Genomic DNA, 72,089 nt, shown 5'->3' with positions numbered 1-72,089 from the left:
ACCTAAGTTGACGCACTATATCTGCTAGCGCTTCATTTTCCCACTTGTGTACCCATTCACTGTTCTCTTCCCTCCAATCGTATAAACTCCAACCCCTGCCCATATTTATTAGCCTGCAAATTATGTAACAAAGTGTGAGTTTAGTAAATTAAAAATGACACTAACTATTTAGGGATGTCACATCTTACTTATGTGTTTCCTCGTTGATACGTCTGGGAAAAGGTGGTGGAATTTCTTGATAGAGACCGAACTGTCTCATTACACGCTCTGGGTTGTAAGGTTCAACACACCACAGGAATAATAAGTTGCAGCGAGTCAGCCAGAATGCACTATCGGTCAACATGTCTGGTGTGAAGTGTCGAGCATCAAAGACCATTTTTAGCTGGTCCTGAGTCCACGGGTTCCATGTGACTTCTGCCTCATCAAGTATCTCAAACTGCTGGTGGTACATAGGGTAACAATTTTTCGCAACACCTGGAGACCAACGTTTCCGTGCCTTTGTCCACCTGGTGGCCATAGTTGCGCTAGCACCCTCGCCAAAGTCGTATGGGTATATGGGTTGTACTATACGAGGTCGTCCTACAGGGAGGTATTCCCAGGACCACAACTATAGAAACTCATAGGCGACACAAAGTAATGGAGCTTTTTGTGCGAAAGAGGTTTTTTACGTGGCATCACACAAGCCTCTGTATGTATGAGATAGCATGGCAGAACCGAAGCTGTATTTTGGCTGCTCGGGTAAAGGTGAGCAAGGAAATGATTGTGTATTGGCCATGTTTTCTTTATGGTTCGAAGTCTGAAAGGCCGATAATCATGCTTAGTATTTGGTTTCAAAAATAGGTGGCAACGGTGGCCGGCGTCATGGGGCCCCTGCAAAAGCACTGGCACTTCACCCATAACCTGCACACAAACATACAAATATAAATTACGAGGAAGACAGAAATACAAATGCAAATCAAAATTAACTTGAAAAATACAAAGAGATACGATTTATATTAATTATCTGAAGTTAACATCAGGAGTACAATAATACAAAGAGAATCAATTTAAATTTAATATAAGTACACATAACGAGTAGAAATATAAATAGACATGGCGAGTACATATATATCAACATCATGCGTTGTTGTTGGCTCGATACGGGCAGTCTTTGCGTGAATGTCCAGGACACCTGCAAACGCGGCATCGCCTTGGTTCTCCCATCTGGCTATGGTCCATGTCATTGCGATGACGCCTAGACTGACGTCGTCCCTTTGCGGTTCTCATCAAGTCAGCGTTCGGAACCCATTTTGGCCCATCTGGCCACAACATTTTGTAGTTCATATCAATGCCCCAAGCCCAGAACTCACCGTTCCAAGTGTTGTACAGATTGTACATGTTGAAGTACGGCGATATGTATGGCTCGACGCTGATTTTTTGAACAGCAGCCGCCCGGAGCACATGACTGCAAGGGTAGCCCTCAAGCTTGGGCTTGTTACAAGTGCACTCACAGGAGGTTGAGCCAAGGGTGACAGCTTGCTTTTTTGATCCTCTGTGGTGACCCTTAACGTACTTGGCTCGCACATTGACCTCCCACTTATTCCTAAGTGCGTCCACTTTCCTGCAGCCATGACTTTGGGACTTCTTTGCTTTCTCATCCAGATGTCTTTGCATCTTCTCGGACCATGGCTTGTTCAATTCAACTTGTGCTTTGGCGACGGTGACCCTGTCTGCAAAGTATGACAGGGTCCGGTTCCAAGTTTCTTCAATTAGGGCTGTGATAGGCAGTGCTCGCACCCCTTTAAGAACACCATTGTACACCTCTGACATGTTGCTGGTCATTATTCCATACCGAGCCCCGGTGTCGTGAGCCTGCGCCCACTTCTCCAAATGAGGGCAATTCTCGGTGATCCACTGGCTCAAATTTATGGCCGTCCTACGACCCCTCCGGTCTTCTCTCTGCGGCAAGGCCGCGCGGTCGATCTCACCATTGATACCTGCCCATATCGCATTCATTTTGGCTTCAGTTTTTTGCATGCACATCCTCTTGAATAACTTGAACCAATCCTTGTTTTTGAATTTGGAGTAAAAGTTTGCTGCCAAATGCCTCATGCACCACCTTCCCTCTAGATCGGGCCAGCCCCACTCTTCTTCCGACGCCTTAATTATTTCAAGAGCGCTTAATAATCCAGTGTTGCGATCAGAAATGATGCAAACACCTTTACGCTCTTTCATGACACAAATCTTCACGCAGCTCAGGAACCACAACCAGCTATCTTTGTTCTCGCTCTCGACCAATGCATATGCAATAGGAAGAAGCTGATTATTTGCATCCGCTGCAATCGCCACCAATAGTGTGCCCTTGTACTTTCCAGTGAGAAAGGTACCATCAACAGATAATACCGGGCGACAGTGCCTGAAGGCTTGTATAGTCTGGGCGAATGCCCAGAATAAGCGGTCCAGGATTAGCTCACCCGGGTTCATTGGGTTTGGACGTTCTCTCCGCCAAACTTGAGTCCCCCTATTAGCACTTGCTATTTGATGAAGCATTCTAGGGGCATAAGAATATGCCTCCTCATAGGTACCATACAAGTTCTTGAATATATTTTTCTTCGCACGCCTAGCCTTGCTGTAGCTAACAGGGAATCCAATTAGATCCTCTGCATCTTTTTGCAGAGCCCTAACACTAATGTTGAGACTTCCCTGCACAATTGTTTCCATCGTCTGTGCCACAAATTTTGCTGTCACATTGCAGTGATCTGAAAGAGTCCCAGTTTGCTCACAGGTATGCTCCACTATTTTTGTGATATGCCATGACTGACATACCCCAGGCTTCAGTCTAGCGAGAACTCTTCCGCGGCAACCTTTCGCGGTGTGGATGCATATGACCTTCAACTCTTTTTTATCAGACTGCTTCACTCTATGCTGGCGGTGGATGCCGATTGCATAGCTACCCATTGCCTGGTAAGCAGACTTCTTATCTGGGAAAACTTGCCCAACCTCCAGGCTTCCCGCTCCTAGGCCAGAAGCAGAGTGAAATTCATTGGTGATGCTCATATCCTGTAAAAACCCAGGTTGCAGTGCCGCCGCGACCGCCCTCTGAGGAGGAACATCTTCTTCTCCGCTTGACTCCGAAGACGCAGAAGAATGATCATCATCATCTAGCGCCTCCGGCAATCCCTCCACGTGTTCGCTCATGTCAACGGCCGCCGACCAATATCCTGTGTCATACACAGGCTGGCCGCCCGTCGGTTCCGATGGGCCGATGCTAGGGGCTGATGTGATGGCCAACTCGACCTCACCACCCCTGCTACTGCATCCGGCAACATCAGTGACTGAAATGAACTCCACATACACCATCGGCTGACCATACATTGAGTTATTGGGATTGCTTGCAAACCTCATGTACGACCCCCACGACCGATCACCTGTGACAGGCCGCAAACCCCAACGGGCAACTGTCCCATCATTTCCTCCGTCAACGACGAAGGCCTCCATTGTCATTTTTTTTCCTGCATCACTGGGCCAAACACCGCTCGGATGCACCTTCTAACAGCTGCGTAACCCACGTTGACCATGTCTCTCACCACTACTGTAGTCGACTCGCAGAAGGACACATCCACCCCGCATGGACCGTCGCATAAGACGTTCCCATAGTACACTACTAAATTTTCCATAGTACCTAACCAACATACATGTTTACATTTCAAATAATTAGTAACTGAACATTTAGTAACGACGACAACATTTACATATCTTACGACTAAAATAATAACCGTATTTTCGTTATAAATATTCGGTTTGTTTTTAGAATCATTTGCTTAGACTTTAAGGGGTTGTTTGGTTAACGGGTATTTAAAGATCTAATAAATTTTTCATAGTACCTAACCAAAATACATGTTTACATTTCAAACAATTAGTAACTGAACATTTAGTAGTAGTACGATGACAATATTTACATATCAGACGACTAAAATAATAATCGTATTTTCGTTACAAATATTCATTTTGTTTTTAGAATCATTTGCTTAGACTTTTCGGGGTTGTTTGGTTAACAGGTATTTAGAGATTTTTTTTCTCCAACTCGTCTACGAGCGTCACAAACTAAAACTCTCTTTTTTCTCTAACGACTATTAGTAAAAACTATTTTTCTTACAACAGGTTATGACAAAACCCATGGTAATTACTCGCTATCCAAACAACCAGTAAACATAATAGTACGATAATAACATTTTAATATCATATGAGTAAAACATTTAGTTTCTTTCGGCTTTATATAATTTTTTTCACATCATACGATAACAATCATTATCTACAAATAATAATACTTACAGCAACATGCACATTATTCACAATAGTACATCAATACAAAAAATATTAACAAAATTACAGTGTCATTTTTTACCTTAGCTCCAATATGGATGTGCTTGCGAATGCAATTAAGCGTCAAAATAGTTTCAATAATTATCCGTCGCCAGTACTATATGAACGGAGTCAACCTGTTATCACATTAACATCAATATTACACACGGATTTTTGTTCCTGCTAACAAAATGGAAACACAATTTCTTCAATCACGTCTTCTCCTCCTTGTTTGCTACTAAGATGAATTATTTTACCTAATTACATATATCATTAAATACATTAGCACCTAATCTGAACATATAAAATTTAGATTATTGCGACATAACAAAGTAGACCTACGGTCTCCTAACTATAGACTTATTAATAAACATACCACATAAAATAACATACCACATGAAATAACATACCGCATGCAATAAAAAATATTGTAAATGTTGTATTTGTCGTCTGAAATTATTTTTAACCTCTACGCACTAACATCGCATAGCTAATGACGAGCTAAAAGACTAACTAATTACCATCCTGCATGCACAAATAAATAAATGTATTGCAAAGCTCATACCTTGATCTTCAACTTCGTACTACACTTTCGCAACGCAAATCCTACTCCTCAAGCTCTAAATGACTCCAAATGACTCCTTCAAGTGCTAAAATTATGCCTAAAACAACAGAGAATACACACATAGGAACTAATCAAACAGAACAAAAACATCATGCATGTGAACGAAACCAACAAAAATGGATAGATTTTACCTTAATCTAACTTTTCTTCAACTTCATCATCTTCGAAATCAAACTCCAAATCGACCAAAATCACGAGTAAAAGTGGCTACCTAGTTTTCCTTTCTGTCTATGTATGCGCTCAGAGAGAGCTAAGAGGTAGAGGAGGCAACCAGAGATATGCGAGAGAGAGTGTATGCGTATGGAGTCGCGGATGTGCGTTTAAAAAGAAGAGGACCACTGTATTGTCGGCAGAGCAAGCCAGAACTCACCTATCACGGTATCGGATTCCAGCATCGCGGTGTCTCATCATACGCAGCAACAACAACGCCTGAGTGCTGTCGCTTCGGCCGGAGAAATAGACGGAAGCGAGAATCACGCACAGCTTTAATCAGTGTCGTTTACGTAGCAATCAGTACTACAAAGTTTAGGCGGGAATCCAATCATCGAAACTTGTGGCAGGCAAAACAAGGAGTTGGGAAAAGCAGCGCCCGTGAAAATCTGCGCCACTGGAATCAGCGCCGCACCGGAATCAGCGTCGTCTGCGCCGTTGTCGCGCGTGCAGCTGCAGGGTCGCCGCCTCCTGCAGTGGCGGCGTGGCCCACAGGCGGGGCCCGCGAGCATCACAAGTTGTCGGCCCGCGCCCGACAGCGGCAACAGAAGCCGCCTCGCTAGGTGGCGGCATGGCCCACCAGGCCTGGCCATTCCGTCCCGGCTCGGCGCACTGTGGTAACACGGTTATTTCCCGCGCGGCCGCCTCCGGCGATGGCGGCCAGGCCCGCCGCCTCGTCGCGTGGCGGCAGGTGCCACGTGTCGCCTGCCGCGCCTGCCGCCACCGCTGAGGGGGTCCTTCTTGTCAATGTTTTTGACATGTGGTTTTTTTGGAAATTCTGTTGGCCAGAGGGTCCTTTTGGACAAAAAATCGGCGACCGACAGGCCTGGCACGCGGGCCGCCTGGACGGCAGACTGAATCGTGCTGCTCGTATCCATGTTGCCAGTACAAGATGTTTGAACTGGAATCAGTGATGGTGTGTGTTGATGCTTGGGAGATACTAGTAAGTACCACAGCTGCTGTCTTTGGATGCTTGATTTCTTTATTCAGTTTTGCTAGAACTCATCTAGATGAGATATAATTTGGTCTCATTCATCTTTTATAACCATTGGATGTGATGCTATAAGATGCGTGTGTGTTGATGTGGGTTGTATCTATTCTTGTTTTTGAATGAGACCAAATTATATATCATCTAGATGAGTTCTAGGTACTCCCTTCTTTATTTGGTCGAGAAGCTGTCGATGAAAGAAGCAAAACCGGTAATAGTCATGCATGCACACGTGGGAGCCTTAGAAAGTCAAAATGTAAGAGCATCTCCAGCCGCGCCTCCAAGAAAGCCCCCCAAGCGATTTTTCGGCCGCCGGCGCCAAAAAATCGGCACAGTCGCACCCGCAAGGGCTCAGTTTTCGCCGGCTCAGGCTGAAATTGGCGCCGGCGGACCCAACCCGAACCCGGGGGCGTCGGGCGACTCTTTTTTGGCGCGAAGAGCCGCGGGCCAGTCGCGTCAGCGACTCGACTCTCTTCTCGCCGCTTCGTCGTCCTCATCACCTCGTTTCCCGCGGCGAATCAATGCCAAAGCTGCGCGCTCCGCGCACTGCCGCGCCGGTCAGCCTCCATTGATGCCTCACGGGCGGCACAGTGAAGGCCGGGCAATGCGCGTCCCCTCGGCCGCCACGCCATCAAGCCACACGTAACGCACCAGCCAAGCCTACCACGCGGCGCCTCCGCCTATATAATCCGACCACCAGCGCGCCGGAGGCACGCACAAACACTCCACCGCCGACGCGCCCATTTCTCCCCCCTTCCTCCTCTTGCCGTCTCCAGTCAAGAAGAATGGCCGAGCGCTTTTCAAGCGACGGCGCGGCGACGAATGGCTTCGGGCGCCGCCATCTTCACGAGGATGAGACTCGCCTCCTTTTCGAGGCCGAGTACCCGGTCCCGCCGGACATGCGGGTGCCCGGGGCTTGGAGGATCAGCGCCGGCGGCGTGCCGGTGCCACCACCACCCACCGGGGCGGCGCGGCGTGCGGAGATCGCACGTATCCGCGCGTCCCTGCCGCAGGCGGCGAAGGAGGAGCCACGATACGTCCCCGACAGCCCGCTCTGAGAGCCCTACTTCCGACGCCGTCACGCCGAGCAGCTCGAGGCCACCAACGGCGTCGTTCCCTCCGGCAGGCTCAACTCCGATGGCCGGTGCCGGTGGTGGGGCGTGCCCGGCCGCACGTTGGAGGCCGTCCTCGAGTACATCGAGGGCGGTAACACGCCGCGCCTCGAGTACCCCGCTCCCCCGTCCTTCTCATGCCGCCGTGGAAGCTCCTGGACTCCGAGGCGCATGGAGCGGTCCGGGGCGTCCTCCTCCTCGTCCGGCTGCTCGTCGGGCTCTCCCTGCCTCCGCCCCGTCAAGCCGGAGCCCCAGGACACGCCTGTCAGCACGCGCACCCGCAGCTCCGGCATCCGCATCGGCGACTCCACCCCCCCCCCCCACAGGCCGCTTCGTCCTCATCGAGCCCAAGCCGGAGCCCGGCCTCCCCGCGGAGTACGAGGAGATAGCCCCGCGCGGCTTCTCTGACGAGGACGCCTTGCGGTGGGCGCGGGACGACTACCTCCGGACGGAGATGACCCGGCAGACCCGGGCCCTGGAGGAGATCGCTGCCCGCAAGCGTGGGCGCGAGGACGAGCACGGCGTCGTCGTCCTCGACAGCGACGACGACGACGACGTTCCCGGACCGTCCAACCCGCCGCGCCAACCGGGGGAGGGATGCAGCAGGGACGACGACGGCGGCGGCGGAGACGACGACGACGACGGCGGCGGAGGAGACGACGACGACGGCGGCGGCGGCGACACGCGGTTCTACCGCCTCCTCGGCATGTAGAACTGCAAAGGCGGGCGGCAAGCAACGAGGTAGACGGCGAGGAGCGGCGATGGAGACGGCGGGGGCAGCCCGTGCTAGTTTTTTTCTTTTTTTTTTGTAAAATACGTTTAAATTTGAACGAACTCGTCGATGTTTGCGATAAATTTGAGCCGTGTTTGCGCCGTATTTGTCTTTTTCAAAGAAACGTGGGCGCCGTGACTGGGGAGCATCTCGCCCCCAGTGCGCGGTTTAGCGCCGGTGCATCCCGGGGGCGATTTTTAGCCCCTCCTGAGAGTCAGCGGCTGGAGATGCTCTAAGGTAAGTCGGCATGAGCTTGATGGAACTGAAAATGAATTATTCTGCTGTTCCGTACACGTCGTACTGTCATATCCATAGGACCATAGCTAAGTTTTGTTTGTATATATTCTAATATTCATGTCGTACTCCCTCCTTCCAAAATGTAAGACGCGCTTGACTTTAAACGGTATTTGGTGCACAACGTTACATATAAAAATGCATGGATTAAATATGTATAACCGATATCATCACATTTGTCTTCCAAAACAGTTGTATTTCATGTATTAATTTAGCAGACATGCAATACCTGAAAATCATAGTTAAAGTTGTATGATGAAGATCAGAAAAGTCAAAACTACCTAGTACTCCCTTCGTTTCAAAAAGATGACTCAACTTTGTATTAATTTTAGTATAAAGTTATTATAAAGTTGAGTCATCTATTTTAAAATGAAAGGAGTAGCAACCAGCTCACCGTGCTAAATAATTAGTTAAATCCACACCGCTGACCTCAGATAAGTCGTCCCCACAGGAGACTGTAGGGCAAAACCCTAATGTACCCTATGGTGTCGCAGCCCGTTGGTGCCTTGATGGGGTGTGTGGGTTGTGGCTGTGGGTGGGGCTGTGGGTAATGGGGATAGAAGTGAGCAATGCTACATCTACAAAGATGTTTTTATGTAGCATACATATGGGTTGATTTGACAGTCTTTAATAGGACATTAGTGGAGCTAGGGCTCACCCTGAAATTCAGGAGGTGGGGCGTTTGGATAGAGGGAAATGAAGTTTTACGTAGGTCACGTAACAACCTAACGTAAGTCTAGCATTTTCGAGGTAGAAACTATCGCCTTTGCTAGGCTTGTTGAATTCGGACTTTGTGCTTGAATCTAGGGTTGCCTTGCTAGGGCCAAGGTCGAACAAAACGCGCGGAAAGCTCGGAATCCTGCACGATGGTTCTCGAGATGGTCATAGAGGCGGCATTTCAAAGGCATGCTAGCATGACTCGCTCGACATTGTGCTCTAGGCTAGCATGGTCAGAATCGCAATGGCTGTCACAACAATGAGTCTAAGATGGCGTGGCCGTGGTGCGGTGTTTCCTGCCTTGTGAGTAGAGGGCAGTAGCTAGTTCGTGTTCCGACTTCCGACCGATGGCGCCGACTGTTTTTCAGGTGCTGTGAGATGCTCAAACTTGTGTAGTCCCACATACTGACTCGGCACCGTCAATATGCATAGAGTTGTTTGTCTATGGACCAAGGTTTTGTTTATTTTGTACAGCTCATGCCAGAATGTATTTAATCATGAAAATTTACAGACACGTAAATGTTTTAAAAAAAACTTTAGAAGTTGATTTTTAAGTTATTTTTTTTGAATTCTTGCTCCATGGAGCCTAAGCTCTATTAGCAATTTGCGACTATAACCCCCTTAGAGCATCTACAACCGGACTTGGCAAATCTGACCTCTCAAACGTCCGCGGACACGCCCGTGCGCATCCGCGGACAGTGATCGGTCACATCTCAAATAATTGATTCCACAACCGAACATCTCAAATTAGAAATCACGAATCCATACTATTACATGCAACGTAAACCTAATCTTAAGCGGAGCTTGTCCGGCTCTGTCATGCCCATATTCGACGGCCGTCTGAACCCCTCAGAGTGTTGGTCCGGTCACCGACAAAGTAGAGTAGGACTTGGGGCACAACCCGGCTCAAAGGACTCAAGGCGCCGCTATCTCCCATGACCTACTCTTCCTCGTCGGAGCCCGAAACCCTAACGGTACCGGTGGACGTGAGATCGATGATGGATCCGTCCTGGGAGGCGCCAGTGATATCCACCACGACACCGTTGCGACGCCCGAACTAGCGCACCATACGGGGACATATGAGGAGGGTTTGTGGTGCCCGGTTGTAGATGCTCTTATCAAACTTACTTTAAACATCACTCACTCACCATTGGCCATTGCACTGTCCACGGATAAGACCTCTTTCAATGCAAAGGTGCTTAGATGAGGTGCTAAGTGCATTAAATATCTTAGCAACTCAACACCCCAATGCATAGGTGCTTAGCTTGTTGTTGCTAAGCACACATTATTTAATGAGTTAGCACCTAAAGTCTTTCATGTATTGGTCAAATTGTTTCATTTAAGTGGTTTGCCTAGGTTTTTGCGCTTAGCATTGGTTCTTCCTGGGGTCATCAAAGTACTCTCTCTCCATCTTAAATGTAGTGCCATGTCATTTTTTCGCTTATGTGGCAATGCTTAGCACCTGTCCACGGTGGAGCATTGGGAGGAGCCTAAGAACTCAACTCTTTGGTATCCTCAAGGAAGATAAACGCAAAGATTCATGCATCACTAGAACCGATGGGGGATGCTTTCACGCGTGCTGGTGCTCCCTTTTGTAATCGACGGTTGACTGAACTGGCGAATGGAGCTTCAAGCACTGGAATCAAACTAACCTGCCAAGCAAGTGACGTCTCTGCCGGCCAACTTGCACCAAAGACATGTTTACTTATGCTCCTACTAGCCAGGAAGCAATCAAGCAACCGGGCCGTGCGTACGTGCAACGATTTATCTTTTGGAGATGAAAATTTGCACGGACGTTAAAATATGGTCCATTTTGAAGTTTGAACGGCCAGTTGCACTACTAAACAGTCATCACTTGGCCCTGTAGAAATAGAATACTCACGTTCTGGACCATCACGACCAGCGAACTGTCGCTTAGCTCGCTCAACTAGTTAAACTGATGTTACACACCCATCCACATCTCCCAAAACCTCCATTGGATAAGCAATTAAGCATTCAGGCTCGGTTTTCCATGTTAACCCTTCTTTTGGCTCAAGTGGTGCCATATGCATTGCATATGGGCTTAGGGAGCCGTTTGGGAAAATTTGGCCATTCGAATGTCTGCGGAAGTGTCCGGTCAGTTTTTGGTCGTGTCAATTTTGAGCCCTATTTGTTTGTGCGTGCAGTCATGCTTCATTCCTATTATATGTCGAGTCACATGCATTTGATTGGTGGAGATGAAAAAAGAGAAAGAAAAGAAAGAATGAAGAATGAAAGAGAAAAGATGATCAAGGTGGGCCAAACTGTCGTGGAATTGTCACGGCAGATGTCCTTGTGAAAGGACTTAGACGTGGAGCCATCGCAACTAGGAAGCTTAAAGGGGTTAAAGCGGGACAAAGGACACGCGGGTTATACTGGTTCGGCCCCTTGCGGTGAAGGTAAAAGTCTAATTCAGTTGAGGTGGAATTGCTAGGGTTTCGATGACCAAGGAGCGAATCCGCTACGCCTGGCTCTCGATTTGATGTTACTTGCCCTAAGCCGCCGGCGGGTCGTCCCCTTATATACACGGGTTGACGCATCGCTGCCTACAGAGTCCCGGCCGGCTCATAAACAGTGTCCGGCTCGGTGACTAGTTAATCTTGCCTTACAATATAAGTCATGCTATTATGATGGTTTATCACTACGGGCCTTAAGTCGCCTTTGGGCTTGGGGCTCTTAACTGAACCGTCATCTTCAAGCTTGATATTGGGCTTCATATGATGAATCGATATAGCGTAACCCGGCTCCTCCTAGATGGCACACTGTCCGAATGCACCTGGATATCCTCATATCCTTCCCATACATGGTCTCGATATGAGGGTGTTCGAACTACCTGGGCATATGGGGACAAGGTGAAGGGTACAGGTGAATCATCTTTCCCTTCTCTCTTTTCTCCGGACAATGGCCGCACTGTCCGCCCGAACATTTGCAAAGGATTTAAATGAACCGTCTGTAGATGCTCTAAGCGACCATTATATATGGGAGTAGATAAGAGTAATACAATTACGTACATATATGTAACTCCCTAGCCATTTTCTACTTGCTTGGCCAATGGCACCGTCGGCTCCTCTTGTTTGACATCTTGTAAGCTGAGACTTTCTTTTGAAGAGGAACAAATCTATTTCGGCTCAGGTGCTGATTTATGGTGACCCGCCATGACGTCATCTATCATTAGTGCATGTTTTGCCAAACGTATCTCAACGGATCTTTTATCTTAATGACCATCCTGAAAATCGAGGCGTCTTTGCAGTTGGATAATCATGTTTTTGGCTTCCTCGTTTTTTGCGCCCACTTACCAGCCTTTCCTTATAAATAGGCACGACCAGGTCTTTCCTCATTCTCCCCTTTCTTCATCTTTTTCCTCTCGCAACCCTACTGTCACTCGAGCTCCGCCGCTGCCGCAGAGCACCTCGTCTTCCTCGACCTCGGCCGTTGCATCAACCTGAATCAGACCAGAGAACGGCAGCGACCCTCCGCAGTAGATCTGCAGCCGTAAGTCTTCGCCTTCCCGCACCTCAGATCCGCATTAGGGTTTTCAAGTTCCTCTGTGTTCTTCATAGTTCATCATAGTTTTTTCGTAGTTCCTCCACCGCAGCCTCTTCTGAGCCAAAAAGTACTAAACACATGCGGTAGTTGTTTCGCATCCATTTCAAATGCTAGTAGATCCCTTTTTCTAGTTCAGAGGCCTCATCAGAACTCACGAGCTCATCTGCACTAGATTTTTAGGTCTAGAATATTTTCTTTCTGAATAGCCGTTTGATCCAAAATAATAGCTGCAATCTGTAAAACTTGTTTCTACAACACTTAGGCAAAATCTATATTTGTTAGACCCACCTGGTCATGGCGACTCACACCACTGGCTTTAATTTGAGATGCTCAATAAATAACTTCAACCACACCTGGTGGCTTAAATAACTGTAACTGCTCATGGCGGCTTAAACAATCTGACATAACTAGCCATACGCCATTAGGCCCCTCTTATAAGCCACCATCTTGAGTATGATTTGAAGTATTTCTCTCCGGCTTAAATTTGAACCGGAAATTTTTATTTTGTCGTAGGCTTCCATCTTTAAAATGCCGCCGAAAGCGCCCAAATCACCCGTTACATGCAATTGGGTCAAATCCATCGTCATAGAAAACACCCTTGCTGATTTTGTGAAGACCGGCTATCTGCCAAAGAAGGAACTCATGTCCTATCGTGCTCCTGATCCAACAAAGGAAAAACCTCAACCCAAAGAGGAGGAAGTCATCGTCTTTACTGATCACATGAACCGGGGCTTTTCTCCACCTGGCTCAAAGTTTTTCAGAGATGTCCTGCACTTTTTCGATCTCCGACCTCAAGATATTGGTCCCAACTCTGTATCTAACATTTGCAATTTCCAAGTGTTCTGTGAGGTGTACTGATGTCTACTACACAACCTTCTTCTTGTAGACGTTGTTGGGCCTCCAAGTGCAGAGGTTTGTAGGACAGTAACAAATTTTCCTCAAGTGGATGGCCTACGGTTTATCAATCTGTAGGAGGCGTGGAATGAAGATGGTCTCTCTCAAGCAACCCTGAAACCAAATAATAAAGAGTCTCTTGTGTCCCCAACACACCCAATACAATGGTAAATTGTATAGGTGCACTAGTTCGGTGAAGAGATGGTGATACAAGTGTAATATGGATGGTAGATAAAGGTTTCTGTAATCTGAAAATATAAAAACAACAAGGTAACTAATGATAAAAGTGAGCACAAACGGTATTGCAATGCTAGGAAACAAGGCCTGGGGTTCATACTTTCACTAGTGCAAATTCTCTCAACAATAATAACATAATTGGATTACATAACTATCCTTCAACATGCAACAAAGAGTCACTTCAAAGTCACTAATAGTGGAGAACAAACGAAGAGATTATGGTAGGGTACGAAACCACCTCAAAGTTATTCTTTCCAATCAATCCGTTGGGCTATTCCTATAAGTGTCACAAATAGCCCTAGAGTTCGTACTAGAATAACACCTAAAGACACAAATCAACCAAAACCCTAATGTCACCTAGATACTCCAATATCACCTCAAGTATTCGTGGGTATGATTATACGATATGCATCACACAATCTCATATTCATCTATTCAACCAACACATAGAACCTCAAAGAGTGCCCCAAAGTTTATACCGGAGAATCACGACGAAAATGTGTGCCAATCCCTATGCATAAGTTCATGGGCGGAACCCGCAAGTTGGTCACCCAAATATACATCAAGTGAATCACGTGATATCCCATTGTCACCACAGATACGCACGGCAAGACATACATCAAGTGTTCTCAAATCTTTAAAGACTCAATCCGATAAGATAACTTCAAAGGGGAAACTCAATCCATTACAAGAGAGTCGAGGGGGAGGAGAAACATAAGATCCAACTATAATAGCAAAGCTCGCGATACATCAAGATCATGCCAAATCAAGAACACGAGAGAGAGAGAGAGAGAGAGAGAGAGAGAGAGATCAAACACATAGCTACTGGTACATACCCTCAGCCCCGAGGGAGAACTACTCCCTCCTCGTCATGGAGAGCGCTGGGATGATGAAGATGGCCACCGGAGAGGGATTCCCCCTTCGGCAGGGTGCCGGAACGGGTCTAGATTGGTTTTCGGTGGCAACGGAGGCTTCTGGCGGCGGAACTCCCGATCTATTGTGCTCCCCGAAGTTTTAAGGGTATATGGGTATATATGTGAGGAAGAAGTACGTCGGTGGACCTCCGGGCTGTCCACGAGGCAGGGGGCGTGCCCAGGGGGGTAGGCGCGCCCCCCACCCTCGTGGGCAGCCCGGGACTCTCCTAGCCCAACTCCGATACTCCGTGGGCTTCTTCTGGTCCAAAAATAAATTCCGTGAAGTTTCAGGTCAATTGGACTCCGTTTGATTTTCCTTTTCTGCGATACTCTAAAACAAGGAAAAAACAGAAACTCGCACTAGGCTCTGGGTTAATAGGTTAGTCCCAAAAATAATATAAAAATGCATAATAAAGCCCATAAACATCCAAAGTTGATAATATAATAGCATGGAACGATCAAAAATTATAGATACGTTGGAGACGTATCAGCATCCCCAAGCTTAATTCCTGCTCGTCCTCGAGTAGATAAATGATAAAAACAAATTTTTTGATGTGGAATGCTAGCTAACATATTTCTCTAAGTAATTCTCTTCATTTTGGCATGAATGTTCAGATCCATAAGATTCAAGACAAAAGTTTAATATTGACATAAAAATAATAATACTTCAAGCATACTAACTAAGCAATCATGTCTTCTCAAAATAACATGGCCAAAGAAAGTTCATCCCTACAAAATCATATAGTTTGGTCATGCTCCATTTTTGTCACACAAGAATGCTCTCATCATGCACAACCCCGATGACAAGCCAAGTAATTGTTTCATACTTTAGTAATCTCAAACCTTTTTCAACTTTCACGCAATACATGAGCGTGAGCCATGAATATAGCACTATGGGTGAAATAGAATGTAATGAGGGGGTTATGTGGAGAAGACAAAAAGGAGAAAGTCTCACCTCAACGCGGCTAATCAATGGGCTAGGGAGATGCCCATCAATTGATGTCAATGCAAGGAGTAGGGATTGCCATGCAACGGATGCACTAGAGCTATAAATGTATGAAAGCTCAACAAAAGAAACAGAGTGGGTGTGCATCCAACTTGCTTGCTCACGAAGACCTAGGACACTTGAGGAGGCCCATTGTTGGAATATACAAGCCAAGTTCTATAATGAAAATTTCCCACTAGTAAATGAAAGTGACAAAACAAGAGACTCTCTATCATGAAGATCATGGTGCTACTTTGAAGCACAAGTGTGGAAAAAAGGATAGTAGCATTGCCCCTTTTATTTTTTTATTTTTTATTTGGCCTTTCTTTTTTTGGCCTATCTCTTTTTTTCTATTTTTTATTTGGCCTTTCTTTTTTTGGCCTTTCTTTTTATTTTTATATTTTTTTTGGGACAATGTTCTATTAATGATGATCATCACACTTCTATTTACTTAAAACTCAATAATTAGAACTCGATACTTAGAACAAGATATGACTCTATATGAATGCCTCCGGCGGTGTACCGGGATTGCGATGAATCAAGTGTGACATGTATGAAAAATTATGAACGGTGGCTTTGCCACAAATACGATGTCAACTACATGATCATGCAAAGCAATATGACAATGATGATGTGTGTCATAATAAACGGAATGGTGGAAAGTTGCATGGCAATATATCTCGGAATGGCTATGAAAATGCCATAATAGGTAGGTATGGTGGCTGTTTTGAGTAAGATATAAGGAGGTTTATGTGTGATAGAGCATATCATATCACGGGGTTTGGATGCACCGGCGAAGTTTGCACCAACTCTTAATGTGAGAAAGGGCAATGCACGGTACCAAAGAGGCTAGCAATGAGGGAAGGGTAAGAGTGCGTATAATCCATGGACTCAACATTAGTCATAAAGAACTCACATACTTATTGCAAAAATCTACAAGTCATCAAAAACCAAGTATTACGCGCATGCTCCTAGGGGGATAGATTGGTAGGAAAAGACGCTCGTCCCCGACCGTCACTCATAAGGAAGACAATCAAATAACACCTCATGTTTCAAATTTATTACACAACGTTTACCATACGTGCATGCTACGGGACTTGCAAACTTCAACACAAGTATTTCTCAAATTCACAACTATCCAACTAGCACAACTTTGGTATCACTATCTCCATATCTCAAAACAATCATTAAGTATCAAACTTCTCTTAGTATTCAATGCACTTCATATGGAAGTTTTTATTATATCCCTGTTAGATGCCCATCATATTAGAACTAAATTCATAACCAAAGCAAATTACCATGATGTTCTAAAGACTCTCAAAATAATATAAGTGAAGCACGAGATTTCATCTATTTCTTTAAAATAAAACCACCACCGTGCTCTAAAAGGATATAAGTGAAGCACTAGAGCAACGACAAACTACTCCGAAAGATATAAGTGAAGATCAATGAGTAGTCGAATAATTATGCAGCTATGTGAAGACTCTCTAACATTTAATAATTTCATATCTTGGTATTTTATTCAAACAGCAAGCAAAGCTAAATCAACTAAAATGACGCTCCAAGCAAAACACATATCATGTGGCGAAGTTGACCGGATGCATCAGAAGGTCATAGTCGGCAACAGAGAAGAGCATGATGGCGGATCTCAGCATTCTCAAGGCGTCATGAGGCTGGATCACAAAATCTTTACCACCAAATTTAAATGTAGAGCACCAAAAAAAGTTATTGTCTTCCCCGTGAGGAAACATTGGTTCTGCAAGAAGGAAAGAGCACAAAGAGCAGTTCAAAATCATGCATATGAATAGGAACATTGCAGAGCCAGCATTAAACCTATATTTCTAGGAACGTGATTAAAAATTGGAAGAACAGTGCCCATATTTTTTGCTGTAAGTAACGAATGGATTTTGCCAATTTAACTTGAGGGATGAAACTTTCCAAGTTTTTTTTGAAAGATTCAGTAAATTGCTGGCTTGATTCAGATTTAGCAGAAAGCAGCGGAAGAACAACATGGTGAAGATCCGAAGATCAAAAAGAGAAAGAAAAAAATGCGGCCCTAATAGCTGCAAAGAGCTACACCCACCACAAACAACATGACTACACAACCGAAGCACCTGCCCTAAGCTAAGCACCACCACCGCGTCTCAAACAACGCCGATCACCTCCGAAGACAGTAGCATCTCCCACTACAACTTCTCTTGCCAACGCACCATCCACCCAGGAAGCAGGGGGTAGATGGCGGGACTTGGTCGATCCCAGGAAGAGCTTCGTCTTGGACTCATCAATGATGCTGTACATTGCGCCTGGAGCTTCACCTTGAACAGCGGCGAGCACCGGAGGAGCGCCGCAAAGAGCTTCCAGGAAGTGTCTCCAAACGTGATGCTCCCAACAGAGGAACGACGTCAAACACGCCACCATCACGTCGATCCAACACCGGACCTAGGATTTCGCCCAGAGACAAACCACCATCCGAGCACGAGGAAGATGCCGACACACCTCAGGTGACGCCTCCAAGGAGGAAAATGACACCCACAGGCGCCATCGCCACCGGCCTCTGGTCGTGCAGGACTTTCGTCCGTATTGCAGCACACCTTCGCTCGTGCCCACAGATGCTCGTCCATGCAGTCTCGCACCGCCACCGCCGCAGAACCTAGTCGTAGAAGCCATGGAGTCGTGGTCCACCCCGCCCACGGCGAGCCTACAATGACCAGATCAGTCCCTGCATCCCGCATCTATCACGGCCGGAGCCGCCTGCTCCAGCATCATAGGACCAGTGCACAGGGCCGGCGCGCGTCAAACACACCACGGATCTGGCCAGGTTCGACCAGATCCGGCCGCCACACGCCGGAGGGGCGCCGCCCCGCCAGCCCGCCCTGAATCCAAGGCACCTCCACGCGCCCTTGCCTGGCCGCCACCGCGCCAGGCCACGCCCACCCCGGGTTGGGCCCGCGCGCGCCCTCGCCTGGCCGCCACCGGGCCAAGCCGCGCACCACGCCCGCTCGCCCCTGGACGCGCGCCAGATCCGCTCGCCTGGCCGCCTCCGCGGCAGGCCGCGCCATGCCCTCGCCCTCGCCGGCGCCAGATCCGCCCTCACCTGGCCGCCCCCACGCCAGATCCAATCGCCTGCACGCCGTACCTGGCCATGCGCGCCACCACGGGAGCTACCCAAAATTGTTAGAAACTAAATCAATAAAAATGGTCGAGCTAAAAGACATCACCTTTGACAACTCCTAGTATTCAAGGCAGCCTACGGTTGTGCTTGAATTTTAGCAGGTGATGGGCGGCGGCCGCGTTTGCAGTGTTGGAAATATAAGCAATTTACCAAATAATTTTGCTAACGGAAATACTAGATAAAGTATGACTAAAATAGTAGTGATAAAACAAGCCATGTGAATTGACAAGGAGAAGATAAACATCATCTTCATCGCATTGGAACTCCACTTTCGTAATAGACATTGGCTCGCCTCATTCCCGCAACCCGCGGCGCGTCGCGTCGTGGCTTGGCGTGGCGGGCGGCAGAGGAGGAGCGTGCATGGATATCCCTCTTGTTTTCATGCTCATACAAGTAGGGAAAAAACTTCTCTTATAAGGAGGTCCAACTCCCACTTAACTAGCAACGTGGGACTAAACTTTAGTAGTATCCCTTGCCTTGCATAAATGAGCTAAGTGGGCCTCTAGAATTTATTAGGAATTTCTGAAACTGCTATTGGGCTAGACCCAAAATAGACAAAATTCCAGCATGCAGCCCATTGTTGCTCACCTCCATGCAAGAACGAAGTACCAAAACTTCTGTACATACTCATTACTCGGTACATATCCCGTGTCATTATAAAACTTGGTAGAGTTTAGTAATACTTGGATGGAAAAACCAAATGCTCTGCAAGCATACAGCTGAAGCAGAATACCTTATCAGACATGACTCTATTTCTATGTTGCTGGTAAGTTGTAACCGTAATACAGTAGCCAAAAATCAACTCAATCAAGATAATATGTATGCTCCCCTCAGGAATACAACCTTGACTCCTAAAAAAATAAGAAACAACGGTGCCGCCCGGGACGAATAAGAGGGATTCAAGCCTGTTCCGCCAGGGAGCAGTACCCATCAAGCCGTACAGAAAGATGTCCACCATATCTGGACATCCATGCCGGGTTGAGCCGAGGACAGAGGCACGGCTGCGCCGGCGACGCTGTCCGGAAACGTACCGACTATGTGTTCTATTATTAATACTAAAAGAACGTTCGTGCGTTGCAACGGGGCCACATTAACTTTAAGAGTTCAATATTAATATTTTCATACATATCAAGTGACATTGGCGATCTTTTTTACCATCAAATCCTCACACACTCTCTCCCTCCCTCTTCCTCACTTTCTCTCCCCATATCTCTTTCTAACACACACACACACACATCCATATTATTGGGTACGGGACTATAATCCATCTATTTCACACACACACGCTACGGGCTACAATGCATATAAATGAACCAGTTAAAGGATTAACGTCGTCTTCAAGATCGAAACTCATTGCTCCCTCGTATGTTATGCTGACGTCAAACGGACGATAGCAGGCTCCCCAAAATTCAATAGTCTCAATAGTCCAAGCTCCTCCAAATCCAGCCCATAAGTTGGGGAGAAATATGGTTACCCAATCTATTCTTATCTCTAACACATGGTTCCAACACAAAAAACTCCACTTCACAAGGGGCCTTTATGTTTTCCTGGCAAAACCTCCCCTTCTCACTCGACATTTCTCACTGGAGCCCTCTTCTTTAAAACAGGATGATGCCTGACTCATCTTCACCATGACACCCTCTCTTCAAACACTGTACTTCTCCACGGACCGCCAATGAGTCCCCCGCCAAGCGCCCCGTGCTCCGCCCTGATCACGTCCCAGTGTTAGTGCCAATTCACCACCACCATCAAGGGGAGGAGGCATGCACCACCCATGATGCCCCCCTCCCCGAAAGAAGGCAGATCCAATTTCTCCACCTTTTAAAAAAAATAATTTATTATTCTATTAGTAGTCTTCCTTCACATGACCCTGCTCTAGCATTCTCATTGGTAAAATAGTTCATATAAACATGTTGCTACAGAATAACAAACCAATGTAATCATCAATCAAATATATGTTTCATTTAACTCTCTTTATCTATGTCACACATGTTATTGAATACAAGCTATAATCTTTCTCCATGTTCTTTTGCTCATCAGATTCTCTGAAGCCACCATGTCATTACATTGTCATGTGAGTAACTTCTACTACTCCGACACAATTCCACCATGGTTCCTATCACCTCGACGCCATCTTGACCGGTTTCCCCCGCCCCCTCGTCACATTCGGCTACGCCATTGTTCTATCATTTGCTTACTCCATATCATTTCGCCATCATGTGCACACCCTTTTCCTAATCCTCTAAATTTATACCATGGCCCCCATCTCCTCTCCTCCAAATCCTCTTCCATTCCTCTTCTCGCAGCAAGCTTGTTGTATCTTCGCTAGCTTCACTCCTATGTATGTGCTCACATCACCATCATATGTACATCTTCTCCTACTCCACCTATTAGCTATGCCTACGGCTACCCCACCATTGATGTGTCCTCTACCTAATTGAGCATCATCCCAAGTAGCATCACTCATCGTTACATCCTAATCGAGCATAATTTTTTGTAAGCATCATTTTCTTTTACGCGGAACAATCTATTATCCATTGGACAATTTTAAAATGAATGTACACATTCTGCTTTACCGAAACTCAAAACTATCATGAGTGAATATTCTTCCAGAATGGACTTGATTTCTTAAATAATACACTTACAATGGTGTGTACCAGATAAAAATGATTAAAAGGAAGCATTTCCCAGTGGTAACCGTAAAATAAACACTGCAAATCGAGCGATAGAAATTTCAGATTTATTGAAGCCTGGCACTTGAAAGCTGGAGTAGTACGCACAGAAAGAAAAATTATTTTATGTTTTCCTAAAATAAGTCTCCCATGAACACATTGCACGAATGAGCAGGAAGACAGAGTGCAAACTTATATGTACACTAACTGGTCCGTTCATCCATTTTGAATAGACCAGCTACAAAAGCTCACTTGGTTCATTCTCGCCAGAATTCACTGACATGATAATCAAACATGTCCTGCAGTGTCCCCACACCCGGCGCGTCCAACCTGACAATTAAGTGCACACAAAAATGGTTTCGCTATCCCATAAATAAGACCAACAAAATTTAGCATCTTTACAGGAAAATACACCTATATATATTTCTGGGGTTTCTTACAAAGAAAATCATGGGAAGTAACTAAAAGAAGGTTAACATAGAGCTAACAGAGATGAACAAACCAGACAATAAATGCATAGCGTCTGGGGAACGAAACCACTACCAGATACATGGTATCGCATGAGTGCCTGCCCTTCCTCTAGCCTGCAACATCTGGGAGCTGCATATATGCTTTCAGATTTGTGCTAATTCTGCAAATTCAGAATATGCCCAAAGACATTGTACATAGGTTTAGTTCTTTGCGATCCAATATATTCAGGAAAGAACAGTTTTAGTTCCATAGAGAAGGAATAAAAAAATTCGACCAAGACACCATCAGCCTGCTTATGCGATCAACATATAATTACTGGATTTCAACTTAAATAAATTCTTTGGAGATGATGTGCTAGCTATAAAGGGAATGACATTTGAGATGGTATACTGAGTCAATCGAACAACAAAAAGGAAGAACAAAATTGCTGTATTACATATTTACATGCAGTCACGTTGGGCACAAACTGAAAAATGAGTTCGCGATAAGATAACATAAGCCTGTCGTAGTTAAATATAACGGAGACGCACACAGAAGCTCTTCGCAGTTCACCGGATGAAATAGTTGGGTGTTCTGGATAGGTGGACTCCCGGTTGTGCCCAGCTGCGGCAACTGCCACACCCCACTGCCACCGGACGGCGCCCCCATCCAGGAATACACAAGTTGCCCCACGCCAACCAAGATCTTTCAAATCTTCTCTAGCATTGTCATCGCAAAAGGACTTTCATCAGTGGCTCGCTGACAATCTCCCCCAAACCCTACAAGAGATTCAAGGAAGTTTAAACTTCCATTTTGCACATGTGCAATTGAGTCACTCACCTTGCTAGATTATGTCAGATCTATTATCCATATTTAAGCCCTCCGAATTATTGTATTTTCCTGGCAAAATAATGGATCAACAAGTTTGTCCCTTCATATTGTCAAACACGGGCTGACGGGACCATCTACTTTGGTCGTTCAAATTATAAAACGCAATCATGATGTTGAAATCTCATCTCATTCCATCACGTGAGCTTTTCCCAGTTTTTTTAAAGAGCTTTTCTCAGTTTTGGACAAACTGAATGACGGTGACGATTTGTATATTGTAGCTTTTCCTTCATTACGCTTCACTGGTTAGATGGGAGAGCGCGCTGTGCCCCTATGTTCAACCCCAAAAACCTAGATTCAAGGTTGTAGGTCATAGTAGTTGTCATCACTCGCAAGCTTGCTTGTGCACTTTAAAAAACTGTATGACGAAGCACATCAAGAGAAGCAAAGGTGCTCTCAAGTTGTTATGCATATCATATAGCACATGTAGGACAACAAAATGACAGTCATCAAGGAAAATATATAATTACCAAAATCAACCCCAAATCAGCACTCCCCTCGCCATCTATGTATCAGACTACTTGGAACTGAACTGTATGTAAAGCAAGATTTAAGTGTTGACCATTAGTCCTCAATGTCCCGTGTGTTCTCCATCATGCTCCTGACTTTACTGTCATACTCTAGTTCGTAGTCTAAATTCAGTTACTGGTTGCACTCACCCCTAAGTGAACACTAAAAGTTTTAACAGGATAAATCACACATATATATCATTTCCTTAGTCAATAGAGTCCTGGAACTGTGTCACAAGATCCCGACAAAACTGACCGGAGTTTTCGTAGTTCTCTGAAACTTTTCATGTCTGGTTCGCTACTACTCACAGTTCTTTCCTGGATTCAATAAACCCCATGAAAGCAGACCATTTCTTGGGTAAACAACTGAAAATAAGGTTGTAAAATTCATCAAAATCATCTAGAGCAAACAGTATGACATACTTTTTGCACAAGTACTGTAAAAACAAGTATTACCTGTCCTAGCCTTTTGGCTTGAACTGAAAAAACAGTATGACATACTTTTTTACTCCTACAACTACCTTCGTGATGATCGGATGAAAGTGTCGCAGACACTATGCACATTTATTTTGTTGGATTGTGCAGATCCAATTGAGCAGTCCCTAAAGCTGGAAGGATTATAGTTGAAAAAAAATACCTGGATAGCCTTTGTTGTGATACTACTTGCTTTATTGTCAATGAGGAAGTGCTAGAAGTATGAGAAAAATCCCAGTATACCATCAATTATTGATTACTTGTCAGACCCAAGAAAGCATTCACACCTCCAAGATGTTTGTTAGACTGTTAACATAGCATGAATTCACTTCAGATTACTCCTTTCTGTACATATAATTAGATAAAAGAGAATACTGGTTATGAACTATATTCATAATATGAATGACAGTGTGAATCTCTCGGCAGAATTATGAAGCAAATATTGGTTAGGAACCAAGGTTAAAAGCAAACCTCGCATATGATAATATTGCTATTCTTTTCTTCTTCATTTCCATTTTTTTCTTCAGTCCATAAGTGCATGAACTGAACAACCAAATCAGATTTAAGCAGAAATAGAACAATAGAGGGGTTGGGTGCAGATCATCCAGTTTTAAACATCAAGAACTGGAATTTGCAAAAACAGTAATCTACCTGGCGATGTTGGGTGTCGTCCACCGGAGGAGATGGAGGAGCATGTCCCGATGTCCCAATGGAAACTCCTTGACCTCTCAAGTCCATCTACCAAACACGTAAAAATTCCTCAAATCATCTCCAATTGGCATGTCAATCGACATGTTCTTGCTTCCTGACCAGCTCAAAAGAAAATTCAAAGAGAAAATAGAGAGGAACGTGAGTTGTAACCATTGACAGAAGACGCTTGTGAGGGCCAGTGCGGCGCAGCGAGCCAGCGTCGGCAACGGCAAGGGCCCGTCCACCAGCCGCGAGAGCCGAACTGGTCGGGCGCCGCGGGGGCAGCGCGTCGATGGGCGGTCGAGCCGTTGCGGAGGGTGGCGGGGCTCGGACGCGGGGACGGGGATTTCCTGCGCCGATTAGCTCCCATCCGTGGACGGACGCGGATCAGGTCGAGGACGGCGCGCTGATGCCGCCGTGGATCTGGGCGCTCCCTCTCCCTTCCCTTGCCTTGCCTTCCCTTCCCTTCCCTTGGGAGAGGAATAGAAGGTTGGGGGCGACGGCACAGGGGGGCGAGGAGATCGCCGGCGGCGGGGTTGGATTGGGGTGCGGCGGCGGCTGCGACTGGAGACGGGAGAGGAGGTAGGGCTAGCGAGGGATTGGTTCTGTCGCGACGCTAAAACCAGCGGAGGGGAGGTGGTGGACGGAACAAAAGAATCTACGAAGGTTAACCTACGAAAAAAACCGAACGGACGAAAATTAACCAGTGGAGACTACCAATTGCTCCATTAGGAGTAGAGATATAAAAAAATACGATGCCTTCTATTCTTTGCCTCCACTCAACTTTGCCTCGGGCCATGCAATGATCCACGTGGTGATAAGGGTACCCTACGCTAACCAACGGGTCCGTTTTTGCCATAAAAAATTTCTCCGAACTCATTTGATCCCAACTCCCATACAACAGGAACGCATATATGGACCTAAATTTGTCACCATAATATGTAAGGTAATTGGCTCAAGCGTGACTAAGCATTATCAGATCCATATATAAGAGAACTTCGTGCAAAAAAAAGTAATACATGGTGTATGCATCCATGAATAACTTAAATTGAATGAACAACTAATTAGGTCTTTCTAACAGAATTGATAACTTATGGAAGAACGATCAAGGAAGATAATTACGGTGTCTAACTTAAACCCTAATAACAAACATCAGGTCTGTCTTAACAAATTTGAAAGCGTTATGGAAGTAATCGAGGAAGATAAATGCAATGTCTAATGGGGGTAAACTATATGCAATGTTGAACTGAAAGTTAAATGTTTTGGTTGCAACTGAACGCATGACCTATCTTCTTGTTAGAAATTTGTGATGTGAGCAAACCATGCACACGATACAGTAATTTAGGATTTAGATAGGTTGTTGTAGAATCTAATCATTTAATAGGAAAATATTTTCACTCGAGATGCCATAAACAATTTGACATCAAAATCTGGTAAGAACTACATTTCTAGCCATACAATCGAGAAATTACCAATTCCTAAGATCCTTGAACCCAGTAAAGTTTTGCAACAAGGATGGTCTAACAATAGCTAGATCACCACCCTCTCTGAAATTTCGTCAAGCATGTGATGGTGGAGCAAAGCGAGTTATACCTGCTTAGTGCCTGACTGAAGCGACTCGGTTTGAGATTTCGTCGCCATTACCCTTGCAAGGGTGCACGGCCTCACCATGAGCGAGAGAGGGTAACAAAGCCATTCTGGTTCAAATAGGATGAAGGCGTGAGTGGTAGGAGAAGCATATGCCCTGGCAGTTGTGTGGCCAGCTATGTACATGCAAATACAATACATAAAATTATTGAAATTCCAAGCTGAATAGAAAATTCAGTTGGAATTCCATGTCCACATCAAACCCCAATTTACATCAGATTAAGAAACCTTATTTTTACCAAAAAATAATAAGCACAAGCGGTAGAACAATAGTTATATACCTAAACTAGGACAATGCCCGTGCGTTGCAACGGGATATAAATATTTTAGTATGTTAGCTTGTCATTTATCTGTTCATATTAATTCGATTGTGTAAATAAATGTTTATCAAATTCGGCTCGTGGTTTAGCTTATATTTTGGTGAGAAGTTTGGTAAGTAAATTAAATAGAATTGATTTAGAAGTCAAGTAGATTAAAGTGATTGAGGGAAGGTTGAACGAAGGGGTAGTGAAAACAAAAGTGATACATGGAACCCTATATTCTCTTTAATTACTATAAATAGTAATAGTTAATGATTCGTGCGTTGCAACGGGAGCCATATATATTTTGATGGTTCAACATCTATAATATATAGCTTTAGCTTCATCGTGCACATCACACAATATTGTGTTCCTTTACTACTAATTTAATCTTCTCTTCTCCTCCTCCATCCACTATCTTCGCCTCTCCACCTCTCGAATCCAAGTTCGCCGCGTTTTTCACTGGTGCTCTGGGTCAACCTCGCCTTCATGAGTTTTTATATCACACACACGTATAACCCTACAATCCTAAATTTCAAGAAAACGTTCACCAAATTGCACAAAGAAACAACATCTAACAAACTGTTTTGAAGACTCGCATGTAAAAAAACCGACTTATTGTAGAAAGAATATATCAAAAACTCATGAAGGCGAGGTTGACCCTGACAACTATTTTGATTGAGTAGGTTATTATATATGATGATTTCTAATAAAACTTTGACACAAAAGAGGATACACCATATTCGAATGCACATGGCGTAATGCATGTAAAATAAACATTTTAAATATCAAATATTTGTATGATAGCTGAATGCCCGTGCCTTGCCACGGGACAAATTTAAGTTTGTTCAAAAAAATGTTGAATAGAGTAGGCAATATATATAATTCCCACATTTGATAATTCCCATATCAATTATGCACATACATTTCTCAAAAATGAAACAAATACAAGCTTTAAGAAATAAAAAGAATTAAGTTCTCATGTGTCCATAAGAAAGCGGCTAAGATCAACATACTTCTTGACCAGTACCATCTTATCACCAGGCATACCCACAAACGGCATGAACTAAATCCTAGGTCTGCAGTTGTATGTACTATATATATTTTATTTTTGTGAAAAATACTATAAGACACAAAGCACCTATGATCTTCAGGAATGGACATCTGCTCTGTCGTTAAAATGTGTGCATCATGTCCAACTCGGCAGGATCTACAAAGGATAATCATTTTCTCACAGTCCATGGAAGACAATTTTCTGCAACCGACCGACATCTCATGGAATAATACCACATGTTACAAGGCAAAAACTTGGATTACCATACAATACTGCCTCGTCCTAAGCAGCCGGCCTCTCCAGATCTCCAAGACGTGCCTTCTCCACAGATAACCCCTCCTCGGATTCTTGTAATCAGGACAGAGGAGATGGATGTTATTGGACAAAACACAGCCAAATCTCTTCTATGTGGAGAGAAAGAAACACGTACCTGCACTTTGTAGTTGTGCAGCGCGAAAAGAGCTAGCACCGGCTAGATGCCCTCGGTGGCCTCCCTCCTCCCGATGACGAGCTCCTACGGCCGCGCCCGCTGCAGCTCGAGCCGCCGCCTCATCTCCAAACATATGTTGTATGTTGGCAGACGCCTCCTGCGGGGCCTTTTTTTTTCTTTGCGGGTGCCTCCTGCACGGCCCTGGCATGGCCTGCATCCCTCTTACTCGCCTTGGCTGAATCAGCAGCGGCCCCGGCTACGACATGAGACTACTCATTCCCGCTGGGCAATCTCCTCCTGCGCAGCCATAGCGGCGCCTCCCGCTGGGCAGGAAGCGGTTGTGGGACTTGTTCCCGTTGCATGGCCCAGGGTCTTCCTCCTCAGCATCGCTATCGCTTCGCGGCGATACCTGACTTCCCCATCTGACGGGAATGTTGGATCTGAATCCACCGTGGGGTTTGGGAGAGGGGAGATGGGGCGCCGGGGTAGATGGAAGAGGACGTAGCTGGCAGCGAGGATATCCCGAGACAGATTTTGGGAACGGGCCCCGGTGATTTCGGGGGCGATTAAGGAGAGAGAACACGACTTAAGATGGAATCAACGGACAAAGCGGAGAAGGGCGAGCTGAAGTGGGAGGTCGGACGAAATTTAGCGACGTAAGAGGGGAGACGGAACCTTACGGTTCTTTTAGGTAGTAGAGATAAAGTTTACAGATGCACATGAACAGATCAACACGAATAGAGTCAAACAAAGGGTTGAATCGGGAATCTCGCGATGGTCGGAGCAGAGGAGGTGGAGCAGGCTGGTAACAGGGGGAAGAAGCTTCAGTCCGCCGTCTCCATGGGATGTGGTGCCTCCGCCGCATCTGGGGAGGTGCCGCAGCCCCATCTCAGATGGTGCAGCCGCCTTGGAGGGAGGTACGTGTGGCGAAGCTCATGGCTATGGCGACGAGGAGGGGCGGCGCACTCATGGTGATGTGATGGCGGCCCGATCTTTCGATAAGAGTGGGGATAATTATCGATTTGGTGGATTTTGACCTTGACGATCCGGCTATACCGTACCCGACGATACGCCTCGACAATTGCTAAACCAATCTCTGATGGTTATTGACCTTGCCGTATGCACGATCAACCTGAACAACGAGGTTCGAGTTCCTGCAAGCAACCAAAGAACCGGCGAGAACAAAGATGAATTGCAACTGAAATTGCGGATAATAAACTGAGCACCCGAACTAGATGAAAAGTTGGGGTTCCACTGTGGATCTGATAAGGTGGTAGTCCTATACGTCTCATAGATGCGAATTGTAGCGATGGCTAGACAATACAATAAAACCCGAGTAAAAACCCTAGAATAGAATGACTATTTATTAAAGGAGCGTGTGGCCGCCGCCTTGATGTCTCCTGGCTTGCAAAACCTGGTCGGCGTGACGCCATATGGAGGTCCACGTCCTTGGTGCTTGTGGACTTCTGTGCACGCATGCGTTGGATGGATGTAACATGGCCTTGGAGCCCACCTTCTTAGGAGTAGGACGTTGCATGCATGGTGCATCTCATGAATGGTTCGGTTGCATCATAGTAGTACACATGCAAGTATGTGTTCACATATATGCCATGGATGTGTATATAATCTCTCATTTTAACACGGGGCTTGTACAAGTCTTCGACAATTCTGCATAAGATAAAAGATTGTGTTGTATTTTTATTCATAATAACAAAAAAATAATCCCTATAATTATTAATAGAAATCACCTGATTATTGCATACGCGAACAATATTTTTGGTCGTATCCATATACGCCATGTTGACATCATTCTCCCTTTCTTGAAAACGAAACCATCCTTGGCTTTCGATAATTCGAAAATCGATTAACCTAGAAGACAAAGTGTATACATGGTATATGTATAAATCTTCCGTTTTAATATCCCTGCATTGTTGGACTACTAATGTCGTACATGAGTAGTAAGCATATCTCGTGGGATGAAAGTCCAAATAATTGTCAAAAGAAATACACCAACATGAAGTATTACGTGTTAATTTGCACATATAAGTGAAGCAAATATTTCTGTCAACCCATTTGTATTTCTCCGCATTAAACCATCCGAATGAAGGTAAATAAAAATTTACTGTTTCCGAATTGCATGCTAAAATATGTGGATTGAACCAAATATTCAACAAACTATTCGGCATAATACCAATATTGGAGGTCATATCAAAAGGATCAAGCATTCCCAAAAGCGTATGATCTTTTGAGCCAACAAGTATTAAACCCGAAAATTTCTCATATGTGATGCAACTTCGGTGTACCAAAAACTCATTGTTCATACAATGTTCTCCAATCAATTTAATTTTAAGTTTCTCAAGGGTATGAACACTAGTAAAAGACTTCAGACTTGCCAACTCAGAAATTTTATTCTTGGCATGCGGCAAATTCATAGGTTGATCAAGCATAATATCACATATAGAACTAGCATGTGAAATAGGTGTGACCACTTCTTCATGTTGTATTATCTCTACATAACCAAAATCAGGAACAAAGCTCTCGCATGGCTCATAACTAACAAGAGAAACATCATTTTCTTCAACTATCTGATCACACAACTTATCCAAGTTATCAACACAAATATCCATAACAACTGGGGTGATCGAAACGGGTGGAATTTCATTCAACTGAACATATGAAGTTTTCAATGTGTTATGACATACACCAATCTCATCCGGAAGGGTAGATTCACCCGGTAAACTTAAATGAGCAAGATGATCATCTAAAATAGGTGGTGTGAGCAAATCAGTACCTTCGTCATTACCTTGTAGTCCTTGCTCACATAAAGTAAGATCGGTCGGTGACGATGCCTCATAAACTTCATGTTGCGCAATCATAGTTGATGGTGCAGTAGAGGAATGAACCTTCTTTAATGGGTCACGCTTGTTCGTCATCCATACATGTCTTCTTATTTTTTGTTCAGCTTGACAAGCAAGACAAAACAAATGGTCGACAGAATATAGTTCATCATGCATCAATATGTCTTGTATATCATGGTTTAAACCTCTCCAAAATCTATTCAGAAAATCTTCTTCACATTCTTCTAAGCCAAGACGAAGCAAAACAGTACACAAACTATCATAATACTCTTCAACAGTGTTATTGCCTTGTGTTGAACGTTGTAATTTTCTAAGCAAATCACTGGCATGATATGAAGGAACAAATCGGTCTCGCATAACAAGTTTTAAAGCTTTCCAAGTAGAAGGTCTATTACAAATATTTTCCCTGCAATAATTTCTCCACCAAACTGAAGCAAAACTGAAGAAACTTTTAGTGACATCATTTTTTTTCTTATGCTCAGAAAAATCATGGCTACCAAATATTTCTTCTACCTCAATTTCCCAATCAATATATGAATCAGGGTCATATTTACCTTCGAAATTTGGCAAAGAGGTAACCTGATGATGTGTGTTTCTACCATGATGTAGATCATGTGACTGTCGTTGTACCTTCTGTGGTGGGTAAGAATGATCTGTATGAAAATGTGGCAAGGCATCTCCCACAATAGACGCAACCCAACTGTTGACCGTTCTAGAATCTGCCATAGTTAGTACCACACGAAAACAAAATCACAAGTATAATGTTCCTATGGTACTACTCGGAGGTGGTGGGAAAATTCTCTCAACACTCTAGCAATTACCAAGCTCTTACCAGTTCTTACTGTGCTGCAGTGGTTGTCAGCCGTTGGCGATGTCAATAATTATCAAAAGATTGATATAGCGATTACCAAGTGACCGAATAGGATACAATATAGGTAGTGGAGCTTGGTGATGGTTTTCTCAACTCACAATATGTGGCACAATTAAGCAAAAAGTAATGCAAGCTGAATAATTGCTCAAACTCCTAACTAGTGCTGGTAGTCAATTAGTAAGAGAGAAAACAATCTAAGCCCATATACTGAATCAAGTGAGTGGAAACCGATGAAAAAAAAATGATAGCTCTAAGTAGCTATATATAAGAGATACTGAATCAAGTGAGTGGAAACCGATGAAAAAAAATGATAGCTCTAAGTAGCTAGATATAAGTGAGGTATAAACGCAGTGTATGACAACCAAAAGCAGAAGATGGGCAGCAATTACCACGTATGTGCAAAAAGTAAAAGTTCTGGACAGCAGGAGATATTCCAAAAGTTGTGAACCGGCCGGCACTGTGCAAATATTTCTTCTCTGTTTCCTTTTGTCCCTTTTCTCTCTCTTTTTTTTTCTCTTTTTTCTTCTTTTTTCTTCCTTTTTTTTCTCTTTTTTTCTCACTGGCCGGCTACTAGCAGAAGATACACAAGATGGCATGTACACTAAGTTGGGGCCAAAAGAAGAAACAAAAATGCGTTGACCAAGTGCTACAGCAAGGAAACAAGGCTAGGAAAGCTAGCTAGATATTACTACTGTGATTAGAGAGTAGTACTACTACTTCACACAAGATCAGTTGGCGGAGTGGTGTGGCGCGCGTGGAATGATGCAGAACGGTGCCGCGCGGGGAGTCACACACAAATGGTGAGATGTCTGGTGACTTGCGTCGGCGTATGGTGAGCGGCGCGGAGCAACAGACACGGTGTGCCAGGACGTCTGGTGTCGCGCGAAGCGCAAAGTGTGGACGGATGGGACGTGCGGAATATGTGATGCGATCGAAACAACACCTGAGAAATATTGTAGCAAAGGAAAATCAAGGCGTCCGGAGTCAACAAAAATTGGAAACAATCGATCAGAATCTTGCATTTTTCAGACAATAGATGAGCTTACGCGGAAGATATGATGGACAAAACAAGTTCGATCTAGTAGATGTTTTTCCCCAAACGAATCTAAACCAGCACTAATACTAGGATGAATGCAAACAAAAATTCAACAACACAAATACTAGATGCAAAAATTGCTAAAGGCTAAAAAAATAGGTGCAAAGGAGGAACTAATCTATATTTTTTTGGCTTTTTCGTGGGTTATAGGACAGAAAAATAAATCAATCTAACAAAACTATAAACCTCTCATCGATAAACCTGAAAACTGATACCACTTGATGTGACGGCGGCCCGATTTTTCAATAAGAGTGGGGATAATTATCGATTTGGTGGATTTTGACCTTGACGATCCGGCTATACCGTACCCGACGATACGCCTCGACAATCGCTAAACCAATCTCCGATGGTTATTGACCTTGTCGTAGGCACGATCAACCTGAACAACGAGGTTCGAGTTCCTGCAAGCAACCAAAGAACCAGCGAGAACAAAGGTGAATTGCAACTGAAATTGTGGATAATAAACTGAGCACCCGAACTAGATGAACAGTTGAGGTTCCACTGTGAATCTGACAAGGCGGTAGTCCTACACGTCTCGTAGATGGGAATTGTAGCGATGGCTAGACAATACAATAAAATCCGAATAGAAACCCTAGAATAGAGTGACTGTTCATTAAAGGAGCGTGTGGCCGCCGCCTTGATGTCTCCTGGCTTGCAAAACCTGGTCGGCGTGACGCCATATGGAGGCCCACGTCCTTGGTGCTTGTGGACTTCTGTGCACGCATGCGTTGGATGGATGTAACATGGCCTTGGGGCCCACCTTCTTAGGAGTAGGACGTTGCATGCATGGTGCATCTCATGAATGGTTCGGTTGCATCATAGTAGTACACATGCAAGTATGTGTATTCACGTATATGCCATGGATGTGTATATAATCTCTCATTTTAACACGGGGCTTGTACAAGCCTTTGACAATTCTGCATAAGATAAAAGATTGTGTTGTATTTTTATTCATAATAGCTAAATAATAATTCCTATAATTATTAATAGAAATCACCTGATTATTGCATACAACAACAACAACAATAACAACAACAAAGCCTTTAGTCCCAAACAAGTTGGGGTAGGCTAGAGGTGAAACCCATAAGATCCTGCAACCAACTCATGGCTCTGGCACATGGATAGCAAGCTTCCACGCATCCCTGTCCATAGCTAGCTCTTTGGTGATACTCCAATCCTTCAGGTCTCTCTTAACGGACTCCTCCCATGTCAAATTCGGTCTACCCCGCCCTCTCTTGACATTCTCCGCACGCTTTAGCCATCCACTATGCACCGGAGCTTCTGGAGGCCTGCGCTGAATATGCCCAAACCATCTCAGACGATGTTGGACAAGCTTCTCTTCAATTGGTGCTACCCCAACCTGATTATTGCATACGCGAACAATATTTTTGGTCGTATCCATAGACGCCATGTTCACATCACATGGCCAAATCTGGGTGGGTCGCGTGCTCGTGGGCAAAGCTCAGTGGGTCGCTAGAGCCTGGGAATGGCCAAATGAAGGAAGGGATCGTCAGAGGTGGTGAGATCGGTGGGGAGCAGCAACGGAGTCCAGGTCGGGGAATCGAGGTCGAGAGCCGGCTATATTTAAAAAAACAATGAACCGAGGCGGCGTGTAGGCAGGGTTCATGGAATCTATGTCGTACATGTCAAGGAGAAGAAGAGGTGCCCGTCTCTGGTCTTTTTTTAGCTATGATCTATTTTTTGGCAGGAGTGCGCTGCGGGCCCAAATGATTTTTACGTACTCATGACGGACGGTGACAATAAAACGTATACTATGAAAGGAAAGCATTACTTTTTTCTCAAAAACAATTAATAAAACCAGACGTATGGAGAACTATGAAAGCTTTAGTCTTTTATTATTAGGTAAAGATAAAGATGGGTATATCTACTTAATGAAACATAAGTCTGAAACATTTAAAAAGTTTAAAGAATTTCAGAGTGAAATGGAAAATCATCGTAACAAGAAAATAAAGTTTCTACAATCTGATCGCGGAGGCAAATATTTGAGTTACGAGTTTGGTCTTCATTTGAAACAATGTGGAATAGTTTCACAACTCAAGCCACCTAGAACACCACAGCGTAATGGTGTGTCCGAACGTCGTAACCGTACTTTATTAGATATGGTGCGATCTATGTTGTCTCTTACCGATTTACCACTATCGTTTTGGGGTTATGCTTTAGAGACGGCTGCATTCACGTTAAATAGGACACCATCTAAATCCGTTGAGATGACACCATATGAACTGCGGTTTGGCAAGAAACCTAAACTGTCATTTCTTAAAGTTTGGGGCTGCGATGCTTATGTGAAAAAGTTTCAACCTGATAAGCTCGAACCCAAATCGTAGAAATGTGTCTTCATAGGATACCCAAAAAAAACTATTGGGTACACCTTCTATCACAAATCCGAAGGCAAGATATTTGTTGCTAAAAATGGATCCTTTCTAGAGAAGGAGTCTCTCTCAAAAGAAGTGAGTGTGAGGAAAGTAGAACTTGATGAGGTAGTTGTACCTTCTCTCGAATAGGAAAATGGTTCATCACAGAAATCAGTTCCAGTGATGCCTACACCAATTAGTGAGGAAGCTAATGATGATGATCATGAAACTTCAGATCAAGTTACTACCGAACCTCGTAGGTCAACCAGAGTATGATCCGCACCAGAGTGGTAAGGTAATCCTGTTCTAGAGGTCATGCTAGCTACTTGACCATGACGAAACTACGAACTATGAGGAAGCGATGATGAGCCCAAATTCCGTGAAATGGATTGAGGCCATGAAATCTGAGATGGGATCCATGTATGAGAACAAAGTGTGGACATTGGTTGACTTGCCCGATGATCGCCAAGCAATAGAGAATAAATGGATCTTCAAGAAGAAGACTGACGATGACGGTAATGTTACTGTCTACAAAGCTCGACTTGTTGCCAAAGGTTTTCGACAAGTTCAAGGAGTTGACTACGATGAGACCTTCTCACATGTAGCGATGCTTAAGTCTGTCCGAATCATGTTAGCAATTGCCGCATTTTATGATTATGAAATTTGGCAAATGGATGTCAAAACTGCATTACTTAATGGATATCTTAAAGAAGAGTTGTATATTATGCAACCAGAAGGTTTTGTCGATCCTAAAGGTGCTAACAAAGTGTGCAAGGTCCAGCGATCCTTTATGGACTGGTGCAAACCTCTCGGAGTTAGAATGTACACTTTGATAGTGTGATCAAAACATATGGTTTTATACAGACTTTTGGAGAAGCCTATATTTACAAGAAAGTAAGTGGGAGCTCTGTAGCATTTCTAATATTATATGTGGATGACATATTGTTGATTGGAAATAACACAGAATTTCTGGATAGCATAAAAGGATACTTGAATAAGAATTTTTCAATGAAAGACCTCGGTGAAGCTGCTTATATATTGGGCATCAAGATCTATAGAGATAGATCAAGACGCTTAATTGGACTTTCACAAAGCACATACATTGATAAAGTTTTGAAGAAGTTCAAAATGGATCAGTCAAAGAAAGGGTTCTTGCCTGTATTACAAGGTGCAAATTTGAGTCAGACTCAATGCCCGACCACTGCAGAAGATAGAGAGAAAATGAAAGTCATTCCCTATGCCTCGGCCAAAGGTTCTATCATGTATGCAATGCTGTGTACCAGACCTGATGTGTGCCTTGCTATAAGTTTAGCAGGGAGGTACCAAAGTAATCTAGGAGTGGATCACTGGACAGCGGTCAAGAACATCCTGAAATACCTAAAAAGGACTAAGGATATGTTTCTCGTTTATGGAGGTGACAAAGAGCTTGTCGTAAATGGTTACGTCGATGCAAGCTTTGACACTGATCCGGATGACTCTAAGTCGCAAACCGGATACCTATTTATTGAATGGTGGAGCTGTTAGTTGGTGCAGTTCCAAGCAGAGCGTCGTGGCGGGATCTATGTGTGAAGCGGAGTACATAGCTGCTTCTGAAGTAGCAAATGAAGCACTCTGGATGAAGGAGTTCATATTCGATCTAGGTGTAATACCTAGTGCATCGGGTCCAATGAAAATCTTTTATGACAATACTGGAGCAATTACCTTAGCAAAGGAATCCAGATTTCACAAGAGAACCAAACACATCAAGAGACGCTTCAACCCCATCCGCGATCAAGTCAAGAAGGGAGACATGGAGATTTGCAAAATACATACGGATCTGAATGTTGCAGACCCGTTGACTAAGCCTCTTCCATGAGCAAAACATGATCAGCACCAAGACTCCATGGGTATTAGAATCATTACTATGTAATCTAGATTATTGACTCTAGTGCAAGTGGGAGACTGAAGGAAATATGCCCTAGAGGCAATAATAAAGTTGTTATTTATATTAACTTATATCATGATAAATATTTATTATTCATGCTAGAATTGTATTAACCGGAAACTTGATACATGTGTGAATACATAGACAAAACAAAGTGTCCCTAGTATGCCTCTACTTGACTAGCTCGTTAATCAAAAATGGTTAAGTTTCCTAACCATAGACATGTGTTGTAATTTGATAAATGGGATCACATCATTAGGAGAATGATGTGATGGACAAGACCCATCCATTAGCTTAGCATAATGGTCGTTAAGTTTTATTGCTATTGCTTTCTTCATGACTTATACATATTCCTCTGACTATGAGATTATGCAACTCCCAAATACTGGAGGAACACCTTGTGTGCTATCAAACGTCACAACATAACTGGGTGATTATAAAGATGCTCTACAGGTGTCTCCGAAGGTGTTTGTTGGGTTGGCATAGACCGAGATTAGGATTTCTCACTCCGAGTATCGGAGAGGTATCTCTGGGCCCTCTCGGTAATGCACATCACTATAAGCCTTGCAAGCAATGTGGCTAATGAGTTAGTTGCAGGATGATGCATTACGGAACGAGTAAAGAGACTTGCCAGTAATGAGATTGAACTAGGTATGATGATACCGACGATCAAATCTCGGGCAAGTAACATACCGATGAATAAGGGAATTGCGTATGTTGTTATTGCGGTTTGACCGATAAAGATCTTCGTAGAATATGTTGGAACCAATATGAGCATAGGTTCCGCTATTGGTTATTGATCGGAGATATGTCTCGGTCATGTCTACATAGTTCTCGAACCTGTAGGGTCCACACGCTTAACGTTCGATGACGATTTGTATTATGAGTTATGTGTTTTGGTGACCGAAGATTGTTCGGAGTCATGGATGAGATCACAGACATGATGAGGAGTCTCAAAATGGTCGATATGTAAATATTGATATATTGGACAACAATATTCGGACACCGGAATGGTTTCGGGATGTTTCGGATATTTATCGGAGTACCGAGGGGTTACCGGAACCCCCCGGTGAAGTAATGGGCCTTCATGGGCCATAGGGGAGTGATACGTCTCCAACGTATCTATAATTTTTTATTGTTACATGCTATATTATATTCTGTTTTGGATGATTAATGGGCTTTATTATACACTTTTATATTATTTTTGGGACTAACCTATTAACCGGAGGCCCGACCCAAATTGTTTTTTTCCTATTTCAGTGTTTTGAAGGAAAAGGATATCAAACGGAGTCCAAATGGAATGAAACCTTCGGGAACGTGATTTTCGAAACAAACATGATCCAGAGGACTTGGAGTCTACGTAAAGCAATCAACGAGGAGAGCACGAGGTGGGGGCGCCCACCTCCCCCAGGCGCGCCCTCCACCCTCGTGGGGCCCACGTTGCTCCACTGACGTACTTCTTCCTCCTATATATACCCATACACCTTGGAAACATCAGATATAGAGCAAAAACCCTATTTCCACCGCCGCAACCTTCTGTACCCGTGAGATCCCATCTTGGGGCCTTTTCCGGCGTCCTGCCGGAGGGGGCATTGATCATGGAGGGCTTCTACATCAACACCATAGCCTCTCCGATGATGTGTGAGTAGTTTACCTCAGACCTTCAGGTCCATAGTTATTAGCTAGATGGCTTCTTCTCTCTCTTTGGATCTCAATACAAAGTTCTCCTCGATCTTCTTGGAGATCTATTTGATGTAACTCTTCTTTTGCGGTGTGTTCGTCGAGACCGATGAATTGTGGGTTTATGATCAAGTTTATCTATGAACAATATTTGAATCTCCCCTGAATTCTTTTATGTATGATTGGTTATTTTTGCAAGTCTCTTTGAATTATCAGTTTGGTTTGGCCTACTAGATTGATCTTTCTTGCAATGGGAGAAGTGCTTAGCTTTGGGTTCAATCTTGCAGTGTCCTTTCCCAGTGACAGCAGGGGCAGCAAGGCATGTATTGTATTGTTGCCATCGAGGATAAAAAGATGGGGTTTATATCATATTGCATGAGTTCATCCCTCTACATCATGTCATCTTGCTTAAAGCATTACTCTGTTATTTTGAACTTAATACTCTAGATGCATGCTGGATAGCGGTCGATGTGTGGAGTAATAGTAGTAGATGCAGAATCGTTTCGGTCTACTTGTTGCGGACGTGATGCCTATATACATGATCATACCTAGATATTCTCATAACTATGCTCAATTCTATCAATTGCTCGACAGTAATTTGTTCACCCATCGTAATATTTATGCTCTTGAGAGAAGCCACTAGTGAAACCTATGGCCCCCGGGTCTATTTTCCATCATATTAATCTTCCAACACTTAGCTATTTCTATTGCCGTTTATTTTACTTTGCATATTTATCATAAAAATACCAAAAATATTATATTATCATATCTATCAAGATCTCACTCTCGTAAGTGACCGTGAAGGGATTGACAACCCCTTTATTGCGTTGGTTGCGAGGTTCTTATTTGTTTGTGTAGGTGCGAGGGACTTGAGCATGGTCTCCTACTGGATTGATACCTTGGTTCTCAAAAACTGAGGGAAATACTTACGCTACTTTACTACATCACCCTTTCCTCTTCAAGGGAAAACCAACGCGGTGCTCAAGAGGTAGCAAGAAGGTTTTCTTGCGCCGTTGCCGGGGAGATTCGCGCCAAGTCAAGTCAAGATTTGATTTCCCGCCAACGAGCCATTTCTAGCGCCATTGCTGGGGATCTACGCAAAAGTCAACATACCAAGTACCCATCACAAACTCTTATCCATCGCATTACATTATTTGCCATTTGCCTCTCGTTTTCCTCTCCCCCACTTCACCCTTGCCGTTTTATTCGCCCTTCTTCCGTTCGATCTTTTGTTTGCTTGTGTTACCAAGTACCTTCTATTTGCTTGCATCTTCGCTTGCTAAAAGTTTATGGATCCTCATCCACTTGCTAATCTCTTTAAAAGATCCAATTATGATGAACCTATTGCTAGTGAGTTGAGTGCACTAGATTATCTTTATGAGGTTTTGCTTGAAATTCGTGAATCTGAAAATTGTGATGAAGTACTTTATGAAGTGATTCACGATAGATCTTTGAATAAAAAGCATGATTGCAATGATGTTACTATAAATTCTCTTGATGTCAATCGTGCTAATAATATGCAAAACCCTAAGCTTGGGGATGCTAGTTTTGCTATGCCCACTAGTTGTTGCAATGATCATGACTGGGGTGATTCTTCTTACAATCTTGAAAATTTATTTAAGCCCCATGATGAATATGAGATTGATAATAATGTTTACAATAATATTGAAAGTGGGTTTGGAAGAGTGTCAACTTTAGATCCCACATATTTGGTGAATGTTCAATCTTATGAAGTTTTTGATAAAAGTGGGTTTGGAGAGGTCATGACTTTAGTTAATGTTAATCCCACTATTTTGGAAGAGTGTCAACTTTGCATACATGTGGATCGTGTTAAGAATATGTTTTGTGATAGCTATATTGATGAATTTGATTATGATCCTACATGTAACTATTATGAGAGAGTGGTTAAATTTTCATGTTGCTAAATTACCTCTCGCTATGTTGAGATTGCTATTGTTTCTTTCCTCTTCCTTGCATATGCTAGATCTTGCTTGTCTTGCTAATTTGTTTTCCTATAAAATGCCTATGCATAGGAAGTATGTTAGACTTAGATGTGATTTTCACATGTTTTATGTTGCTATCTTTGTGCTTCAATTCTTGTCTTTCATGTGAGCATCATTGAAATCTCAATGTCTAGCTAGGGGCGTTAAACGATAGCGCTTGATGGGAGGCAACCCAATTTTATTTTAGTTTTTTCCTTTTTGCTTCTGTTTAGGAATAAATATTTGATCTAGCCTCTGGTTAGATTTGTTTTTATGTTTTAATTAGTGTTTGTGCCAAGTTAAACCTATAGGATCTTCTTGGATGGTAGTTATTTGATCTTGCTGAAAATTCTAGAAACTTTCTGTTCACGAAAACAATTATTAAAAATCACCAGACCGTGATAAAATATTTATTCCAATTGCAGAAGATCAATAAACAAATTTTTTAGGTCGTCCTATTTTGGTAGATGTTTTTTAGTTCCAGAAGTTTGCGTTAGTTACAAATTACTACAGACTGTTCTGTTTTTGACAGATTCTGTTTTTCATGTGTTGTTTGCTTATTTTGATGAATCTATGGCTAGTAAAATAGTTTATAAACCATAGAGAAGTTGGAATATAGTAGGTTTAACACCAATATAAATAAAGAATGAGTTCATTACAGTACCTTGAAGTGGTGTTTTGTTTTGTTTCGCTAACGGAGCTTACGAGATTTTCTGTTGAGTTTTGTGTTGTGAAGTTTTCAAGTTTTGGATAAAGATTTGATGGATTATGGAACAAGGAGTGGCAAGAGCCTAAGCTTGGGGATGCCCATGGAACCCCAAGGTAATCTAACGACACCAAAAGGCCAAATCTTGGGGATGCCCCGGAAGGCATCCCCTCTTTCGTCTTCGTCCATCGGTAACTTTACTTCGAGCTATATTTTTATTCACCACATGATAAGTGTTTTGCTTGGAGGGTCTTGTATGATTTGAGTCTTTGCGTTTTAGTTTACCACAATCATCCTTGCTGTACACACCTTTTGAGAGAGACACACATGATTCGGAATTTATTAGAATACTCTATGTGCTTCACTTATATCTTTTGAGCTATATAGTTTTTGCTCTAGTGCTTCACTTATATCTTTTAGAGCACGGTGGTGGTTTTTTTATAGAAACTATTGTTCTCTCATGCTTCACTTATATTATTTTGAGAGTCCTACAAAACAGCATGGTAATTTGCTTAAATTGGAAAATTAGTCCTAATATGCTAGGTATTCAAGATTAGTAAAAACTTTCTTATGAGTGTGTTGAATACTGAGAAAAGTTTGATGCTTGATGATTTTTTTTGAGATATGGAGGTAGTGATATTAAAGTTGTGCTAGTTGAGTAGTTGTGAATTTGAGAAATACTTGTGTTGAAGTTTGCAAGTCCCGTAGCATGCACGTATGGTAAACGTTATGTAACAAATTTGAAACATGAGGTGTTCTTTGATTGTCCTCCTTATGAGTGGCGGTCGGGGACGAGCGATGGTCTTTTCCTACCAATCTATCCCCCTAGGAGCATGCGCGTAGTGCTTGGTTTTCGATGACTTGTAGATTTTTGCAATAAGTATGTGAGTTCTTTATGACTAATGTTGAGTCCATGGATTATACGCACTCTTACCCTTCCATCATTGCTGGCCTCTTCGGTACCGTGCATTGCCCTTTCTCACCTTGACAGTTGGTGCAAACTTCACCGGTCCATCCAAACCCTATGATATGATGCACTCTATCACACATAAACCTCCTTATATCTTCCTCAAAACAGCCACCATACCTACCTATTATGGCATTTCCATAGCCATTCCGAGATATATTGCCATACAACTTTCCACCGTTCCATTTATCATGACACGTTTCATCATTGTCATATTTCCTTGCATGATCATGTAGTTGACATCGTATTTTTGGCAAAGCCACCATTCATAATTTTTCATACATGTTACTCTTGATTCATTGCGCATCCCGGTACACCACCGGAGGCATTCATATAGAGTCATACTTTGTTCTAGTATCGAGTTGTAATCATTGAGTTGTAAATAAATAGAAGTGTGATGATCATCATTTATAGAGCATTGTGCCAAAAAAAGGCCAAATAAAAAAAGGAAAGGCCCAAAAAAATAAAGAAAATAAAAAGGGGCAATGATACTATCCTTTTTCCACACTTGTGCTTCAAAGTAGCACCATGATCTTCATGATAAAGAGTCTCTTGTTTTGTCACTTTCATATACTAGTGGGATTTTTTTTTCATTATAGAACTTGGCTTGTATATTCCAACAATGGCTTCCTCAAATGCCCTAGGTCTTCGTGAGCAAGCAAGTTGGATACACACCCACTTAGTTTCTTTTTGTTGAGCTTTCATGCATTTATAGCTCTAGTGCATCAGTTGGATGGCAATCCCTACTCCTTGCATTAACATCAATCGATGGGCATCTCCCTAGCCCGTTGATTAGCCGTGTTGATGTGAGACTTTCTCCTTTTTTGTCTTATCCACATAACCCCTTCATTATATTCTATTTCACCCATAGTGCTATATCCATGGCTCACGCTCATGTATTGCGTGAAGGTTGAAAAAGTTTGAGATTACTAAAGTATGAAACAATTGCTTGGCTTGTCATCGGGGTTGTGCATGATGAGAGCATTCTTGTGTGACGAAAATGGAGCATGACCGAACTATATGATTTTGTAGGGATGAACTTTCTTTGGCCATGTTATTTTGAGAAGACATAATTGCTTAGTTAGTATGCTTGAAGTATTATTACTTTTATGTCAATATTGAACTTTTATCTTGAATCTTTCGGATCTGAATATTCATACCACAATTAAGAGGGTTACATTGAAAATTATGCCAAGTAGCATTCCACATCAAAAATTCTGTTTTTATCATTTACCTACTAGAGGACGAGCAGGAATTAAGCTTGGGGATGCTTGATATGTCTCCAACGTATCTATATTTTTTTATTGTTCCATGCTATATTATATTCAGTTTTGGATGATTAGTGGGCTTTATTATACGCTTTTATATTATTTTTGGGACTAACCTATTAACCGGAGGCCCAGCCCAAATTGCTGTTTTTTTGCCGATTTCAGTGTTTTGAAGGAAAAGGATATCAAACGGAGTCCAAACGGAATGAAACCTTCGGGAACGTAATTTTCGGAACAAACGTGATCCAGAGGACTTGGAGTCTACGTAAAGCAATCAACAGGGAGAGCACGAGGTAGGGGGGCGCGCCCACCTCCCCCAGGCGCGCCCTCCACCCTCATGGAGCCCACGTTGCTCCAACGACGTATTTCTTCCTCCTATGTATACCCATACACCCTGGAAACATCAGATACAGAGCAAAAACCGTATTTCCACTGCCGCAACCTTCTGTACCCGTGAGATCCCATCTTTGGGCCTTTTCCGGCGTCCTGCCAGAGGGGGCATTGATCACGGAGGGCTTCTACATCAACACCATAGCCTCTCCGATGATGTGTGAGTAGTTTACCTCAGACCTTCGGGTCCATAGTTATTAGCTAGATGGCTTATTCTCTCTCTTTGGATCTCAATACAAAGTTCTCCTCGATCTTCTTGGAGATCTATTTGATGTAACTCTTCTTTTTGCGGTGTGTTTGTCGAGACCGATGAATTATGGGTTTATGATCAAGTTTATCTATGAATAATATTTGAATCTCCTCTGAACTCTTTTATGTATCATTGGTTATCTTTGCAAGTCTCTTCGAATTATCAGTTTGGTTTGGCCTACTAGATTGATCTTTCTTGCAATGGGAGAAGTGCTTAGCTTTGGGTTCAATCTTGCGGTGTCCTTTCCCAGTGACAGCAGGGGCAGCAAGGCACGTATTGTATTGTTGCCATAGAGGATAAAAAGATGGGGTTTATATCATATTGCATGAGTTTATCCCTCTACATCATATCATCTTGCTTAAAGCATTACTCTGTTATTTTGAACTTAATACTCTAGATGCATGCTGGATAGCGGTCGATGTGTCGAGTAATAGTAGTAGATGTAGAATCGTTTCGGTCTACTTGTTGCGGACGTGATGCCTATATACATGATCATACCTAGATATTCTCATAACTATGCTCAAATCTATCAATTGCTCGAGAGTAATTTGTTCACCCACCGTAATATTTATGCTCTTGAGAGAAGCCACTGGTGAAACCTATGGCCCCCGGGTCTATTTTCCATCATATTAATCTTCAACACTTAGCTATTTCTATTGCCGTTTAATTTACTTTGCATCTTTATCATAAAAATAACAAAATATTATCTTATCATATCTATCAAGATCTCACTCTCGTAAGTGACCGTGAAGGGATTGACAACCCCTTTATTGCGTTGGTTGCGAGGTTCTTATTTGTTTGTGTAGGTGCGAGGGACTTGAGTGTGGTCTCCTACTGGATTGATACCTTGGTTCTCAAAAACTAAGGGAAATACTTACGCTACTTTACTGCATCACCCTTTCCTCTTCAAGGGAAAACCAAAGCAATGCTCAAGAGGTAGTAGGGAGAAAGAGAGGGGAGCCCGCAGGGTGGCGCCCGCCCCCAATGGAGTCCGAATTGGACAAGTGGGAGGGGGCGCGGCCCCCTTTCCTCTTTCCCTCTCCCTCTCCTTCCCTTTTCCCCTCCGATGAGAAAGGAAAAAAGGGGGGCCGAATCCTACTAGGAGTGGAGTCCTAGTAGGACTCCCCCTCTTGGCGCGCCCCCTTGGTGGCCAGCCTCCTCCTTCCCTCCTTTATATATGGGAGCAAGGGGCACCCCAAAACATAACAGTTATTCTCTTAGCGGTGTGCGGTGCCCCCATCCATAGTTTACTCCTCCGGTCATAGCATCGTAGTGCTTAGGCGAAGCCCTGCGCGGATCACATCACCATCACCGTCACCACACCGTCGTGCTGACGAAACTCTCCCTCGAGGGACGTCATCGAGCTGAACGTGTGCTGAACTCAGAGGTGCCGTACGTTCGGTACTAGATCGGTGAAGACATTCGACTACCTCAACCACGTTAACCTAACACTTCCTCTTTTGGTCGACGAGGGTAGGTGGACACACTCTCCCCCTCTCGTTGCTATGTATCTCCTAGATAGAGCTTGCGTGGTCGTAGGAAATTCTTTAAAATTGCATGCTACGTTCCCTAAAACAGTTTTAGTATACCGTTAATGCTTGGACCGACTCTATACAATTACTAAGCCCCCTTGAAATTGAAATGGAGGCATAGAAGAGCTCCAATGTATTTCTCGAAATGGGCCATGCCAGTACAGGTATTGTCGAGGATTGCAAGCAAACGCGCAAGTCTGCAGCCCATGCAGTGCTACATGCGTATTGCATTAGCGATTTTTCCCATTCGGTTTTTCATCTCATAACTTTTTAGAAAAATCATGATTATGAAGAGGTGATCATAAATTCTAAAAAGTTTTAAGAATTTTAAAAGTGTTCATGAGTCTGAAAAAAAATCATGATTTTTACAAATTGATAAAAAAGGTATATATGTTCGTGGTTATAAAATATGGGTGTGAATTCAAAAAAATCATGATTTGTAAAATGTTCACATGTTACAAAAAATGTTCAAAACTTTAAGGTATATTCCCAAAATTTGCAAAAATATTCATAAAATGAAACACATGAATAAATAATAAAACAATTAGGAAAAGAAAAATGGAAAATGGAGAACAAGTTAACTGGTAGAGCAAAGAAGAAAATAAAAAAAATAGAAGGATCATCCTAAATGACCAGCTCAATAGTGCCTATGGGGTCTCGGTTTGCTCAAGCACCTCTACGGTACACGTGGAATATGAATTACAATAATAACCCTTGAAAAAAATAGAGCTAATTACACAACTGGAGAACGACACAACAAAGCTTACAATAAAACCTCACCAGGAGATTCCAGTGAACCATCAAAGCTAGGTGTTAGCACCATATACAGACTACATTGATGTAACTCTTTTTTTCCTGTGTAAAGACATTGGCGTAACTAAAAGTACATCCATAAAAATTTCTGACCCAGCCGTAAACATCACAAAAATTATGGATTTTTATCTATAATTGTACCACCAGGTAAGATGAGAGATAAGACCATTTTGTAGTCTATTCATCAATATGGTGCGTAGCAAAATAGTGGATGTTGATACTTTTTCTTTAAACTTGCTTGATTTTTAGAAAAAATTCGTGCAAGTGTTGTCATATGCATTGCATATGGGCCTAGGGCAGCTGTCTGGGAAAATTTGACCCTTCAAATGTGTGCGAACGTCTTCGGTTGTGTCCGGGTATGTCCGTTCGTAGCCCTATTTGCATGCGCAGTCATGCTTCACATTTTTCCTATTGTATGTTGGGTCACATGCATTTGATTGGTCGAGATAAATCGAGAAAAAGAAAAGAAAGAACGAGGAAAGAGAAAAGGTGAATCATGGTGAGCCAAATCCTAGATGGCACGCTATCTCAACGCACTCGAACATTCTCATATCTTCCCGGCCATGGTATGTGTATGTGGGTGTGCGGACTGCCGGGAAATATGGGGACAATGTGAGGGGTTCAGTTGACACTGTATGTGTACCCTTCTTCTGGCTCAAGTGGTGTCATATGCATTGCATATGGGCCTTACTGTATATGGGAGTAGATAAGAGTATTTTTTTTGCGAAAATAAGAGTAATATAATTACATGCATATATATAACTCTGTAGCGATTTTCCAGTTGACGGGCCAATGGCATTGTCAGCTCCTCTTGTCCGACACCACTGATCTTGAACGGCGTGTCTCTATCGACGCAGTTTTAGTATACCGTTAATGCTTGGACCGACTCTATACAATTACTAAGCCCCCTTGTAACTGAAATGGAGGCACAGAAAAGCTCCAATGTTTTTTCTCGAAATGGGCCCTGCCTGTGTGGGTATTGTCGGGGCGTGGGTCCCGCATGGCAGTATCATAACTAACACGGCTACAGCCCATGAAACGCTATTTGTGTATTATGTTGGTGTTTTTTTTCTCAGTCGGTTATTAGCCGACTTTTCTTTTTTGGTTGATTTCATTTTTCGAATGCTTTTCGAGGATTGCTAGCAAACGCGCAAGTCTGCAGCCCATGCAGTGCTACATGCATACTGCATTAGCGATTTTTCCCATTCGGTTTTCATTTCATAATATTATAGAAAAATCACGAATATGAAAAGGTGATCATCAATTCTAAAAAGTTTCAAGAATTTTAAAAGTGTTCATGCGTTTGAAAAAAATCATGATTTTTACAAATTGATAAAAAAGGTATATATGTTTGTGGTTATAAAATATGGATGTGAATTCAAAAAAATCATGATTTGTAAAATGTTGACATGTTACAAAAAATGTGCAAAACTTTAAAGTATATTCCCAAATTTCAAAAAATATTTACAAAATGAAACATATTCATGAATAAATAATAAAACAATTAGGAACAGAAAAATGAAAAATAGAAAACAAGTTAACTGGCAGAGCAAAGAAGAAAAAAAAACAAAAGGATCATCCTATATGACCAGCTCAATAGTGCCTATGGGGTCTCCGTTTGCTCAACCACCTCTACGGTACGCGTGGAATAGGAATTGCAATAATAACCCTTGAAAAAAAATAGAGTTAATTCCACAACTGGAGAACGGCACAACAAACCTTACAATAAAACCTCACCAGGAGATTCCAGTCAACCAACAAAGCTAGGTGTAAGTACCATATACAGAATACATTGACGTAACTCTTTTTTTTCCTGTGTAAAGACATTGGAGTAACTAAAAATACATCCATAAAAAATTTCTGACCCAGCCGTAAACATCACAAAAATTATGGATTTTCATCTATAATTGTACCACCCTGTAAGATGTAAGATGAGAGATAAGACCATTTTGTAGTCTATTCCTCAATAAAGTGCGTAGCAAAATAGTGGATGTTGATACTTTTTCTTTAAACTTGCTTGATTTTTAGAAAAAAAATCGTGCAAGTGATGTCATATGCATTGCATATGAGCCTAGGGCAGCTGTCTGGGAAAATTTGACCCTTCAAATGTGTGCGAACGTGTTCGGTTGTGTCCGGGTATGTCCATTTGTAGCCCTATTTGCATGCGCTGTCATGCTTCACATTTTTCCTATTGTATGTCGGGTCACATGCATTTGAATGGTGGAGATAATCAAGAGAAAGAAAAGAAAGAACGAGCAAAGAGAAAAGGTGAACCATGGTGAGCCAAATCCTAGATGGCACACTGTCTCAACGCACTCGGACATTCTCATATCCTCCCGGTAAATGGTATGTGTGAAGGAAATATGCCCTAGAAGCAATAATAAATTTATTGTTCATTTCCTTATTTCATGATAAATATTTATTATTCATGCTAGAATTGTATTAATCGGAAACTTGATACATGTGTGAATACAAAGACAAACAGAGTGTCACTAGTATGCCTCTACTTGACTAGCTCGTTGAATCAAAGATGGTTAAGTTTCCTAGCCATAGACATGAGTTGTCATTTGATTAACGGGGTCACATCATTAGAAAATGATGTGATTGACTTGACCCATTCCGTTAGCTTAGCACTTGATCGTTTACTATGTTGCTATTGCTTTCTTCATGACTTATATATGTTCCTATGACTATGAGATTATGCAACTCCCGATTACCGGAGGAACACTTTATGTGCTACCAAACGTCACAATGTAACTGGGTAATTATAAAGGTGCTCTACAGGTGTCTCCAATGGTACTTGTTGAGTTGGCATAGATCGATATTAGGATTTGTCACTCCGATTGTCGGAGAGGTATCTCTGGGCCCTCTCGGTAATGCACATCACTATAAAGCCTTGCAAGCAATGCAACTAATGAGTTAGTTGCGGGATGATGTATTACGGAATGAGTAAAGAGACTTGCCAGTAATGAGATTGAACTAGGTATTGAGATACCGCCGATCGAATCTTGGGCAAGTAACATACCGATGACAAAGGGAACAACATATGTTGTTATGCGGTTTGACCGATAAAGATCTTCATAGAATATGTAGGAGCCAATATGAGCATCCAGGTTCCGCTATTGGTTATTGACCGGAAACGTATCTCGGTCATGTCTACATAGTTCTCGAACTCGTAGGGTCCGCACGCTTAACGTTCGGTGACAATCGGTATTGTGAGTTTATGTGTTTTGATGTACCGAAGGTAGTTCGGAGTCCCGGGTGAGATCGGAGACATGACGAGGAGTCTAGAAATGTTCGAGACATAAAGATCGATATATTGGACGACTATATTCGGACATCGGAAAGGTTCTGAGTGGTTCGGGTATTTATCGGAGTACCGGAGAGTTACGGGAATTCGCCGGGAAGTATATGGGCCTTATTGGGCTTTAGGGGAAAGAGAGAGAGGAGGCTGCGCGCCCCCAAGGCCTAGTCCGAATTGGACTAAGGGGAGGGGCTGCGCCCCCTCCTTCCTTCTCTTCTCTTTTCCCTTTCCTTCTCTCCTACTCCTACTACATGGAAGGGGGAATCCTACTCCCGGTGGGAGTAGGACTCCCCAGGGCGCGCCATAGAGAGGGCCGGCCCCTCCTCTCCTCCACTCCTTTATATACGGGGGAGGGGGCACCCCATGGACACACAAGTTGATCAGTTGATCTTTTAGCCGTGTGCGGTGCGCCCCTCCACCATAATCCACCTTGGTCATATCGTAGCGGTGCTTAGGCGAAGCCCTGCGTCGGTAGCATCATTATCACCGTCATCATGCCGTCGTACTGACGGAACTCTCCCTCGAAGCTCTGCTGGATCGAAGTTCGTGGGACGTCACCGAGCTGAACGTGTGCTGAACTCGGAGGTGACGTGCGTTCGGTACTTGGATCAGTCGGAACGTGAAGACGTATGACTACATCAACCGCGTTCTCATAACGCTTCCGCTTACGGTCTACGAGGGTACGTGGACGACACTCTCCCCTTTTGTTGCTATGCATCACCATGATCTTGCGTGTGCGTAGGAATTTTTTTAAAATTACTATGTTACCCAACAGTGGCATCTGAGCCAGGTTATGCGTAGATGTTATATGCACGAGTAGAACGCAAGTGAGTTGTGGGCGATACAAGTCATACTGCTTACCAACATGTCACACTTTGATTCGGCGGTATTGTTGAATGAAGCGGCCCGGACCGACATTACGCTTATGCTTACGCGAGACTGGTTCTACTGACGTGCTTCGCACACAGGTGGCTGGCGGGTGTCAGTTTCTCCAACTTTAGTTGAATCGAGTGTGGCTACGCCCGGTCTTTGTGAAGGTTAAAACATCACATACTTGATGAAATATCGTTGTGATTTTGATGCGTAGGTAAGAACGGTTCTTGCTCAGCGTGTAGCAGCCACGTAAAACTTGCAACAACAAAGTAGAGGACGTCTAACTTGTTTTGCAAGGCATGTTGTGATGTGATATGGTCAAGACGTGATGAGATATAAATTGTCATATAAGATGATCATGTTTTGTTAAAGTTATCGGCAACTGGCAAGAGCCTTATGGGTGTCTCTTTATTGCATAAGATGCAAGTGCCATGTAATTGCTTTACTTTATCGCTATGCGATAGCAATAGTTGCAAAAGCAGTAGTTGGTGAGACGACCATGTGACGACACGTTGATAAAAGATCAAGATGATGGAGATCATGGTGTCATGTCGGTAACTGGAGATCATGATAGTACTTTGGAGATGGAGATCAAAAGCACAAGATGATGATGGCTATATCATGTCACATATTTTGATTGCATGTGATGTTTATCTTTTATATATCTTATTTTGCTTAGTTCGGCGGTAGCTTTATAAGATGATCCCTTACTAAAATTTCAAGGTATAAGTGTTCTCCCTGAGTATGCACCGTTGCGACAGTTCTTCGTGCCGAGACACCACGTGATGATCGGGTGTGATAAGCTCTACGTTCACATACAACAGGTGCAAGCCATTTTTGCACACAAAGAATACTCAGGTTAAACTTGACGAGCCTAGCATATGCAGATATGGCCTCGGAACACTAGAGACCGAAAGGTCGAGCGTGAATCATATAGTAGATATGATCAACATAGTGATGTTCACCATTGAAAACTACTCCATCTCACGTGATGATCGGACATGGTTTAGTTGGTTTGGATCATGTGATCATTTAGATGACTAGAGGGATGTCTATCTAAGTGGGAGTTCTTAAGTAATATGATTAAATTGAACTTTAATTTATCATGAACTTAGTCCTGATAGTATTTGCATGACTATGTTGTAGATCAATAGCTCGCGATGTTACTCCCCGTTTATTTTGATATGTTCCTAGAGAAAAAAAATATGTTGAAAGATGTTAGTAGCAATGATGCGGACTTGGTCCATGATCTGAGGATTATCCTCATTGCTGCATAGAAGAATTAAGTCCTTGATGCACCGCTAGGTGACGGACCTATTGCAGGAGCATATGCAGACATTATGAATGTTTGGCAAAGCTCGGTATGATGACTACTTGATAGTTTAGTGCACCATACTTTACGGCTTAGACCCGGGACTTCAAAAATGTTTTGAATGCCACAGAGCATATGAGATGTTTCAAGAGTTGAAATTGGTATTTCAAACTCATGCCCATGTCTAGAGGTATGAGACCTCTGGCAGTACTTTGCCTACAAGATGGAGGAGAATAGCTCAACCAGTGAGCATGTGCTCAGATTGTCTGAGTACTACAATTGCTTGAATCAAGTGGGAGTTAATCTTCCAGATAAGATAGTAATTGACAAAGTTCTCTAGTCACTATCACCAAGTTACTAGAACTTAGTGATGAACTATAATATGCAAGGGATGACGAAAGTAATTCCCAAGCTCTTCGTGATGCTGAAATCGACGAAGGTAGAAATCAAGAAAAGCATCAAGTGTTGATGGTTGACAAGACCACTAGTTTCAAGAAAAGGGCAAAGGGAAGAAGGGGAACTTCAAGAAGAACGGCAAGCAAGTTGCTGCTCAAGTGAAGAAGCCCAAGTTTGGACCTAAGCCTGAGACTGAGTGCTTCTACTGCAAAGGGACTGGCCACTGGAAGCGGAACTGCCCCTAGTATTTGGCGGTAAGAAGGATGGCAAGGTGAACAAAGGTATATTGGATATACATGTTATTGATGTGTACTTTACTAGTGTTTATATCAACCCCTAAGTATTTGATACTAGTTCAGTTGCTAAGAGTAGTACCTTGAAACAGGAGTTGCAAAATGAACAGAGACTAGTTAAGGGTGAAGTGATGATGTGTGTTGGAAGTAGTTCCAAGAATGATATGATCATCATCGCACACTCCCTATACTTTCGGGATTAGTGTTGAACCTAAATAAATGTTATTTGGTGTTTGCGTTGAGCAAGAATATGATTTGATCATGTTTATTGCAATACGGTTATTCATTTAACTTAGAGAATAATTGTTATTCTGTTTACATGAATAAAACCTTCTATGGTTATTGCTACCTCTTGAGCACTGCGTTGGTTTTCCCTTGAAGTGGAAAGGGTGATGTAGCAAAGTAGCGTAAGTATTTCCCTCAGTTTTTGAGAACCAAGGTATCAATCCAGTAGGAGGCCACACGCAAGTCCCTCGTACCTAGACAAACAAATAAAAACCTTGCAACCAACACGATAAAGGGGTTGTCAATCCCTTCACGGCCACTTGCAAAAGTGAGATCTGATAGAGATGATAAAATAATATTTTTGGTATTTTTATGATAAAGACTAAAAGTAAAGAAAGCAAAATAAACAGCGCCTGAAATAGCTTGTTGACGGGAGATTAATATGATGGAGAATAGACCCCGGGGCCATAGGTTTCACAAGTGGCTTCTCTCAAGATAGCATAAGTATTACGGTGGGTAAACAAATTACTATCGAGCAATTGATAGAAAAGTGCATAATTATGAGAATATCTAGGTATGATCATGTATATAGGCATCACGTCCGTGACAAGTAGACGGACTCCTGCCTGCATCTACTACTATTACTCCACACATTGACCGCTATCCAGCATGCATCTAGAGTATTGAGTTCATAAGAACGGAGTAACGCTTTAAGCAAGATGACATGATGTAGAGGGATAAACTAATGCAATATGATATAAACCCCATCTTTTTATCCTCGATGGCAACAGTACAATATGTGTCGTTTCCCCTATTGTCACTGGGATCGAGCACCGCATGATTGAACCCAAAGCTAAGCACTTCTCCCATTGCAAGAAAGATCAATCTAGTAGGCCAAACCAAACTTATAATTCGAAGAGACTTGCATAGATAACCAATCATACATAAAAGAATTCAAAGAAGATTCAAATATTGTTCATAGATAATCTTGATCATAAACCCACAATTCATCGGATCTCGACAAACACACAGCAAAAGAAGATTACATCGAATAGATCTCCAAGAGAATCAAGGAGAACTTTGTATTGAGATCCAAAGAGAGAGAAGAAGCCATCTAGCTAATAACTATGGACCCGAAGGTCTGAGGTAAACTACTCACACATCATCGGAGAGGCTATGGTGTTGATGTAGAAGCCCTCCGTGATCAATTCCCCCTCCGGCGGAGCGTCGGAAAAGGCCCCAAGATGGGATCTCATGGGTACATAAGGTTGCGGCGGTGGAATTAGGTTTTCGTGGTGCTCCTCGATGGTTTCGGGGTACGTAGGTATATATAGGAGGAAGAAGTACGTCGGTGGAGCCACGAGGGGCCCACGAGGGTGGAGGGCACGCAGGAGGGTAGGTGCGCCCCCCTGCCTCATGGCCTCCTCGTTGATTGCTTGACGTCCACTCCAAGTACTCTGGATCACGTTTGTTCCAAAAATAACTCCCCCGAAGGTTTCATTCCGTTTGGACTCCGTTTGATATTCCTTTTCTGTGAAACACTGATATAGGCAAAAAACATCAATTTGCACTGGGCCTTGGGTTAATAAGTTAGTCCCAAAAGTAATATAAAAGTGTATAAATAAGCCCATTAAGCATCCAAAACAGAATATATAATAGCATGGAGCAATAAAAAATTATAGATACATTGGAGACGTATCAGTTATAGACCCAATGAAAATGGTTTGTTGGATCTCGATCGTAGTGATACACATATTCATAATACTGAAGCCAAAAGATGCAAAGTTAATAATGATAGTGCAACTTATTTGTGGCACTACCGTTTAGGTCATATTGGTGTAAAGCGCATGAAGAAAATCCATGCTTATGGGCTTTTGGAATCACTTGATTATGAATCAGTTGATGCTTGCGAACCATGCTTCATGGGCAAAGATGACTAAGACTCCGTTCTCCGGAACAAAGGAGCGAGCAACAGACTTATTGGATATAATACAAACTAATGTGTGAGGTCCGATGAGTGTTGAGGCTCGCGGCGGGTATCATTATTTTCTGACCTTCACAGATGATTTGAGCAGATATGGGTATATATACTTGAAGAAACATAAGTCTGAAACATTTGAAAAGTTCAAAGAATTTCAGAGTGAAGTGGAAAATCATCGTAACAAGAAAATAAAGTTTCTACGATCTGATCGCAGAGGTGAATATTTGAGTTACGAGTTTGGTCTTCAATTAAAACAATGTGGAATAGTTTCACAAACTCATGCTACCTGGAACACCACAACGTAATGGTGTGTCCGAACGTCATAACAATACTTTATTGGATATAGTGCAATCTATGATCTCTCTTACCAATTTACCACTATTGTTTTGGGGTTATGCATTAGAGACAGCTACATTCATGTTAAATAGGGCACCGTCTCATCCATTGAGATGACACCGTATGAACTATGGTTTGACTAGAAACCTAAGCTGTCGTTTCTTAAAGTTTGGGGTTGCGATGCTTATGTGAAAAAATTCCATCCTGATAAGCTCAAACCCAAATCGGAGAAGTGTGTCTTCATAGGTGCTACCTCTTTTAGCACTGCGTTGCTTTTCCCCGAAGAGGAAGGGATGATGCAGCAAAGTAGCGTAAGTATTTCCCTCAGTTTTTGAGAACCAAGGTATCAATCCAGTAGGAGGATACACGCGAGTCCCTCGCACCTGCACAAAACAAATAAATCCTCGCAACCAACGCAAATAGGGGTTGTCAATCCCTATAGGGCCACTTACGAGAGTGAGATCTGATAGATATGATAAGATAATATTTTTGGTATTTTTATGATAATGATGCAAAGTAAAATAAAGGCAAAGTAAATAACTAAGTAGTAGGAGATTGATATGATAAAGATAGACCCGGGGCCATAGGTTTCACTAGTGGCTTCTCTCGAGAGCATAAGTATTCTATGGTGGGTGAACAAATTACTGTTGAGCATTTGACAGAATTGAGCATAGTTATGAGAATATCTAGGTATGATCATGTATATAGGCATCACGTCCGAGACAAGTAGACCGACTCCTGCCTGCATCTACTACTATTACTCCACTCATCGACCGCTATCCAGCATGCATCTAGAGTATTAAGTTAAAAACAGAGTAACACCTTAAGCAAGATGACATGATGTAGAGGGATAGACTCATGCAATATGAAGAGAACCCCATCTTGTTATCCTCGATGGCAACAATACAATGTTGGAAATATGCCCTAGAGGCAATAATAAAAGCATTATTATTATATTTCCTTGTTCATGATAATTGTCTTTATTCATGCTATAATTGTGTTATCCGGAAATCGTAATACATGTGTGAATAATAGACACCAACATGTCCCTAGTAAGCCTCTAGTTGACTAGCTCGTTGATCAACAGATAGTCATGGTTTCCTGACTATGGACATTGGATGTCATTGATAAAGAGATCACATCATTAGGAGAATGATGTGATGGACAAGACCCAATCCTAAACATAGCACAAGATCGTATAGTTCGTTTGCTAGAGTTTTCCAATGTCAAGTATCTTTTCCTTAGACCATGAGATCGTGTAACTCCCGAATACTGTAGGAGTGCTTTGGGTGTACCAAATGTCACAACGTAGCTGGGTGACTATAAAGGTATACTACGGGTATCTCCGAAAGTGTCTGTTGGGTTGACACGGATCAAGACTGGGATTTGTCACTCCGTATGACGAAGAGGTATCACTGGGCCCACTCGGTAATGCATCATCATAATGAGCTCAAAGTGACCAAGTGTCTGGTCACGGGATCATGCATTACGGTACGAGTAAAGTGACTTGCCGGTAACGAGATTGAACGAGGTATTGGGATACCGACGATCGGATCTCGGGCAAGTAACATACCGATTGACAAAGGGAATTGTATACGGGGTTGCTTGAATCCTCGACATCGTGGTTCATCCGATGAGATCATCGAGGAGCATGTGGGAGCCAACATGGGTATCCAGATCCCGCTGTTGGTTATTGACCGGAGAGCGATCTCGGTCATGTCTACATGTCTCCCGAACCCGTAGGGTCTACACACTTAAGGTTCGGTGACGCTAGGGTTATAGGGATATGTATATGCAGTAACCCGAATGTTGTTCGGAGTCCCGGATGAGATCCCGGACGTCACGAGGAGTTCCGGAATGGTCCGGAGGTAAAGAATTATATATAGGAAGTGCTATTTCGGCCATTGGGACAAGTTTCGGGGTCACCGGTATTGTACCGGGACCACCGGAAGGGTCCCGGGGGTCCACCGGGTGGGGCCACCTGTCCCGGGGGGCACATGGGCTGTAGGGGGTGCGCCTTGGCCTACATGGGCCAAGGGCACCAGCCCCAAGAGGCCCATGCGCCTAGGGTTTCAAGGAGGGAAGAGTCCCAAAGAGGGAAGGCACCCCTAGGTGCCTTGGGGAGGAGGGATTCCTCCCCTTGGCCGCACCCCCCTAGGAGATTAGATCTCCTAGGGCCGGCGCCCCCCTTGGCCCTCCTATATATAGTGGGGAGATGGAGGACTTCTTACCTTGATCTTTGGTGCCTCCCTCTCCCTCTCCAACACCTCCTCCTCCTCCATAGTGCTTGGCGAAGCCCTGCCGGAGTACTGCAGCTCCATCAACACCACGCCGTCGTGCTGCTACTGGAGCCATCTCCCTCAACCTCTCCTTCCCCCTTGCTGGATCAAGAAGAAGGAGACGTTACGCTGACCGTACGTGTGTTGAATGTCGTGGTTCTAACTCTGACAGTGATGTAGGGGGGTGAATATGGAGAGGCTAGATCTTAGCTATTGGGAAGTTGTTACACGCGAGGTTTACGAGTTCAGGCCCTTCTCAGAGGAAGTAATAGCCCTACGTCTCGGAGCCCGGAGGCGGTCGACTGGATTATGCGTGTATGGATACAGGGGTGCGAACCCTTCATACTGAGGAGGGGGGTGGCTTATATAGAGTTCGTCGGACCCCTCCTGCCCTCAGTAATGCAGGGTTTAAGGTACATTTAAGATTGGGCGTTTCTGGTAACGTCCCTAATAAAGTGCTATAATGATCATAAAGACTACTTAACAGCCGACCGTTTGCCAGCGGAGTGACTTTAGGTCTCCTGGCAGTCGAGTGGTTGACTTCATGGTCGAGTGATAGCTTCTTGGTCGAGTGTCTTGAACCCGTCGAGTGGGATACCTTCAAGTCGATTGAAAGGTGACTTCTCCTAGGGGTGTCCTAGGGTAGGACTCTTTGGTCAGGTCCGTGTCCCTACCCTAGGTACATGTCTTCATCATTAGCCCCCGAATGGATCGAGGTTAGAGTGGGGAAAGAGTTGGAGATCTTTCCGACTGGTTCTTCGGGCTACGTGAGCGCCTCGTTTTGGGTCAATCGTCACGAATGACGTTGCCAACCTTTTTCAGTCGCCTTGATCCATTCCAGGCCTTTCATCGAGTGAATTTCTTTGTTTGTGACATACTGAGCGCTGGCGCGATCGGGGTCTTCTGTTTTGACAAGTTGTTTTGTGGCCCGCGGATGTCGCGGGATTCGGATTTTGGGAAGTGCGTGGGACGGGAGCGGCCGCAGTAATCGGAAGCGATAAAGTGGAAGCTCCTCGATCCCCGCGTCGTCTTTTTCGCCACGTACTGCGCGCGCGTCTGCTGCGGGATTTGACTGGATAGCCTGGGCGTACCAGTCAGCCACTCGGAAGCGGTCCCTTATAAATCACCGGCTCGGGGTTTCCAAGCAGTGCGCTCTCTTCTCCTCCTTTCTTCCGCCTCTCCCCCTTCGCAAGTCCTTCCGCCACCTTCGTTCCCACCCCAATGCAGCAGGACCATGCGAGACTTCGCCGGCGACGATGACGAAGAGCAAGACCTCCGCTCTGGAGCGCGCGAAGAAGGCGGCGGCGGCGGGGAAAGGGAAGAGGTCAGCTCGGGGCGGATCTTCCTCTAGGACCGCTCTGCCCAAAGGTTGGATCCAGGGCTACTGGATGCCATCGGTGCTCCGGCAAGAGGATCTCAACGATATGGTCAAGGGGGGAGTCATTCCCCACGAAGCTGCGCGTCTTCCGGGGGGAGAGATCGAACCTCAACCCCGCGATGGTGAGTGCGTGCTCCTAGCCACCCACATCGACCGAGGGTTTTCTCTGCCGCCCCATCCTTTCTTCCAGAGTTTTTTGAATTTCTTCGGAGCGCAGCTCCACCACTTCACTCCCAACTCCATTGTCTACCTCGCTGCTTTCATCTCCATGTGTGAGGCTTTCTTGGGTTGTCGACCCCATTGGGGACTCTTCAAACACATCTTTACCTGCCGTTCTCAATCGGTCAAGAAGGCTAAGTCGAGTGACGAGAGGACACAGGTGATCCAGCTGTGCGGGGGCCTGGCGATCCAGACAAGGGGGAAGAGTTGTTTTCCATCTATCACCTTCCCGGAGTCGGTCCGTGGCTGGCAGTCGACCTGGTTCTACTGCAAGGACGAGGAGACCCCAGGACAGTCAACTGGTCTTCCTCTTTTTTCCCTCGACCGAGCCGAGAAGCCTGCCTCTCTGAAAGTCGCGCCGGAGGAAAAGGCCCAAGTCAAGGTGCTGGCAGGTCGAGTGGTTGAGCTTGTCCGCGAGGGTGTGACTGGTATGGACCTGCTGGAGGTCTTCCTTCAAAGGCGCATCCAACCGCTCCAGGCCCGCGACCACCCGATGTGGCTGTATTCGGGTCTTGACGACACCACTCGGGTCCACCCGGAGGAGGTCACCGACGAGACGGTGGAGGGGTGGCTGTCGAGCATCACGGGGAACAAAGACAACCCCTGAGGAGCCAGGAGGGTAACCCCACTCGACAACTCGTATGAGGTGGACCAGGTATGTCTTTGTGCTCCCGACTGATATCTTGTCTTCTGCATTGGTCTTCTTTGAATAAGTCGATTGACTTTCGTCTTGCCTGTTGTTTTCCAGGCGACCACCGAGATGTACTCGACGCCCAACGGGGCACAGGGGTCGACTGAGGAAGGGGAGGCGAGCGGAGGCGAGAGCGGGGACGACCAAGGCGAGTGGGAGTCCGACGGTGAGGGAGAGGGAGGCGACGACATCTTCTCCAGCGAAGGGGAGGAGGAGGAGGTTGAACCCCCCCGCCCGGAGGGGCGATCCAAGCTCACCCACGATCCAGCGCGGGAACGTGGCAAGGCGACTGCTCCTGTTGGGCAGTCGTCGAAACGCCCTCGGACCTCTTCTCCTCCGCCGACTGGGAAGGCTCCCAAGCATCCACGAGCGACGCCATCCAAGCCGCCCAAGGCTCTGCCCAAGATGAAGATAGCTGTTCCTACCATTTCCGGGTAATAATAAGACTTGCTTTCCTTTGTCGACCGTGGACGGATCCTTGGTCGATTCACTGAACCAACTGATTGACTTTCGAGATTTGCAGCGGTGCTACTTCTGAGGTCTCCGCCAGGAACGACGACCAAGAGATGGAGGACGCTGTTACCTCCAACCCTGGTACGATTGCTGACGTCCTGCCTTTGAGTCGACTGAACCTTTATTGCTACTCTGGTCGATTGAATGTTTTCCTTGTAGCTCCTCCTCATGTTATCGACCTCCCGGATGACGACGACGACGGTCCGTTGAGAGTGAGGAGGCACAAGAGGGCGTCGGCTGACAAGACCCCCCAATCCGCTCCGGCGTCCGAGGCCGTGGCTCGGGATGGTGGTGACACCACTCGGGCTTCTGTGACCTTCGCCGTTCCTCTGGCGAGTGCGCGGCCCTCGGCGTCGACTGCGGATCCACCTTCGCTTTTTGCTGCGTACCCCGTCCCTGAGGACCAAGCGGCTGCTGCAAAGGAGGCTATACGCCAGGCGGGGATCATGATGGAGCAAGTGAAGATGGCTCGGGAGGCCAGCCAAGCAGCCTATGACGCGAGTTCGGCTCTTCAGAGCAACGTCCAGGTCAGTCGACTCGACACTTGGTCTGTTATGATATGCTGTTTGAAGAGTCTCTTTTCCGAAGATCTTTTGTATCTGTATCTGTACACCCACTGGGTGTGTCTGCCAATCCTTTGGACGAGTGGGGGCACGCTAAGTGCACCCACTGGGTGTAGTCCCCGAGACTACGGTGGACTGCTGGCAGTCGACTGTAGTCTTTACATTGTGTTGCTGTAGCTGTATTTCTTCACTCGGTTTGGTCGGGCCAGGTCGAGTGGAATTGTATCCGGTCGACTGCGGGCAGTCGACTTTTTTTTGGTCGAACCAGTGGGGGCACGCTGAGTGCACCCACTGGGTGTAGTCCCCGAGACTACTGTCGAATGTTTTTGATTCGGCTGTGGTCTTAGAAACGTCATCATTGTCTCTTAGTTACTCGGAAGCAACTTATCTTGGATGTCTGTCGACTGATTTTCCTTTTTACAGAAATCTTGCGAACTTGTAGCTCGCTATACTGAGTTGGAGAATCAGCAGATCCAGCTCAACCTTAACTTGAAGCTTGCTCAGGAGAATTTGAGGAAGGCGCAAGAAGAAGCGAAAGGTATGGCTGGTGAGGTTCTCTATTCTTAACGGGTGGCTTTTCTTTCTTCTCCATTCTTGATGTTGGTTCCACTCGACGCGCCACAGATAAACTGGAGGAAGCTCTGAAGAAGAAGGACCAAGACCTTGCAGAGGCACAGAAGGAGGCCTCAAGCAAAACGAAGCTTGCAGAGGAGAAATTGGCTTCGGTCGGAGCTCTTGAACAAGAGAACTCCAGACTGAAAACTGCTCTCGAGACAGCTAATCGAGATGCCAGTCGACTGAAGAAGGAGAAGATGGATCTGCACGACAAGGCGGGTGAGCTGGTGGGGAAGGTAAAAGATCTGGAAGCTTATCTCGGTGGACTTGCCAAGAAGTTGTTCGTCATGCTCGAAGGTAATTATTCTGCCCCGACTGTCTTGCAGTTTGCCAAGCCTGCATAGGGCCACTGTCTTACTCTTGAATCATGTTTGCAGAATTCTGTCAGAACTTTGAAGAGGAGACCAATCGAGTGGAGCCAAGCTTGGACCCTGTTAACTCTCTTGTGAAGGATGAGGCTGCCATGAACGTGCTCCGACTGGAGTCTCGTGTTGCCAGCGTCGTTGATTATCTGGCTCGGCTGAAAGTTGCAATGTCGCGGATCGACACATCACTCTAGTCTGGGACGACGCTTCAGAACGACCTCGAGTCTCTGATGGCTCGACTTAACGAAGTCCCAGGTCGAGTGGCGGAATGGAAGAAATCTTCTGCTAGATGTGGTGCTGATGTCGCACTGTCTCTGGTCCGCGTCCAAATCAAGCAGGCGCGAGAAGAAAAGCTGGCGGCCATCCAAGTTGCAAATACCAGGAAGCACAGCTTTCAAGACTTCATGGAGACTTTCATCGCCGCTGCCACCCGTATCGCCGACGGGATCGACTTGGATGAGTTCGTCGCCCCTTCCAGTCCTCCTCCCGAGGAGTGAAAAACTTTGAATTTACCTCGGGATGCCGACTGGATTTGTAACCGTTTAAACTCCGCCGAGCCGAGGGCTCGAGTACTTTGAGGTCTAGGACCTTTTGGGCTTTTTCTGAACCTGATTTCTCGTTGGATATCTTCACGGTTTGATTCGTCGAGTGAAACTTGATCTTCACTCGGAATAATCTTGTATTTGCGACGCAGCTCCGAGGAGAAGGTAGCGGTCGACTCGCGGATTGGGTCGAGTCTTGTACTTAGGCGAGCACTAGGCTGTAGCTAAGCCTCCGAGTGAGAGGTTTACTCTCCACTCGGTAGGTTTTTTAAACACTTAGGCGAGCACTGGGCTGCAGCTAAGCCCCCGAGTGGGAGGTTTGCTCTCCACTCGGTAGGATTTTTTCAAACTTAGGCGAGTGCCAGACTGCAGCTAAGTCTCTAGGTGAGAGAACTTAGGCGAGTGCTGGACTGCAGCTAAGCCCCTGAGTGGGAGGATCGCTCTCCACTCGGTAGGATTTTTTTAAAACTTAGGCGAACACTGGGCTGCAGCTAAGCCCCTAAGTGGGAGGTTTGCTCTCCACTCGGTAGGATTTTTTTCAAACTTAGGCGAGTGCCGGACTGCAGCTAAGTCTCTAGGTGAGAGAACTTAGGCGAGTGCTGGACTACAGCTAAGCCCCCGAGTGGGAGGTTTGCTCTCCACTCGGTAGGATTTTTTTCAAACTTAGGCGAGTGCCGGACTGCAGCTAAGTCTCTAGGTGAGAGAACTTAGGCAAGTGCTGGACTGCAGCTAAGCCCCCGAGTGGGAGGTTTGCTCTCCACTCGGTAGGATTTTTTCAAACTTAGGCGAACACTGGGCTGCAGCTAAGCCCCTAAGTGGGAGGTTTGCTCTCCACTCGGTAGGATTGTTTCAAACTTAGGCGAGTGCCGGACTGCAGCTAAGTCTCTAGGTGAGAGAACTTAGGCGAGTGCTGGACTGCAGCTAAGCCCCCGAGTGGGAGGATCGCTCTCCACTCGGTAGGATTTTTTCAAACTTAGGCGAGTGCCGGACTGCAGCTAAGTCTCTAGGTGAGAGAACTTAGGCGAGTGCTGGACTGCAGCTAAGCCCCCGAGTGGGAGGTTTGCTCTCCACTCGGTAGGATTTTTTCAAACTTAGGCGAGTGCCGGACCCCAGCTAAGTCTCTAAGTGAGAGAACTTAGGCGAGTGCTGGACTGCAGCTAAGCCCCCGAGTGGGAGGATCGCTCTCCACTCGGTAGGATTTTTTCAAACTTAGGCGAAACGGATTCGCAGCTAAGTCACCCACTGGGGGATTCCGTATGTAAACAAAAGTGACAACAATTGATGGAACACTCTTGCCTTTGATAAAAACGAACTGCAGGAATTTTTCTTATTACATCTCGTCCAAGGGAGAGCTCAAGTGTAAAAGGGGCGGAGTAGTTCCGCATTCCAAGCTCGAGGCTCGTCGATCTGGCGATCAACATTGTAGAGGTGATACGCTCCATTGTGGAGGACTCTGGTGATGATGAAGGGGCCTTCCCAAGTAGGAGCAAGCTTGTGTGGTTTCTGTTGATCCACTCGGAGGACCAAATCTCCTTCTTGGAAGGCTCGACTCTTCACATTCCGGGCGTGGAATCGACGCAAGTCTTGCTGATAAATGGTCGATCTGATCATGGCCATCTCCCTCTCTTCTTCTAGGAGGTCGACTGCGTCTTGCCGGGCCTGTTCTGCTTCATCTTCGGTGTAAAGCTCGACTCGGGGCGCGTTGTGAAGAAGATCACTTGGCAGAACCGCTTCGGCTCCATAAACCAGAAAGAATGGAGTTCTTCCAGTCGACCGGTTAGGGGTGGTCCTCAATCCCCACAGAACTGACGGAAGCTCGTCGACCCAAGCACCTGCCGCGTGCTTGAGATCACGCATCAGCCGAGGCTTCAGTCCTTTGAGAATCAAACCATTTGCTCTTTCAGCTTGTCCATTCGACTGAGGATGCGCGACCGACGCGTAGTCGACTCGTGTGCCTTGAGAGGCGCAAAAAGCTCTGAACTGGTCCGAATCGAAGTTTGACCCATTGTCAGTGATGATGCTATGAGGGACTCCATATCTGAATGTTAGTCCTCTGACGAAACTGATAGCAGTGCCAGCATCGAGGTTCTTGATAGGCTTGGCTTCAATCCATTTGGTGAACTTGTCGACTGCCACAAGCACATGCGTGAATCCGCTCCTGCCTGTTCTCAGTGGACCAACCATGTCCAGTCCCCAGACAGCAAAGGGCCAGACGACTGGAATGGTCTTCAGGGCTGATGCAGGCTTGTGTGACATGTTGGAGTAGAACTGGCAGCCTCCACATTTGTCGACTATCTCTTTTGCCATCTCATTTGCTCTAGGCCAGTAAAATCCCGCTCGGTATGCTTTAGCCACAATGGTCCGAGAGGACGCATGGTGGCCACAGGTCCCCGAGTGGATATCATCGAGGATTATCCGACCTTCTTCTGGTGTTATGCACTTCTGACCGATTCCAGTCGCGCTTTCTCTATACAACTGCCCCTTTATGACTGTGAAGGCCTTGGATCGGCGGACGATCTGTCGAGCCTCTTCCTCGTCTTCTGGGAGCTCTTTCCTTAGGATATACGCGATGTACGGTATCGTCCAGTCGGGAGTGATTGCCAAGACTTCCATGATTAGGTCGACCACAGCAGGAACTTCGACTTCAGTCGGATCTGTGGCACTTTTCGGTTGTGGGGCTTCTTCTGTGAAAGGATCCTCCTGGACTGACGGCGAGCGGATGTGCTCCAGAAACACATTGCTGGGAATGGCTTCTCTCTTGGAGCCTATTTTTGCCAGATCATCAGCTGCTTGGTTTTTCAGTCGGGGGATGTGATGAAGCTCTAACCCCTCGAATTTCTTTTCTAGCTTTCTCACTGCATTGCAATAACCAGTCATAGCTGGACTTCTGACGTCCCACTCCTTCATCACCTGATTAACCACCAAATCTGAGTCGCCATAGACCATGAGGCGACGGACGCCGAGTGAAATGGCCATGCGCAACCCATACAAAAGTGCTTCATACTCTGCTTCATTGTTGGAGGAATCGAAGTGAATCTGGAGAACATATCTGAGCTTATCTCCTCGGGGGGAGACTAGAACTACCCCAGCACCGGAACCATTCAGCATCTTAGATCCATCGAAGAACATGGTCCAGTGCTCCGAGTGAACTTGAGTCGGAAGTTGCTGTTCAATCCACTCGGCGATGAAATCTGCGATTGCTTGGGACTTGATAGCCTTCTTTGCTTCAAACTTGATATCTAAGGGAAGGAGTTCAATCGCCCACTTGGCCACTCGACCAGTTGCATCTCTGTTATGCAGAATCTCTGACAGTGGGGCGTCGCTGACGACTGTAATGGAGTGGTCAGAGAAGTAATGTGCAACCTTCTTGGTGGTCATATAAATCCCATATACAAGCTTCTGGTAGTGAGGGTATCTTTGTTTTGAAGGTGTCAAAACTTCAGACACATAATAGACTGGGCGCTGAACTCTGAAGGCCTTTCCTTCTTCTTCCCGCTCGACCGTAAGTACTGTGCTGACAACTTGCCCTGTGGCTGCAATGTAAAGCAGCAGAGGCTCTTTGCTGATTGGGGCGGCAAGCACCGGCTGGGTGGAGAGCAGAGCTTTGAGCTCTGCAAATGCTGCATCAGCTTCCGGAGTCCACTCGAACTTGTCAGACTTCTTCATCAGTCGGTAAAGGGGCAACGCCTTTTCACCGAGACGAGAAATGAATCGACTTAGGGCGGCCAAGCAGCCTGTAAGCTTTTGGACGTCGTGCACGCGAACGGGACGCTTCATCCGGAGTATGGTGCCAACTTTTTCAGGATTGGCGTCGATCCCCCGTTCGGAAACGAGAAAACCGAGTAACTTTCCACCTGGAACTCCGAATGTGCACTTTGATGGATTGAGCTTGATATCATACCTCCTGAGGTTGGCAAAGGTTTCGGCAAGGTCAGCTCGCAGGTCGGAACCTTTGCGTGACTTGACCACAATATCATCCATGTATGCCTCCACATTCCGACTGATTTGAGTGAGTAAACACTTCTGAATCATTCTCATGAACGTGGCTCCGGCGTTCTTGAGGCCGAACGGCATGGTGACATAACAGAAGCATCCGAATGGGGTGATGAAAGCTGTTTTGATTTCGTCGGGTCCATACAGACGGATCTGATGGTACCCGGAATAAGCATCTAGAAAAGACAATCTCTCGCACCCCGCAGTCGAGTCGACTATTTGGTCGATGCGAGGGAGAGGAAAATGATCTTTCGGGCAGGCCCGATTGATATGTTTGAAATCAATGCACATGCGAAGTGACTTGTCCTTCTTGGGGACCATGACGACATTGGCGAGCCACTCGGAGTGGTAAATCTCTCGGATAAACTCCGCTGCTAAGAGCCGAGCCACCTCCTCGCCAATGGCTTTCCTCTTCTGGACGGCGGACCGTCGAAGATGTTCTTTCACAGGCTTGAACTTCGGGTCGACTCGTAGACGGTGCTCAGCCAGCCCTCTGGGAACTCCAGGCATGTCAGAGGGTTTCCATGCGAAGATGTCCCAGTTCTCACGGAGGAGCTGGATGAGCGCTTCTTCCTATTTGGAGTCAAGCGTCGTTGAGATGTGAGTCGGGGCAGCATCGGGGTCGGTCGGGTGAATGTGGACTGTCTTTGTTTCACCGGACGACTGAAAAGCTGATTCTGAAGCAGGCTTCTTGGCTCGTAGCAACTCGCTTGGATCGGCAGTCTTTTGGTACTCTTGCAGCTCGACCACTGCCATCTGAGCATCTGCAATCTTTGAGCCCTTCTGAAAGCACTCTTCCGCCTTCTTCCGATTGCCTGTAACAGTGATCACACCTTTGGGGCCAGGCATCTTCAGTTTGAGATACACGTAACATGGCCGGGCCATGAAGCGTGCGTAAGCTGGCCTGCCCAAAATGGCGTGATAAGCACTTTGGAAGTCCACAACCTCGAATGTCAACTTTTCCTTGCGGTAATTCTTTGAATCACCGAAAACCACATCAAGAGCGATCTGGCCGAGTGATTGGGCTTTCTTCCCAGGAATGACTCCATGGAAACTCATGTTACTGGTGCTGAGCCTGGACATCGGAATGCCCATTCCTTTCAATGTTTCAGCATACAGTATGTTCAGGCCACTGCCACCATCCATCAGGACTTTAGTCAGTCGAGTGCCTTCAACAATTGGGTCGACCACCAAAGCTTGCCTCCCAGGGGTGGCAATGTGCGTCGGGTGATCAGACTGGTCGAATGTGATGGCAGTCTGAGACCACTTCAGGTAACTGGGTGTTGCCGGGGCAACCATGTTCACCTCTCGGTTAATGACTTTCAGTCGACTTTTGCTTTCGACATCGGCAAAAATCATCAGGGTGGAATTGACTTGGGGGTATCCATCGTCACTGTCTTCCTTGTCCTCGACTCTGTCCGACTCTTTTTCCTTATCCTTGGACTGCTTTCCTTGGAACTGCTGGATCAGGAGCCGGCACTGTCGAGTGGTATGCTTTGGGTAAATAAAATTACCCTCTTCATCCTTCTTGGTGTGGATGTGACATGGCAGATCCAAAACATCATTTCCGTCTTGATCCTTGACTTTCTTGGGCTTCCAGGGGCCTTTGGGTTTTCCCTTGAAATTTCCCTGGGTTGCGGCCAGGGCCTCCCCAGGGGCGGCTGGCTCGGCCTTCCGCTTCTGCTTCCGACTGGAATTGCCTCCGGTTTCCTGGGCGACTGCTTTCTGCTTGCCACTCCGGAGTCGATCTTCATCTTCTCCGTTAGCGTACTTGGTGGCAATCTCCATCATCCGATTCAGAGACATCTCTCCAGTTCGACCGAACTTCAGATTCAACTCTCTGTATTTAACACCTTCCTTGAAGGCACAAACTGCTTGATGGTCTGGCACATTCTCAACCGAGTGATGCAGCGTGATCCACCTCTGGATGTATTCCCTCAGAGTTTCATTCGGCTTCTGCACGCAAGACCGCAACTCTGTAAGGCCTGCAGGTCGCTTGCATGTTCCTTCAAAGGTCGTGATAAACACTCGGGAGAGGTCCTCCCAAGTGTAAATGCTGCTGGGTGCTAACTGATTTAGCCACGCTCTGGCCGAGCCCTCTAACATGAGAGGCAAATGCTTCATGGCCACCTCATCATTGCCACCGCCAATCTGTACAGCCACTCGGTAATCTTCGAGCCAGGTGTCAGGCTTAGATTCACCGGTGAACTTGCTGATTCCAGTCGCCAGCCTGAAATTGGGAGGAATCACTGCGGCTCTGATGGCTCGACTGAAACACTCTGGCCCTGAAGCACGTACTCCGCTGCTGGCAGGCGCATCTCTGTTGTGGCCTTCTCGATGAGCTCTGTTCCTGTCAACCAAACCTTGAACGAGGATGGATCTCGCATCAAAGCCTGGGTCTCTGGGGTCGACTGGAATCCTCTGCCCAACACTATGAGGGCGTCTGTCATCTTGCCGTCGAGGCACATATGACCCACTCCTCGGGGGAGGGGTTGGCACTCGACGTCAATCATCACGGTCGAATCGGTGATCATACTGCTCATTCCTCCTGTACTGGTCACGCCGGTCACCACGTCCCTCACGCCTCGTGGGCGATCTCGGGCTGTGAGCCGACTCGACTGTATCTGTTGCGACAGATCGACTGTGGATCCTATTCCGCGACTGAGAGACAGCGGAATTCTGGTTTCCCGCCGCCCGGAGCAATGCTCTGATCTGTAACAAGCCCCTGCCAGCCTCCGACTGGGAGGGCTGAATCGATTCTGCTATATGGGCCGCGGTGGCCAAATTCTGAACTGGGGTTCGATATACCTGCGTCGGCGGGAAGAGCTGGCGTCGACTTGACTCGGGAGCCCGCTGACGCGCTTGCTCGTCGAGTGCTCGCTGGAGATTCTCCAGTCGAGTGCGCTCGGCCAAGTTGGCCAAACGCGCGTCCTCCAAGGCCCGGGCCTCGGGGGTCTCTCTAACGATAGGAGTGCGGAGCGCGTCCATGTTCCGGCGGCGAAGCTCCTCTCACTGTAATGACGTGAGAGGTTCGGGGAGATACTCATCATGGGGATGTGACGGATCGCCCCCACCCGCGCCTCCATCAGCACGAGGGAAACCGGGAGGACTGTGCGTTCCGTCGACCGCCAGAATCTCAGCCGTTGGGTCGCTGCTGTCACACTCGGATGCGGTCTCCGCGGAGCCAGTCGATAGGTCGAACAGGCCGCAGAGGGATTCATCGGGCTCGATTGCCGCGACTTGCGGGGTGGCCGACTGGTGAGCCACGGCGTGCCTCACCCACCTCTGAAGTCTCGACCGACCGGAGCGCTTGCGCCGGTGGGAGACAGAGCGGGGAGACGATACGGGGGCTGACCGATACTGGGTCGACGGCTGCCGCAGGAGGACGCCACGAACGAATGCGCGGAAATGAGTCTCACCGCGGACGGGGAGCGCGTCGACGTCGAGTGGTGCCTCCTAAAGCCAGGCGGAGTCATCGACGATGAAGGTGAGCGCGCCGAGACGGATCTCACGGTCCTCCACCAAAACTCCGCAAGAAACCATGATCAAAGGGGATCGGAAAAATCACAACTTCTCCAATCAGGCGCTAAGACTGCTGCCCCATGGTGGGTGCCAACTGTCGTGGTTCTAACTCTGACAGTGATGTAGGGGGGTGAATATGGAGAGGCTAGATCTTAGCTATTGGGAAGTTGTTACACGTGAGGTTTACGAGTTCAGGCCCTTCTCAGAGGAAGTAATAGCCCTACGTCTCGGAGCCCGGAGGCGGTCGACTGGATTATGCGTGTATGGATACAGGGGTGCGAACCCTTCATACTGAGGAGGGGGGTGGCTTATATAGAGTTCGCCGGACCCCTCCTGCCCTCAGTAATGCAGGGTTTAAGGTACATTTAAGATTGGGCGTTTCTGGTAACGTCCCTAATAAAGTGCTATAATGATCATAAAGACTACTTAACAGCCGACCGTTTGCCAGCGGAGTGACTTTAGGTCTCCTGGCAGTCGAGTGGTTGACTTCATGGTCGAGTGATAGCTTCTTGGTCGAGTGTCTTGAACCCGTCGAGTGGGATACCTTCAAGTCGATTGAAAGGTGACTTCTCCTAGGGGTGTCCTAGGGTAGGACTCTTTGGTCAGGTCCGTGTCCCTACCCTAGGTACATGTCTTCATCATTGAACGCGGAGGTGCCGTCCGTTCGGCGCTAGGATCTCCGGTGATTTGGATCACGTCGAGTACGCCTTCCTCATCCCCGTTCTTTGAGCGCTTCCGCGCGTGATCTACAAAGGTATGTAGATGCAATCCGATCACTCGTTGCTAGATGAACTCCTAGATGGATCTTGGTGAAACCGTAGGAAAATTTTTGTTTTCTGCAACGTTCCCCAACAGTGGCATCATGAGCTAGGTCTATGCGTAGTTCTCTTGCACGAGTAGAACACAATTTGTTGTGGGCGTTGATGCTGTCAACTTTCTTGCCGCTACTAGTCTTATCTTGCTTCAATGGTATTGTGGGATGAAGCGGCCCGGACCAACCTTACACGTACGCTTACGTGAGACCGGTTCCACCGACTAAGATGCACAAGTTGCATAAGGTGGCTGGCGGGTGTCTGTCTATCCTACTTTAGTTGGAGCGGATTCGATGAAAAGGGTCCTTATGAAGGGTAAATAGAAGTTGACAAATCACGTTGTGGCTTTCATGTAGGTAAGAAAATGTTCTTGCTAGAACCCTACTTCAGCCATGTAAAACTTGCAACAACAATTAGAGGACGTCTAACTTGTTTTTGCAGCAAGTGCTTTGTGATATGATATGGCCAAAGTTGTGATGAATGATGAATGATCTATATGTGATGTATAAGATGTTCATGCTATTGTAATAGGAATCACGACTTGCATGTCGATGAGTATGACAACCGGCAGGAGCCATAGGAGTTGTCTATAATTTTTGTATGACCTGCGTGTCATTGAGAAACGCCATGTAAATTACTTTACTTTATTGCTAAACACGTTAGCCATAGTAGTAGAAGTAATAGTTAGCGAGCAACTTCATGGAGACACGATGATGGAGATCATGATGATGGAGATCATGGTGTCATGCCGGTGACAAGATGATCATGGAGCCCCAAGATGGAGATCAAAGGAGCTATGTGATATTGGCCATATCATGTCACTATTATTATTTGATTGCATGTGATGTTTATCATGTTTTTGCATCTTGTTTGTTTAGAACGACGATAGTAAATAAGATGATCTCTCATAATAATTTCAAGAAAGTGTTCCCCCTAACTGTGCACCGTTGCGACAGTTCGTTGTTTCGAAGCACCACGTGATGATCGGGTGTGATAGATTCTAACGTTCACATACAATGGGTGTAAGACAGATTTACACATGCAAAACACTTAGGTTGACTTGACGAGCCTAGCATGTACAGACATGGCCTCGGTACACAGAAGACCGAAAGGTCGAGCATGAGTCGTATAGAAGATACGATCAACATGAAGATGTTCACCGACGTTGACTAGTCCGTCTCACGTGATGATCGGACACGGCCTAGTTAACTCGGATCATGTTATACTTAG

The 72,089-nt window shown here is 45.2% G+C and overlaps 1 protein-coding gene and 1 long non-coding RNA gene across 2 annotated transcripts; both read right to left on the bottom strand.

The window, feature by feature from the left end:
- Positions 1 to 21,545: 21,545 nt before the first annotated feature.
- LOC123187356 (uncharacterized) lies at positions 21,546 to 23,692 on the bottom strand. Its single transcript, XR_006493945.1, has 2 exons — positions 22,041 to 23,692; positions 21,546 to 21,827 (listed from the first exon to the last, which is right to left on the bottom strand). It is a non-coding gene; the product is annotated as an uncharacterized lncRNA (long non-coding RNA).
- Positions 23,693 to 23,998: 306 nt separating this feature from the next.
- LOC123187355 (uncharacterized) lies at positions 23,999 to 25,147 on the bottom strand. The gene is made up of 3 exons (XM_044599208.1): positions 24,680 to 25,147; positions 24,470 to 24,556; positions 23,999 to 24,361 (listed from the first exon to the last, which is right to left on the bottom strand). The coding sequence occupies exons 1-3, from the start codon at positions 24,876 to 24,878 to the stop codon at positions 24,342 to 24,344; spliced, it is 306 nt and encodes a 101-aa protein (XP_044455143.1). The 5' UTR covers positions 24,879 to 25,147; the 3' UTR covers positions 23,999 to 24,341.
- Between the last annotated feature and the right edge of the window lie 46,942 nt (positions 25,148 to 72,089).

This window comes from Triticum aestivum, chromosome 2A (genome assembly GCF_018294505.1).
Source record: "Triticum aestivum cultivar Chinese Spring chromosome 2A, IWGSC CS RefSeq v2.1, whole genome shotgun sequence".
In the NCBI taxonomy this organism is placed as follows: domain Eukaryota; kingdom Viridiplantae; phylum Streptophyta; class Magnoliopsida; order Poales; family Poaceae; genus Triticum; species Triticum aestivum.
The sequence above is the reverse complement of the archived record's forward strand: the minus strand, read 5'-3'. Positions and strand labels throughout refer to the sequence as shown.

Excerpts from the sequence above, each read along its gene's own strand:
- LOC123187355 (XM_044599208.1), bottom strand. The coding sequence starts at position 24,878 with ATGGGAGCTAATCGGCGCAGGAAATCCCCGTCCCCGCGTCCGAGCCCC. Across the intron at positions 24,557-24,679 it reads ACAAGCGTCTTCTGTCAATG|ATGGACTTGAGAGGTCAAGG; the intron begins GTTACAACTCAC and ends CGTGTTTGGTAG. Across the intron at positions 24,362-24,469 it reads ACGACACCCAACATCGCCAG|TTCATGCACTTATGGACTGA; the intron begins GTAGATTACTGT and ends TTGGTTGTTCAG.